Source organism: Leptodactylus fuscus, chromosome 11 (assembly GCF_031893055.1).
Source record: "Leptodactylus fuscus isolate aLepFus1 chromosome 11, aLepFus1.hap2, whole genome shotgun sequence".
Lineage (NCBI taxonomy): Eukaryota > Metazoa > Chordata > Amphibia > Anura > Leptodactylidae > Leptodactylus > Leptodactylus fuscus.
The window spans coordinates 86,252,632-86,324,720 of NC_134275.1; the positions used below are offsets into that span (position 1 = coordinate 86,252,632).

General features: G+C 46.4%; 1 protein-coding gene across 1 annotated transcript; it reads left to right on the forward strand.

Moving 5' to 3' along the window:
* The first annotated feature begins 16,538 nt into the window (after positions 1–16,538).
* TGFB1 (transforming growth factor beta 1) lies at positions 16,539–48,883 on the forward strand. The gene is made up of 7 exons (XM_075260401.1): positions 16,539–17,279; positions 37,148–37,338; positions 41,677–41,794; positions 42,084–42,161; positions 46,241–46,391; positions 46,641–46,794; positions 46,917–48,883. Exons 1-7 carry the CDS (start codon positions 16,970–16,972, stop codon positions 47,073–47,075), a joined length of 1,161 nt encoding a protein of 386 aa, XP_075116502.1. The 5' UTR covers positions 16,539–16,969; the 3' UTR covers positions 47,076–48,883.
* The last annotated feature ends 23,206 nt before the right edge of the window (positions 48,884–72,089 follow it).

Consider the following 72,089-nt stretch of genomic DNA (forward strand, 5'->3'; position numbering starts at 1 on the left):
CCCAGTTTGGACCAATTAATGGTGGAGGGAGCCTCTAACCAGCCCAGTTTGGACCAATTAATGGTGGAGGGAGCCTCTAACCAGCCCAGTTTGGACCAATTAATGGTGGAGGGAGCCTCTAACCACCCCAGTTTGGACCAATTCATGGTGGAGGGAGCCTCTAACCAGCCCAGTTTGGACCAATTCATGGTGGAGGGAGCCTCTAAAAAACCCAGTTTGGACCAATTCATGGTGGAGGGAGCCTCTAAACAGCCCAGTTTGGGCAAATTCATGGTGGAGGGAGCCTCTAAACAGCCCAGTTTGGGCAAATTCATGGTGGAGGGAGCCTCTAACCAGCCCAGTTTGGACCAATTAATGGTGGAGGGAGCCTCTAACCAGCCCAGTTTGGACCAATTAATGGTGGAGGGAGCCTCTAACCACCCCAGTTTGGACCAATTCATGGTGGAGGGAGCCTCTAAACAGCCAAGTTTGGACCAATTCATGGTGGAGGGAGCCTCTAAAAACCCCAGTTTGGACCAATTCATGGTGGAGGGAGCCTCTAACCAGCCCAGTTTGGGCAAATTCATGGTGGAGGGAGCCTCTAAACAGCCCAGTTTGGGCAAATTCATGGTGGAGGGAGCCTCTAAAAAACCCAGTTTGGACCAATTCATGGTGGAGGGAGCCTCTAAACAGCCAAGTTTGGACCAATTCATGGTGGAGGGAGCCTCTAAACAGCCAAGTTTGGACCAATTCATGGTGAAGGGAGCCTCTAAAAACCCGTTTGGACCAATTCATGGTGGAGGGAGCCTCTAACCAGCCCAGTTTGGGCAAATTCATGGTGGAGGGAGCCTCTAAACAGCCCAGTTTGGGCAAATTCATGGTGGAGGGAGCCTCTAACCAGCCCAGTTTGGACCAATTAATGGTGGAGGGAGCCTCTAACCAGCCCAGTTTGGACCAATTAATGGTGGAGGGAGCCTCTAACCAGCCCAGTTTGGACCAATTAATGGTGGAGGGAGCCTCTAACCACCCCAGTTTGGACCAATTCATGGTGGAGGGAGCCTCTAACCAGCCCAGTTTGGGCAAATTCATGGTGGAGGGAGCCTCTAACCAGCCCAGTTTGGACCAATTAATGGTGGAGGGAGCCTCTAACCAGCCCAGTTTGGACCAATTAATGGTGGAGGGAGCCTCTAACCACCCCAGTTTGGACCAATTCATGGTGGAGGGAGCCTCTAAACAGCCAAGTTTGGACCAATTCATGGTGGAGGGAGCCTCTAAAAACCCCAGTTTGGACCAATTCATGGTGGAGGGAGCCTCTAACCAGCCCAGTTTGGGCAAATTCATGGTGGAGGGAGCCTCTAAACAGCCCAGTTTGGGCAAATTCATGGTGGAGGGAGCCTCTAACCAGCCCAGTTTGGACCAATTAATGGTGGAGGGAGCCTCTAACCACCCCAGTTTGGACCAATTCATGGTGGAGGGAGCCTCTAACCAGCCCAGTTTGGACCAATTCATGGTGGAGGGAGCCTCTAAAAAACCCAGTTTGGACCAATTCATGGTGGAGGGAGCCTCTAAACAGCCCAGTTTGGGCAAATTCATGGTGGAGGGAGCCTCTAAACAGCCCAGTTTGGGCAAATTCATGGTGGAGGGAGCCTCTAACCAGCCCAGTTTGGACCAATTAATGGTGGAAGGGAGCCTCTAACCAGCCCAGTTTGGACCAATTAATGGTGGAGGGAGCCTCTAACCACCCCAGTTTGGACCAATTCATGGTGGAGGGAGCCTCTAAACAGCCAAGTTTGGACCAATTCATGGTGGAGGGAGCCTCTAAAAACCCCAGTTTGGACCAATTCATGGTGGAGGGAGCCTCTAACCAGCCCAGTTTGGGCAAATTCATGGTGGAGGGAGCCTCTAACCAGCCCAGTTTGGGCAAATTCATGGTGGAGGGAGCCTCTAAACAGCCCAGTTTGGGCAAATTCATGGTGGAGGGAGCCTCTAACCAGCCCAGTTTGGACCAATTAATGGTGGAGGGAGCCTCTAACCAGCCCAGTTTGGACCAATTAATGGTGGAGGGAGCCTCTAACCAGCCAGTTTGGACCAATTAATGGTGGAGGGAGCCTCTAACCACCCCAGTTTGGACCAATTCATGGTGGAGGGAGCCTCTAACCAGCCCAGTTTGGGCAAATTCATGGTGGAGGGAGCCTCTAACCAGCCCAGTTTGGACCAATTAATGGTGGAGGGAGCCTCTAACCAGCCCAGTTTGGACCAATTAATGGTGGAGGGAGCCTCTAACCACCCCAGTTTGGACCAATTCATGGTGGAGGGAGCCTCTAAACAGCCAAGTTTGGACCAATTCATGGTGGAGGGAGCCTCTAAAAACCCCAGTTTGGACCAATTCATGGTGGAGGGAGCCTCTAACCAGCCCAGTTTGGGCAAATTCATGGTGGAGGGAGCCTCTAAACAGCCCAGTTTGGGCAAATTCATGGTGGAGGGAGCCTCTAACCAGCCCAGTTTGGACCAATTAATGGTGGAGGGAGCCTCTAACCAGCCCAGTTTGGACCAATTAATGGTGGAGGGAGCCTCTAACCACCCCAGTTTGGACCAATTCATGGTGGAGGGAGCCTCTAAACAGCCAAGTTTGGACCAATTCATGGTGAAGGGAGCCTCTAAAAACCCGTTTGGACCAATTCATGGTGGAGGGAGCCTCTAACCAGCCCAGTTTGGGCAAATTCATGGTGGAGGGAGCCTCTAAACAGCCCAGTTTGGGCAAATTCATGGTGGAGGGAGCCTCTAAAAAACCCAGTTTGGACCAATTCATGGTGGAGGGAGCCTCTAAACAGCCAAGTTTGGACCAATTCATGGTGGAGGGAGCCTCTAAACAGCCAAGTTTGGACCAATTCATGGTGAAGGGAGCCTCTAAAAACCCGTTTGGACCAATTCATGGTGGAGGGAGCCTCTAACCAGCCCAGTTTGGGCAAATTCATGGTGGAGGGAGCCTCTAAACAGCCCAGTTTGGGCAAATTCATGGTGGAGGGAGCCTCTAACCAGCCCAGTTTGGACCAATTAATGGTGGAGGGAGCCTCTAAAAAACCCAGTTTGGACCAATTCATGGTGGAGGGAGCCTCTAAACAGCCCAGTTTGGGCAAATTCATGGTGGAGGGAGCCTCTAAACAGCCCAGTTTGGACCAATTCATGGTGGAGGGAGCCTCTAAACAGCCCAGTTTGGGCAAATTCATGGTGGAAGGAGCCTCTAACCAGCAGAGTTGTGGGAAAGCAGGGTGGAGGGAGCCTCTAACCAGCAGAGTTGGTGGAAATCAGGGTGGAGGGAGCCTCTAACCAGCAGAGTTGGGGGAAATCATGTTGGAGGGAGCCTAGTATTAGCAGAATTGTGCAACGCTTATGGTGGATGAGTATGAGGATGCGGAGGAATTGGAGAGGTTGAGTACAGACATGGAGTTTCATGTTGGGGTGCTTTACACAGGTGGGCACAAAAATGAAGGCTCTATCCAGTGGTGGTTCATTTTTATCAAAGTGAGCCGGTCGGCACTCTCAGCTGACAGACGGGTGCGCTTGTCAGTGATGATGCCACCGGCTGCACTGAACACCCTCTCAGATAGGACGCTGGCGGCAGGACAGGACAGCACCTCCAAGGCATATAGGGCAAGTTCAAGCCACAGGTCCAACTTCGACACCCAATACGTGTAGGGCGCAGAGGGGTCGGAGAGGACAGGGCTGTGGTCGGAAAGGTATTCCCGCAACATGCGCCTATACTTCTCACGCCTGGTGACACTAGGACCCTCCGTGGCGGCACTTTGGCGAGGGGGTGCCATCAAGGTGTCCCAGACCTTAGACAGTGTGCCCCTCGTTTGTGTGGACCGGTGAGAACTTGGTTGCCTACTGGAGGAACTGCCCTCCCTGCCGCCAACGTCACATGCTGGAAACATCTCCATCATATTCTGCACCAATTGCCTGTGGCAAGCATTGATGCGATTGGCCCTCCCCTCTACCGGAATAAAAGACGAGATGTTGTTTTTATACCGGGGGTCAAGGATAGCAAAGATCCAGTACTGGTTGTCCTCCATGATTTTGACAATACGCTTGTCGGTTGTAAAGCACCCCAACATGAACTCAGCCATGTCTGCCACAGTGTTAGTTGGCATGACTCCTCTGGCCCCACCGGAAAGTTCAATCTCCATTTCCTCCTCATCCTCCATGTCTACCCATCCGCGCTGCAACAATGGGACGATTCGAAGTTGCCCGGAAGCCTCCTGTATCACCATCACATCATCGGACAACTCTTCTTCCTCCTCCTCCTCCTCCTCCTCCTCCATTAAACGCAGTGAAGCGGACAGATGTGTGGACCTACTCTCCAGCTGTGACGGATCGGATGCTATCCCTAACTCCTCTGTGTGATCTGAGTTATCCCTGATGTCAATCAGGGATTCTCTCAGAACACACAAGAGCGGGATTGTAAGGCTCACCATCGCATCCTCAGAGCTCACCCTCCTTGTGGACTCCTCAAAGACCCGTAGGATGTCACAAAGGTCTCTCATCCATGGCCACTCATGGATGTGAAACTGAGGCAGCTGACTTTGTGGCACCCTAGGGTTTTGTAGCTGGTATTCCATCAAAGGTCTCTGCTGCTCAACCACTCTATTCAACATCTGAAACGTTGAGTTCCAGCGTGTGGGGACGTCGCACAAAAGCCGGTGTTGTGGCACATGCAGGCGTTGCTGGAGAGATTTTAAGCTAGCAGCGGCTACTGTCGACTTGCGAAAGTGGGCGCACATGCGCCGCACTTTCACCAGTAGCTCTGGAACATTGGGGTAGCTCTTTAGGAAACGTTGCACCACTAGGTTGAAGACGTGGGCCAGGCATGGAACATGTTGGAGTCCGGCAAGCTCCAGAGCTGCTACCAGGTTCCGGCCGTTATCACAAACGACCATGCCTGGGCCCAGGTGCAGCGGCTCAAACCATATTGCCGTCTCATCGAGGAGGGCATCCCTCACCTCGGAGGCAGTGTGCTGTCTGTCCCCCAAGCTGATCAGCTTCAGCACAGCCTGCTGACGTCTACCAACGCCAGTGCTGCAACGTTTCCAACTCGTAGCTGGGGTCAATCTAACAGCGGAGGAGGAGGCGGTGGCGGAGGAGGAGGCGGTGGCGGAGGAGGAGGCGGTAGAGGAGGAGGAGGAGGGGGGTGTTCTTCTCGTGTCCCTGCCAGGAATGTTAGGCGGGGAGACGAGGTACACCGGGCCAGTTTGGGAAGCAGTCCCAGCCTCAACTACATTCACCCAGTGTGCCGTCAGTGAAATGTAGCGTCCCTGTCCGCATGCACTTGTCCACGCGTCGGTGGTCAAGTGGACCTTTGTGCAAAGCGCGGAACTAAGGGCCCGCCTGATGTTGAGTGACACGTGCTGGTGCAAGGCGGGGACGGCACACCGGGAGAAGTAGTGACGGCTAGGGACGGCATAGCGAGGTGCCGCAGTTGCCATCAGGTCCAGGAAGGCGGGAGTTTCAACAAGCCGGAACGCCAACATCTCCTGGGCCAGCAGTTTAGCGATGTTGGCGTTCAAGGCTTGCGCGTGTGGGTGGTTAGCAGTGTATTTCTGCCGCCGCTCCAATGTCTGAGAGATGGTGGGTTGTTGTAAAGAAACGCCTGATGGTGCCTTTGATGGTGCAGGAGAAGGAGATAAGACAGGACCAGGGGAGGATGAGGTAGAAGTCAACAAAGTGGCGGAGGCAGATGAAGTGGTGTCCTGGCTCGTCCTCTGGAGTGCATCGCCAGCACAGTCAGCAGTGGCAGTGGCAGAGGCAGAGGCAGTGGCAGAGGCAGTGGCAGTGGCGTGAACGGCAGGCGGCCTTTGTCCTGCCGTTGCTGCCTGCCACTGATTCCAGTGCTTGGATTCCAAATGACGGCGCATTGAAGTGGTGGACAGGTTGCTCTTCTCAGAGCCCCTAATCAATTTCGAGAGGCAAATTGTGCAGACAACACTATATCTGTCCTCGGCGCATTCCTTGAAAAAACTCCACACCTTCGAGAAACGTGCCCTCGAGGTGGGAGTTTTTCGGGGCTGGGTACGAACTGGAACATCTTGGGAGATTCCGGGTGTGGCCTGGCTTCGCCTAAGCTGCTGACCTCTGCCTCTGCCTCTAGCTACCCTTTTTGGTGCTGCACCTGCCTCAACATCCACACTACTTTCCCCGCTTGACATCCCCCCTGTCCAGGTCGGGTCAGTGTCCTCATCATCCACCACTTCCTCTTCCAACTCCTGTCTCATCTCCTCCTCCCGCACAATGCGCTGGTCAACTGGATGCCCTGACGGCAACTGCGTCACATCATCGTCGATGAGGGTGGGTTGCTGGTCATCCACCACCAAATCGAACGGAGATGGAGGAGACTCTAGTGTTTGAGCATCTGGACACAGATGCTCCTCTGTTAGGTTCGTGGAATCGTGACGTGGAGAGGCAGGTTGAGGGACAATGAAAGGAGCGGAGAACAGCTCTGGGGAGCAGGGACAGTTTGGGTTATTGTTCTGTAAAGCTTCGGAATTTTGGGAGGAAGGAAGACAAGACTGTTGGGTAATAGGAGGAGAGGAGGCAGAGTCTGACTGGCTGCTGGACAATGTGCTGTAAGCGTTCTCTGACAGCCATTGCAAGACCTGTTCCTGGTTCTCGGGCCTACTAAGGTTTGTACCCTGCAGTTTAGTTAATGTGGCAAGCATCCCTGGCACTGTGGAGTGGCGCAATGCTTGCTGCCCCACAGGAGTAGGCACGGGACGCCCTGTGGCTTCACTGCTACCTTGCTCCCCAGAACCATTCCCCCGACCTCGCCCACGGCCTCGTCCACGTCCCTTTCCGGGAGCCTTGCGCATTTTGAATTCCTAGTTAGAAATTGGCACTGTATACCAGTAGTAAAAATTGTGGGTGCACGTAACCCCAATATATTCTTTGAATTCCCAGTCAGACACTGGCACTATATGGCAGTAGCAAGAAATGAGGGTATTTGTATTCCCAATATACTCTTTGAATTCCCAGTCAGACAATGGCACTGTATACCAGTAGTAAAAATTGTGGGTGCACGTAACCCCAATATATTCTTTGAATTACCAGTCAGAAACTGGCACTATATGGCAGTAGCAAGAAATGAGGGTATTTGTATTCCCAATATACTCTTTGAATTCCCAGTCAGACAATGGCACTGTATACCAGTAGTAAAAATTGTGGGTGCACGTAACCCCAATATATTCTTTGAATTACCAGTCAGAAACTGGCACTATATGGCAGTAGCAAGAAATGAGGGTATTTGTATTCCCAATATACTCTTTGAATTCCCAGTCAGACAATGGCACTGTATACCAGTAGTAAAAATTGTGGGTGCACGTAACCCCAATATATTCTTTGAATTACCAGTCAGAAACTGGCACTATATGGCAGTAGCAAGAAATGAGGGTATTTGTATTCCCAATATACTCTTTGAATTCCCAGTCAGACAATGGCACTGTATACCAGTAGTAAAAATTGTGGGTGCACGTAACCCCAATATATTCTTTGAATTCCCAGTCAGACACTGGCACTATATGGCAGTAGCAAGAAATGAGGGTATTTGTATTCCCAATATATTCTTTGAATTCCCAGTCAGACAATGGCACTGTATACCAGTAGTAAAAATTGTGGGTGCACGTAACCCCAATATATTCTTTGAATTACCAGTCAGAAACTGGCACTATATGGCAGTAGCAAGAAATGAGGGTATTTGTATTCCCAATATACTCTTTGAATTCCCAGTCAGACAATGGCACTGTATACCAGTAGTAAAAATTGTGGGTGCACGTAACCCCAATATATTCTTTGAATTACCAGTCAGAAACTGGCACTATATGGCAGTAGCAAGAAATGAGGGTATTTATAACCCCAATATATTCTTTGAATTCCCAGTCAGACAATGGCACTGTATACCAGTAGTAAAAATTGTGGGTGCACGTAACCCCAATATATTCTTTGAATTACCAGTCAGACACTGGCACTATATGGCAGTAGCAAGAAATGAGGGTATTTGTATTCCCAATATATTCTTTGAATTCCCAGTCAGACAATGGCACTGTATACCAGTAGTAAAAATTGTGGGTGCACGTAACCCCAATATATTCTTTGAATTCCCAGTCAGACACTGGCACTATATGGCAGTAGCAAGAAATGAGGGTATTTGTATTCCCAATATATTCTTTGAATTCCCAGTCAGACAATGGCACTGTATACCAGTAGTAAAAATTGTGGGTGCACGTAACCCCAATATATTCTTTGAATTACCAGTCAGAAACTGGCACTATATGGCAGTAGCAAGAAATGAGGGTATTTGTATTCCCAATATATTCTTTGAATTCCCAGTCAGACAATGGCACTGTATACCAGTAGTAAAAATTGTGGGTGTATATAGCCCCAATTCTATTGCTAGGGGACTTGCAGGGTATTTCTGGGGTGAAGGTGGGGGGGCACACCGTTGGAACGGGTATCGGGGTATATATCGGGTATACGGGAATACACTGACAGTGTATTCCATTCAGGATCCTGGGAAAGCTGGGTTGCGGCGATTGAGCCCGTCAGTGCCACGTTACACTGACAAGCTTCTCCCTGGAATTTAGCTCTTACAAGAGCTGTTGGTTGTCTTCTCCTTCCTATCCTAGCCTGTCCCTGCCTACCCAGAATCTAAGCCCTAGCTAGCTGGACGGAAACCTCCGTCCTCGGTGAATTGCAAGCTCAGAATGACGCGAACCTGGGCGGCGCTGTTCTTTTAAATTAGAGGTCACATGTTTTCGGCAGCCAATGGGTTTTGCCTACTTTTTTCAACGTCACCGGTGTCGTAGTTCCTGTCCCACCTACCCTGCGCTGTTATTGGAGCAAAAAAGGCGCCAGGGAAGGTGGGAGGGGAATCGAGTAATGGCGCACTTTACCACGCGGTGTTCGATTCGATTCGAACATGCCGAACAGCCTAATATCCGATCGAACATGAGTTCGATAGAACACTGTTCGCTCATCTCTACCTAAGAAGTGTCCCCTGGACTCCAAAGCCCCTCAGACTCCTGAGCAGGTAGAGTCTGCTGTGACCCTTTCTGTGCAGCGCCTCCAGGTGATCAGCCCAGTCTAGTTTATTATTGGGGAGCACGCCCAGATACTTATAGGTCCTGACTATCTCACTGTCTGTCCCTTGGATCTCCACTGGGATCGGAGCACTTCTCCATTTACAAAAAGTCACAAAATAGAACAATTTTTTTTTTTTTTCTTTTTATATATTAGGATAGGATGTGATAGTATTTTCTTCTGTAAAATATACCCCCCAAAATTCTCTTCAAAAATTGTTTAACCTCCTTGATCTGGCTTCAGGTCCTCTTAGGACCGTATGGACCAAAGTTTTATACTACATATTGAAACCAGATGGAATATAATACTGCTTCCTGCACGTCCACGGGGAGGAAAGTCTCTAGAGAGATGAAAGACTAAGCTTTCCTAAAGGTGGTCTCAAACATAAAAGAATTGGACTTCACCATAAACTGGCGGCCAAGTCTGTGTATTCATAGAGGAGAATAAGTTGCTGCTTCTGGTGGAAGGTTGTCTCCTTCGAGACCAAAATAATTGGCCATGTTAAAATCTTTTTTTCACTGACATCTGCCACAAGGGAAAGTTGGGTTTCCTTGATACACTATGGATTGTTAATGGACTTCAGAAAGGTTATGAAGTAGAAATTTGGCCATTCCCTATGTTGATCTTCCACTTAGAGTTCGCCATAGACGATTCAATGCCAGATAAGACACGACAGGACATGGCTGGGCCATCTGAATCAAAGTGCAGTCCCAACCTTGCGGTGTGATGGGACAATGATCAAACTTTTTGTGTGTGTTTTGTACCGTGAGCCCCCAGAAGTGACACTCGGCAGCCAGGCATCACTCGGCACCGCTCAGGCTATATCGGTTAACTAATATATATGGTATTGAGTCATTAGAAAGTAAGACCGGTCAGACTGAAATATCGCTGCTTCTCATTATCTAATGGTAATAAGATTAACGATAATTACTAACATATACTGAGAACGGCACAGAGAGGAGCCAGATGTTTTATATGAAATTCAGAGCGGCTACATTGTCTCTTATATATAGAGAGCTCCATGACACATATGGTGTACTAGGCACTGCAGATAGATGAAGACAGAAGTGGCCCCTAGCTCTGCAGGACATTGTGCCGAAAAGGAGGCGTCTGGAGGACAGCGCCACCCTCAGAACCTTACAGAGGCCAATACAGGAAGTGCACAAAGCCATGAAGCGACTTGTAGGTCAGTGCTGGTGCCCAGTGAGTTAGTGGCCCCATTCTCTAGTGAGCAGCTCATTTTTGCCATGCGCTGCTACATGGCAACCTTCAAGGGTAGAAATGAGACAATGGCCATCTGACATATTCTCCAGTCACTGCCATCACACAGTACCTGGAAAAATTAATCGTTGGCTTTCACCACATCACTATTCGTGCGTGTCACCATAACCTTGGATCTTACCTGCACAGCCATTATACTGATCCAAGCTATAGGCCCGTGCACCACTGATTCATCTGCAAACTGTATGAGAAAAAATATTGTCATGCAATGCAAAAATTCTCCATCATACAGCCCAAATGTGGCGTCCGTTCACATTGTAATGGTGTGTACAAGGACTCATAAATCAGACATAAGGGCTATATCCACATTTGCAATTTTCATCCCAATGCATCTGAACTATAGAGTGAAGTCAGCTTGCAGATAGTCTCAACTAACAATCTCCTGTGTCTCCAGTTCTAATGCAGGCCGATGTGTTTCCATGGTAACAGACTACAAAGTAACTCTGTCCATTCTGACTGCTGAATCTATTGTAAGGGGGTAAGAAGTGAGCGGAGCACAGAATCAGACTGCGCAGGGTATAGCTGTAGTCTGTCATCATAGAGACCTATAGATCCATATAAGAGCTGTAAACACAAAGAGTCATAGATTTTTATATAAAAAGCTACCTATGGATTTTTCTAACGTCTGACATGTCATAGTTCATCAGATGTTTTTAACATGATCCCTATGTGTGTTGTGCGCCTTCATATCTGTTCAGCTCCATGAAGTTTTCTACATGAGCATTGAGTTCTCATACTGGCGACGTGTCCACTGGATAGGGTATCAGTATCTGATCTTTTGGGTTTTTGACCCCTGGACCCTGCACAGATCAGCTGTCTGAGTTGCCTCCAGTGACAGGTAATAGATGCGGTGCAGCAGTCCCGTCCACTGTCTAGTGGTGGCTTCAGTAAAGGGCAGAGCAACTTCTATTACTTTTATAGAAGCAGTGCTGCACGCTCCGCCCATCCACTGGAAGCTTCCGGTGCCCAGGGGCTGCTAGAACAGATGATCTGTCCAGGGTTCGGGTGTCAGAACCCCTAGAAAGCCCTTTAAATGACCCATCTGTTCAGAATAAAGCTGATTCGGCATTGGGTTGGCAGTGGAGAACAAGAAAAGCAGCTCAGCATCCGCACAGACAGTACAGGGTTAATCATGTTTGCAGCGCATCCTGCCAATAGCTTGGCCTGAGTCCACCCAAGGAGGACCGACTGCTCCAACCCTTGTTTTATGGTCCTGAGAACTAGAGACTAATAGGATAGGCAGTCCTTCCATCACTGGGGACTACATATGCAAACAAGAAGGGGTTAATAGCCGCCCCCTGTTTTCGCTGTGGTTGGCACTTGTATTATTTAAGCCTTTAGGAAAGAACATTTCACTTGTTAATATTCAGCCGTAATAGATGTTTCTGGGAATATTGGGTAATAATCAACATGGCCGCCATAACAGCTCCCCCTGGGGTTGTCACACAGCTTTCCCAGTCTCCTGAATGACAGATTTGCCAAGTTATAATACAGTAGTCTGTGAAATGTGTAACTAGCAGCTCAGTGATAAGTAATATAGATTAATCATAAGAAAGGAAAGTAATAACTGTATTGTCTGGAGCTCCGAGGATCAGACACGGCAGAGAATTAGTTGTAGAATTCATAACAATTTACTTTCTTCCATAAACAGCACCACACTTGTCCACAGGCTGTGCCTGGTATTGCAGCTTAGACCATTTTTGCAACTACTGAAGGCTCTTGAATAAAGGGGAGACCTCTCAGACTTCCTTAAGATCTGGGCCCATCAAGTTACTTGGGCACTTTTTCTGCAGGTCATGTCTGAGGCCAGCAAATCTTGTGCCCGATTCACAAGAAAGGACGTGGCCATGCTCCAAGGGGGAGTGGCTATGCTCCTAGGGGGAGTGGTTACAGTCAGAAAGGACGTAGCTATGTTCCTAGGGGGAGTGGTTACACTCAGGACGTAGCCATGTTCCTAGGGGGAGTGGTTACACTCAGAAGGGTTGTGGCTATGCTCCTAGGGGAGTGGCTATGCTCCTAGGGGGAGTGGCTACACTCAGGACGTAACCATTTTCCTAGGGGGAGTGGTTACACTCAGAAGGGTTGTGGCTATGCTCCTAGGGGAGTGGCCACACTCAGAAGGGGCGTGGAAATGCTCATAGGGGAGTGGTTATACTCAGAAGGAGTGTGGCTATGCTCATAGGGGGAGTGGCTATGCTCCTAGGGGGAGTGGCTATGCTCATAGGGGAAGTGGCTACACTCAGAAAGCAAGTGGCCATGTTCCTAGGGAGAGTGGCTACATCCAAAAGTGGACATGGCTATACTCATAGGGGCATGGCCTCTCCTGAAAGTTTGTATGACTCACTGCACGCGCCATTTTCCTGCGATTTTCTCAGTTAAAGTTGACAAGTATGGGTCAGGCCTAAATGTATCTAAACTGTAATACCACTGACAGCCTATAGACAGGTGTGGTGCTGTATTTCTAAAACTAGTCAACCTATTGAACAGAAGAGGTCAACTCTGAGATGCAGGGACTACTCGGAAGGGTTAATAAAGTTTGCCATCATTAAAGCGTGAGGTCATTGCTCTTTCCGTTGACCCCATTTTTGCCCTTATTACGACCACAATGACCACCACAGCATCTCATGAGGTCCAGGCATTGCAGACATCATATACATTAATGTGTAATATCTGGTATATACTGATACCTGGGTATTCTAAAGGGTTAATATTGTCTCCGCTATATCCTGCGGATCTTGGCTTCATAGGGGTTAATAGTCGCTGCTCTTGCACTGCTGGGTGTGAGGCTCCTGGGATATTCCAGCCTGCGGGGCCCTTTACTAGAGCTGTAATAAAATCTGTTATAGACACATGATCTGACATGTGTTGGTGTGTGCCCAGCCCTGGAGAGATGATGCCGCTAATTTAGAGCCCCAAATCTACACAGATGTCCTCACCCTGTGAGCGAGAGGAACAGGAGGCGCCATCCCCGACCTGATGAAGCCCCTAATCCATCGCTGCCCATTTACAACTTATGTTTCATAGGCAATTTGTATGAGACTGATGGACGAGGCTCAGGCTCATTAACCATGGCTACTATATCATCACAATGCCTGCGCGGGGGGGTGCAGATACATTTCATGACTGTGCCGTGTATTGTATTACATGGCTGCAGAGGACACATGCCTGTGTTTCGCCTTGGATGTAAATGGACATAGAGAATACAGAAGTAAAACAATGGCAAAGATAAACCTTTGTTAGAAATAGCGCCACCTCTGTACATAGGCTGTGACTGTAACTGCAGAAAGTGAATAGGATTGAGGTGTAATACCAGAGAGCCTGTAGATAAGGCCCCAACCTTGCAGATAGGATAGTGTCACCATCTATGTATCTGGAGTGATATGCTGGTCCTGGTGACAGTAACCTATCTATCTGCAGGGCTGGGGTGATATGCTGGTTCTGGTGACAGTAACCTATCTATCTGCAGGGCTGGGGTGATATGCTGGTTCTGGTGACAGTAACCTATCTATCTGCAGGGCTGGGGTGATATGCTGGTTCTGGTGAAAGTAACCTATCTATCTGCAGGGCTGGGGTGATATGCTGGGTCTGGTGACAGTAACCTATCTATCTGCAGGGCTGGGGTGATATGCTGGTTCTAGTGACAGTAACCTATCTATCTGCAGGGCTGGGGTGATATGCTGGGTCTGGTGACAGTAACCTATCTATCTGCAGGGCTGGGGTGATATGCTGGGTCTGGTGACAGTAACCTATCTATCTGCAGGGCTGGGGTGATATGCTGGTTCTGGTGACAGTAACCTATCTATCGGCTGGGGTGATATATTGGGGTCTGGTGACAGTAACCTATCTATCTGCAGGGCTGGGGTGATATGCTGGTTCTGGTGACAGTAACCTATCTATCTGCAGGGCTGGGGTGATATGCTGGTTCTGGTGACAGTAACCTATCTATCTGCAGGGCTGGGGTGATATGCTGGTTCTGGTGACACTAACCTATCTATCTGCAGGGCTGGGATGATATGCTGGTTCTGGTGACAGTAACCTATCTATCTGCAGGGCTGGGGTGATATGCTGGGTCTGGTGACAGTAACCTATCTATCTGCAGGGCTGGGGTGATATGCTGGTTCTGGTGACAGTAACCTATCTATCTGCAGGGCTGGGGTGATATATTGGGGTCTGGTGACAGTAACCTATCTATCTGCAGGGATGGGGTGATATGCTGGTTCTGGTGACAGTAACCTATCTATCTGCAGGGCTGGGGTGATATGCTGGGTCTGGTGACAATAACCTATCTATCTGCAGGGTTGGGGTGATATCCTGGTTCTGGTGACAGTAACCTATCTATCTGCAGGGCTGGGGTGATATGCTGGTTCTGGTGACAGTAACCTATCTATCTGCAGGGCTGGGGTGATATGCTGGTTCTGGTGACAGTAACCTATCTATCTGCAGGGCTGGGGTGATATGCTGGTTCTGGTGACAGTAACTTATCTATCTGCAGGGCTGAGGTGATATGCTGGTTATGGTGACAGTAACCTATCTATCTGCAGGGCTGGGGTGATATGCTGGTTCTGGTGACACTAACCTATCTATCTGCAGGGCTGGGGTGATATGCTGGTTCTGGTGACAGTAACCTATCTATCTGCAGGGCTGGGGTGATATGCTGGTTCTGGTGACAGTAACCTATCTATCTGCAGGGCTGGGGTGATATGCTGGTTCTGGTGACAGTAACCTATCTATCTGCAGGGCTGGGGTGATATGCTGGGTCTGGTGACAGTAACCTATCTATCTGCAGGACTGGGGTGATATGCTGGTATTGGTGACAGTAACCTATCTATCTGCAGGGCTGGGGTGATATGCTGGTTCTGGTGACAGTAACCTACCTATCTGCAGGGCTGGGGTGATATGCTGGTTCTGGTGACAGTAACCTTTCTATCTGCAGGGCTGGGGTGATATGCTGGTTCTGGTGACAGTAACCTATCTATCTGCAGGGCTGGGGTGATATGCTGGTTCTGGTGACAGTAACCTATCTATCTGCAGGGCTGGGGTGATATGCTGGTCCTGGTGACAGTAACCTACCTATCTGCAGGGCTGGGGTGATATGCTGGTTCTGGTGACAGTAACCTATCTATCTGCAGGGCTGGGGTGATATGCTGGTTCTGGTGACAGTAACCTATCTATCTGCAGGACTGGGGTGATATGCTGGTTCTGGTGACAGTAACCTATCTATCTGCAGGGCTGGGGTGATATGCTGGGTCTGGTGACAGTAACCTATCTATCTGCAGGGCTGGGGTGATATGCTGGGTCTGGTGACAGTAACCTATCTATCTGCAGGACTGGGGTGATATGATGGTTCTGGTGACAGTAACCTATCTATCTGCAGGGCTGGGGGGGATATGCTGGTTCTGGTGACAGTAACCTATCTATCTGCAGGGCTGGGGGGGATATGCTGGTTCTGGTGACAGTAACCTATCTATCTGCAGGGCTGGGCTGATAACCTATCAGTAAGTGTTCAGGTTGTCCTACAGATTCAGGGCTGCTGGTTGTTATCGGTCTTTCGTGGCCAAGTATCAAAGTCTCTTTTATCATTTGATTTTTGGAAATTCCATGAGTCAGACCCCATTCTAATGACATTGATGACCTTTCCTAAGAACAGTTCACCAGTATATGACAATGGGTTTTGTAGATTAGGTGACCACTTTTCGTGAATGGAGGTTAAAAAACATACTTCATTTTTGGGGAACCTTGAGTGCCATACAAGGCCTCCTGGCCTCACTCCATAGTGTCCACTACCCCATTATTACTCTAAGTGTTTCGTACAGTGGGTACATTCACCATTCGCCGCACATCCTCCTGTCTCCTAATCCAGACCTTATCATTGCCGATACGTTTCTCTCTGCCAAACGTCCCCCCCTTCTCAGAATTCAGTGGTTTTCTGAAATTGTATATTCCAAGTATGAGTACGTTCCGCTTTGACTGTTTTCTAATAAAACATTATCAGGTTTCAGCTTTAACCCTCTCCACCACCCCCAGGACTCCGCAGCAGTTCCTTAAACTATGTGTGTCAAACTTAAAAGTACCATCATATCCTGGGAGGAGCCTGAAGTTACAGAAAAAGCATTAAAAAAAACCCCAGCCTGTTACTGCACACAGGAGGAAGGAGCGAGGGGGACGGGAGAAGCATGTTCTAGCAAGCTGTGAGACAAGGCCGTCAAATTACATAGAGAGTGTGTGAGAGCGAGCTACATAGGAGAAGAACAACTCAAAGAAGACTCCTCAGAGCTCGACCTTTCCATCAGAGGACCATCACTCAACATCTGCCCAGAATTTCCACCCTTAGGTATGATGCAGGTCAACGACTCTGCATAATCTTTTGTACTTAGTTTGTCACGGTATGTTTTGGTCCATTAGTTGCCGAAGAACATCAGCTCATCCCTGAACATGGACTTGTTTTTATGGATAAGAAGACTTTAGGAGCATTTGTAGAAATCCTCGATATAGATTGGTCCAGCTGGAGAGAGAAGGACGCGGGTGACCATACGGAAATCCTCAAAGTTTGCAGTCAACAAGAACGCCTTTAGAAACCAAGAACATGAAATTCCACTTGATGCTGTTGTTGCTAGATCTTCTTCATGTGGCCAGGTCAATGTCAACGTGCAAGGCGGTGGATATGGAAGAGGTGAAGAAAAGGAGAATTGAGGCCATCAGAGGACAAATTCTTAGTAAATTGATGCTTACCGAACCTCCCGATGTCGAGAGCGAAGAGATGTCCGTCCCAGAAGAGATCCTCTCTGTTTACAATAGTACCATGGAGGCAATACGAGAAAAAACGGAGAAGGAGAAACCTATTGTGGAGGGATATTACTCCGAACAGGTGAAGAGGATAGACATGGTGAAAATCGGTAAGATACATCGTCTACCATGAAAGATGTGAGATGTTTGTCATTATTATTATTGTTTATTTATATAGGACCGTTGATTTCATGGTGCTTTACATTTGGGTCATTGCCACCTGTACTAAGATTTATGGGTCTACTGTGTAAATCTGGTCTAGGTACAACTTAACACTAGAAAACAAGTTCTGTAGACACTAAGGTACAACCTGTTTGGTCCAATAAATGATAGTCTCACTTCAGATGAGACCTTCAGATCTTACGTCCGATGAGACCTTCAGATCTCACGTCCGATGAGACCTTCAGCCACCACTTGTGTGTATCATGTATTTTATATGACTTTGGCAGAAATGTTTAGACCCTTGGCAAATAACTTATTCATCAATTCAATCTTATCTGGGGTATGACACCCATATTTGATCAGGGTTGTAGATCTCCAGAATGAAATTTTAGTGGTGCTTTGTCTTCTTACGACCTTGAGTACCTGGTTTCTATCCGGTAACCACATAACAAACCATGATAGGCAATGGTGGAGAAATCCAACCAGAGATGACAGTGTCAGTTCTGTGACCTCTGTCGAGTGGGCCTTGATGTCATGTCCCACCATTATGTCACCAATATGTTTGATGGAGATTATCTTCTCCATTGATTCTCAGCCCAGTCCACTTGCCACTTTAACTATGTTGAAAAGATTCTCCAATAACTCAAGCATATTATTTCAGAGGAAACAGACGGAGCAAAAGTTACAAAGTCCCCGAGAAGAACAATAAAAAATTCTTAACCTTTACTATCGAGCAGTTTCACTGCATACAGATGAAAGGGTTAAGGAGTTAAATTGTAACCACATTGCACGTCTTCCTGTATGTCCTGTCACTACTTCCATATCATCTCTTCTTCCTCTCAGCCTCCTTGTACTCCATCGCCCTCCCTCCTCCAGACCGGTGACCCTGCACCCTCCTTATCTCCTGCCATCCTCTTTTTACTCCTTCACTCACCTTGTTCATTATCTCTTTGAGGTAATGTCACTTGTGTACTGAGCTCTAATTTGCTGTCATATCCTTCATCTTCTCTGTCTCCAACCTCTCTGTTTACCGTTTTCTTAACTCCATTATCCCTATTACGGCTTCTCTTGCTGTCAACAATCTCTGCCATGTCCATTGTGGCTCTCTGCTGTCATCCCCAATTATTTGGAGTCACCTTGTTGCCGATCCATTTCTTTTGTTGTGTCCTATTCTATATCTCTGCTGCCTTCTTCCTTGCCTCCTTCCTTCACGTTTACGTGTCCACTTGATCTTTGGAAGCCTATATTATATATATATATATATATATATATATATATATATATATATATATATGTCATCTGTCAAATTCGCTGGCATATTCTCAAGACCAATGATCTGCTTCTTCCCATCATCTGGTTTTGATCCCTCGTTTTTTTACTCCTTAGATTTTCTGTAATATTCCACATCTTCTTTGTCTTCATCAGTCACCACCATCAGTCACCAGTCTTACTCTTCTTTCCTCCTTATCTTTTGCCTCTTCGATATTCTCCTCTTCCAATCCTTTACAATCGAGGTTCTCAACCTGTTGTACATGTAGCCCCTGGGTACGCGCCATGTCTCTACAGAGTGTTGCTACCGGGCCTATGTTCTAGTCTTATTAGTCAGCGCATTGTAAAGTCATGGCTTTGGGGGATACTTTCATATCTTTTATTTTAGTACGGGACACTTGGCTCAGGAACGTTGATCTGCAACACTCTTCTGCTTCTGAGTCCAGTATCACTTTCTAGTGCTTTCCTTATTCTTTTTCCACTTCTACTTGTGATTCTCCCTTTAGATGTTCTTCTCGAATGATAAGAACATCAGAAGAACTCCAAAGAACTCTCCTCATACTTCTGAATTACATTTTTGTTTCTCTACTTACTCCTCTACGAAAGGACATACTTACCATTGAGGTCCATTGAGCTTCTTTGGGACTCATTTGAAAGAGTTGGTCCCAGTTGTTCCCATCCTCCTTGTTCTTGGGTGGTGAGAACCTGTGGAGGCCTTCACTATTCAGAAGAAGTGCATTATTTGTAAGGGTTGGCATTGGCACAAGGACAGTGGACAGCTTCCCTTCCATCCCCGGTGGTAAACCCCAGCACCATCTTGGGTGGCCATTTTGATCTTTGCTGGGAGACTCCATCCTTTTAGGTTTGTCATTGCTTCTATCTCTCCAAATGCCGACAATCTTTGCTTTGTATTCCTTCTTATGTTTGCCCCTAACCTGATTCTACCAGTGGGTTCATTCTTGGTATTCCGCTTCTAACTCCTTCACCTATCTCTTACTCACATGCTACTAACTTCTTTGAATCCATCTTCTTATTGCATCCGATCATCTTCTCCTTCCATCTTTTCCTTCTCTTTGCCTCTCTTCACATCTTCTAACCTTTTTGCCCATTCTTCATCTTTTTTCTTCCTTCATATCTTAGTCTTGTCGTGATTCTACAGATTGTGTCTTTCTTTTCTTAAGGACCCCTTTAATAAAGTATGTTTGGCCTCTCGATTCTCCCGAAAACAGGTTAGATAAGCTGCAACCAGAGATGTCAGCAACACCTGATTCCTCCACTTGGGCAAACCAAGTGAGGACATCTTCATCCTACTCATCCTCTTTCTCGTCATTCTTTGAGTCATATTTATTGCCTCGGAATTATCTGTTGTTACTTTGCCATCTCTTGACCATCTTCCCTATTCTCTCCTTATGACATCTCCTTCATTATTCTTCCTTTATTCTCCGTCCCCATGTCATCCTCCTCCACCTCCATTGTATCTCCAGTTTCTCCTTCTCGTCTGGATTTCCCCACGTTCCTGCTCTGTCTCCCAGGCTCTTCAGCATTTCCTCCTTCTTGGTGCCAGGCCCTCTCTTCTCTTCTCTCTTCCTCTCCACTTATTTTTGCATGCACATGGCACATGATCAGGAAATGCAGGGTGGACACGCTCGTCATTGGACTCGGCTACATGTCACATCGTGTGTAGAGTATTACTAGTGTTCAGTCAGACATTTGAGTCATTGTTTGATGAACGTGCCGCGTATTCTGGAGCACTTGTTGGTGCCGTCCATATACTCTGTACTATACCTATACCTGGTGCTGTACAGGAACAGACTCAGAAAGTCCCAGCTTCATTCTCCTTCTCTTCTCCCCCGAGCACTTTCTGTGTGATTGCTCCTTACACTCAGGATGATGGAGACTCTCTCATGTTCTGCATTATCTTGTTACAATAACATGGCTAAGGGGATGATGTATTGGGCAACATCTGATGTGATGGAACGGGCAAGTGTGAGGATTGGAGTGACTTTTACAAGGATGATGATGGTCAGAGCATTTCCAAGATGGCAGGTCTTGTGGGGTGTTCCTGGTATTTTATGGTTGGCACTTACTAAGAGAGGTCCAAGAAAGGACAAGCTGATAGATAATCACAGGGTCACTGATGTATGTGGGGTGTAAAGGCGAGCCCATCTAGTCCAATCCCACGGAAGATTTACTGTCACAGAAATTGCTGAAAAAGTTATTGTTGGACAAAAAGAGCTAAACAATGTGATCGGGTGGTTGTAAAGGGGTCTCGGGGTTATTCTATATCTAGTTCCGGTGTGGTGATTATAAATATTAAAGCAAATGATATTTACTTGTTGGCCGCTGCCACCACTTCTAGCGCTGACCTCTGATCTCAGTACCAGGAGCTGTTTATACAGCTGCAACTGGGAGGTGACTGTATACAGAGATCACCGCTGCCATACCATATACACAAAACACACCTGCAGTACCATATACACGGATCACCGCTGCAGTACCATATACACGGATCACCGCTGCAGTACCGTATACAGAGATCACCGCTGCAATACCGTATACACAGATCACCCCTGCAGTACCGTATACAGAGATCACCGCTGCAGTACCGTATACAGAGATCACCGCTGCAGTACCGTATACAGAGATCACCGCTGCAGTACCGTATACAGAGATCACCCCTGCCGTACCATATACACGGATCACTTCTGCAGTACCGTATACAGAGATCAGACCTGCAGTACCATATACACGGATCAACGCTACAGTACCGTATACAGAGATCACCGCTGCAGTACCGTATACAGAGATCAGACCTGCAGTACCATATACAGAGATCACCGCTACAGTACCGTATACAGAGATCACCGCTGCAGTACCGTATACAGAGATCAGACCTGCAGTACCATATACAGAGATCACCGCTACAGTACCGTATACAGAGATCAGACCTGCAGTACCATATACAGAGATCACCGCTACAGTACCGTATACAGAGATCACCGCTGCAGTACCGTATACAGAGATCAGACCTGCAGTACCATATACACGGATCACTTCTGCAGTACCGTATAAACAGATTACCCCTGCAGTACTGTATACATATATCACCGCTGTAGTACCATATACACAGATCACACTTGCAGTACCATATACACGGATCACTTCTGCAGTACCGTATACAGAGATCAGACCTGCAGTACCATATACACAGATCACTTCTGCAGTACCATATACACGGATCACACCTGCAGTACCATATACAGAGATCACCGCTGCAGTACCATATACACAGATCACTTCTGCAGTACCATATACACGGATCACACCTGCAGTACCATATACACAGATCACTTCTGCAGTACCATATACACGGATCACCCCTGCCGTACCATATACACGGATCACCCCTGCCGTACCATATACAGAGATCACCCCTGCAGTACCATATACACAGATCACTTCTGCAGTACCATATACAGAGATCACCGCTGCAGTACCATATACACGGATCACACCTGCCGTACCATATACACGGATCACCGCTGTAGTACCATATACAGAGATCACCTCAGAAAACCCTTTGAGACCACGGCCACGCGTAGCACAGTCCACACTCTGCAGGTAAAGGCGTGCTGTCATTCCAAAGTCTTAGCAGGTCAATTTCTTGCAATGCAAAGGTTGATAATGGGCACGCTGACGTCACTGCATCAGAAGGGTCCTGGAGGGGATGCGGAGAACAGTCAGAAGCTCAGGAGAGGTGAGTATAGGTATTCCTTTTTTTACTCACCTCCACTGGGCTTGCATCTGCCGTACTGGGCTCAGAGGGGTACGGGGCCGCATCCAGCCGGAATTGGCCCCTGACCACCATGATTGAGGATGTGAAAAACCTGGTTCCCCGACTGTTATACATATTGTTAATGGAAAGGGGCCTGGCGTGTTGCTGGGTGCTGAAACTAACAGCGCTGACTGCTCAGGAATGGCGGGGGGCTAGAGGAAATATTCTAACTGTGCTGGAAACAGTGGAGGGTGAAAAGAATTGGAGATGGCAGAGGTGGTGAAAGGTTCCCTTTAAATGAGGACACAGGACAAATAGTTGGACCTGCACCAGTCACATACCAAGCTGCAATCTCTACACAACCCCTTTTTTAGTGCACCCGGGTGACATATAGGGATTCCCCAGTGAGGACCCTTCTTTAGGCGTTCACCACCGGGGTATTCTGGAAATTACACAGCGGCTCCTACGTAATAGCAGCTGAGTGCAGGGGCACCAGTAGGGAGATCCCCCAATCCCGGGAAAGACAATCCCAACATAGTCAGCAAGTTTCCGAATACAAAAAGGTAAAGATTTTTTTTGCAAGAATCCTCCTTAGGAATGAGATGATGTTGTCAGGAATGCAGATATGAGAATGGACAGTGTCTCCCAGTGTACGGTGCGGATGCTGCCGCCATGACTCAAGCCTGGATGGGATTATTTTTACACGAGGGGAGTCTGCGTCAGGGAACTCTATAATCGCTGGGACCTGATTTAGAGGAAAATCAGCCAGCCAAGCAGTTGTGTAGCAAAGTGTCTTCAATGGCTTGTTCAGGGAGGGGACCTGGGAATAGTAAACTATTTATTTGACTGTCTGTCTGAGCCCCCATGCCCTCGATCCCATAGGGCTGCAGACTATGAAGCGATTGTTACAGAGACTTCCCAAACCGCCCTCATTATAAACACACGGGAGCTGCCGTCTGATCCACACCTGAAACCTGAGCCCGTCTGGAGCACACGTGTAGAGCAGCCTCGCACCGCCGCAACGCTGCCCCGAAATATGGACAGATTAGGACTGCATTCACATGGTGTCTATGTAACGTGTGCGACGAAAAAGTAGCCCAAGTGCATCCGTGGACCAAAGGTGCCCATGCAACGAACACAGGAACCCAACGTCCAACCCAACAGGAACGGTTACACCCTCTGTTGGGTGGATTTGGGGTCGTTGGGTCCATTATACATATACACCCGGAGCGTTCTCCATGTGTATGCTAAGTGGCCATGTTACATATTATCTGAAAGTAGCCGGAATTATATTTCTGTAAGGTTTCATGTCGGCCAAGACATGACAAGAAGTAACGAAGCTTCCAAACTCCAGTTGCTAATACTGGTGGCAGATGGATGTTGGGGCCATGTTAGGGGGACCAGATTTATTAAGACTGGCATTCTGTACTCCAGTCTTATCGAAGTCCCCGACTGGTGCGAACTCCGTCTGATTTATTAAGAGGCTTTTTCGTATTCCATTCTGTATTCTGCTGTGAATTACAGTACACTTGTGGGGTCCACGACCTAAAAGGGGGGGGGGGGGGGAGCGTGAAGGCAGAAAATAGGGTCAGGCATGCTAGCTTTCAACATGCCTGATCCAAAGGAGATAAGCTGGTGCCAGGGATGCTTCCTTACCTGGTCTTGTTGGAAACACATGCACACTCAGCTGACAGCTTTATTCAGCAGAGTTCCGCTTTAGCTACGTCGCTGTATCTAAGCTCATCATGTGACCTTCTTACCCGCCATCCTGTACCTACTGATCATGAAATCACAAACCTCGATCACAACATACAATCCCCCATTTTTGTGCTCTTTCTATGGTGAATTCTAGAAACAAATCCCCAAAATAGAAGCAGAAGGACTGAGATGTTTTTCTGCAGATCGTAAATTCAGGAACAGGAAAATTTCTAGGGAAAACATTTTCCAGGAACACATCTTACAAAATCAAGACCCTCCCTGGATATTGGAGGCAGATGGAAATAGAGCTCCCGGGTCTGTACTGAGGGGGGACATTTGTGGGAGATATTTTGTATTGGTCCGTGTCCGTGGTCGGACGTGTAGAATAAGCGACATTGTGTGTGAAGTGTGCAGAATATTTAGTCAGGTTTAAAAAAAATAAAAAATAAAAAAAAATCCTGCAGCCCTGACTCTCACCACTTAACCAAATACTATGCTGAGACTTCCTGTTTTCTATAGATTTCTTTGCAGCAACTTCCTCACTTACAGCACACCAGTGATCACAGCGATCATGTAGGTAGATCACAGAATCTATCAGTTACAATAGGTGATGTGACATTGTATCTACACACTCCCATAGAAGTCAATGGAGTCTGCTCCAGACTATGGCATCTATGACCCATCGTCCGTCTCCAGGAACACCAATAATCCCTAGAAATGTGTTCAATATAGAAGGTGATATAAACAATCGGTCTTTCCCTGGCGACTCTTTCTCTTTCTCCATTGGTCGACGAGCAGAATATCCTAAATGATCTGCTCAGCCGACAGGTTCAGACATCTCCATGTTCTTCAGATCCATCATCATCTGTGAGGGACATAAGTAGGGCCTTTGGGGTCCATCATCTTCCAGGGCTTCAGACTCTGCCCCACCGCCTGAGGACCATGAGCAAGAGAAGAATAGAAAGATGAAGTAATATGGGATTTATGTATGTCCAATAGAGAGGTGTCATGTCAGATCAAAGATAAAGTTTTGCATTGCTTGGTAAGGTCGGTGGTTTGTGGTCACATTTGTGGTCTCACGGGATACGGAGCTTAGGACCATCTGTCTACCAGGAGTAACTGTATCTGCAGTGCACACCAAGTACATGAAGGCTCCCGAGGCTCCAGGCACGGACAGGATCAAACAACCTCAGGACTTGTTCCCATGGTCAAAAGCAACTGCATCAACTCCCCCAACTTCTGGTCTTTGTCAGAGGGGGTGGAAGCTGCTGACTAATGGACTGATGTCAATGGTGGAAACACAGACCCGGCCTAAGGCCTAAGGCTCGCGGATTCTTCTTCTCTCTATAGAGATCAATGATCTCTTCGAAAATAGAAATATCTGCCGAGCACCAAATATTCTAGATACTCCCAATACTCCCGATATTCCAGACACCCCAGATACTCTCAATACTAGAGATACTCCTGATATTCCAGATACTCCAGATACTCCTAATATTCTAGATACTCCCAATACTCCCGATATTCCAGACACTCCAGATACTCCTGATATTCCAGACACTCCGGATTCTCCCGATACTAGAGATACTCCTGATATTCCAGATACTCCAGATACTCCTAATATTCTAGATACTCCCAATACTCCCGATATTCCAGACACTCCAGATACTCCTGATATTCCAGACACTCCGGATACTCCTGATATTCCAGACACTCCGGATTCTCCCGATACTAGAGATACTCCTGATATTCCAGACACTCCAGATACTCCTAATATTCTAGATACTCCCAATACTCCCGATATTCCAGACACTCCGGATACTCCTGATATTCCAGACACTCCAGATTCTCCCGATACTAGAGATACTCCTGATATTCCAGACACTCCAGATACTCCCAATATTCCAGATACTCCCGATATTCTAAATACTCCAGATACTCCCGATACTAGAGATACTCCTGATATTCCAGATACTCCCGATACTAGAGATACTCCTGATATTCCAGACACTCCAGATACTCCCAATATTCCAGATACTCCCGATATTCTAAATACTCCAGATACTCCCGATACTAGAGATACTCCTGATATTCCAGATACTCCCAATACTAGAGATACTCCTGATATTCCAGACATTCCAGATACTCCTAATACTCCAGATACTCCTGATCACTGATAAAGAGAAATGCAAAAATGGATCAGGAAACTGTTCACCTATAAAAAAAGGTTGTAACCTAAAAACTATTTGATGCTTGTAATTGCAAATTTTGTGCTTTCTATAAAACTGCTCCCTGTTTTGTGCATTTTCATCCTAAAACTGGATAATTAGTTGTGCCATTTTTTTGAGCTTGTTGAATGTCTGTTGTATAGTGTGGACGAGCAGTCTGTTGTGTAGCATGGAGGAGCAGTCTGTTGTGTAGTGTGGACGAGCAGTCTGTTGTGTAGCATGGAGGAGCAGTCTGTTGTGTAGCATGGACGAGCAGTCTGTTGTGTAGCATGGAGGAGCAGTCTGTTGTGTAGTGTGGACGAGCAGTCTGTTGTGTAGCATGGAGGAGCAGTCTGTTGTGTAGCAGGGAGGAGCAGTCTGTTGTGTAGCATGGAGGAGCAGTCTGTTGTGTAGCATGGAGGAGCAGTCTGTTGTGTAGCATAGAGGAGCAGTCTGTTGTGTAGCATGGAGGAGCAGTCTGTTGTGTAGTGTGGACGAGCAGTCTGTTGTGTAGCATGGAGGAGCAGTCTGTTGTGTAGTGTGGACGAGCAGTCTGTTGTGTAGCATGGAGGAGCAGTCTGTTGTGTAGCATGGAGGAGCAGTCTGTTGTGTAGTGTGGACGAGCAGTCGGTTGTGTAGCATAGAGGAGCAGTCTGTTGTGTAGTGTGGACGAGCAGTCTGTTGTGTAGCATAGAGGAGCAGTCTGTTGTGTAGTGTGGACGAGCAGTCTGTTGTGTAGCATGGAGGAGCAGTCTGTTGTGTAGCGTGGAGGAGCAGTCTGTTGTGTAGCATAGAGGAGCAGTCTGTTGTGTAGTGTGGACGAGCAGTCTGTTGTGTAGCATGGACGAGCAGTCTGTTGTGTAGCATGGAGGAGCAGTCTGTTCTGTAGCATGGAGGAGCAGTCTGTTGTGTAGCTTGGAGGAGCAGTCTGTTGTGTAGCATGGACGAGCAGTCTGTTGTGTAGCATGGAGGAGCAGTCTGTTGTGCAGCGCAGAGGAGCAGTTTGTTGTGTAGCGCAGAGGAGCAGTCTGTTGTGTAGCGTGGAGGAGCAGGCTGTTGTGTAGCACGGAGGAGCAGTCTATTGTGTAGCGCGGAGGAGCAGTCTTGTCTAGTGCGGAGGAGCAATCTGTTGTGTAGCGCGGAGGAGCAGTCTGTTGTGTAGCGCGGAGGAGCAGTCTGTTGTGTAGCAGGGAGGAGCAGTCTGTTGCGTAGCATGGAGGAGCAGTCTGTTGTATAGCATGGAGGAGCAGTCTGTTTTGTAGCATGGAGGAGCAGTCTATTGTGTAGCGCGGAGGAGCAGTCTGTTGTGTAGTGCGGAGGAGCAGTCTGTTGTGTAGCATGGAGGAGCAGTCTGTTGTGTAGCGCGGAGGAGCACTCTGTTGTGTAGCGCGGAGGAGCAGTCTGTTGTGTAGCAGGGAGGAGCAGTCTGTTGCGTAGCATGGAGGAGCAGTCTGTTGTATAGCATGGAGGAGCAGTCTGTTTTGTAGCATGGAGGAGCAGTCTATTGTGTAGCGCGGAGGAGCAGTCTGTTGTGTAGTGCGGAGGAGCAGTCTGTTGTGTAGCATGGAGGAGCAGTCTGTTGTGTAGCGCGGAGGAGCAGTCTGTTGTGTAGCAGGGAGGAGCAGTCTGTTGCGTAGCATGGAGGAGCAGTCTGTTGTATAGCATGGAGGAGCAGTCTGTTGTGTAGCATGGAGGAGCAGTCTGTTGTGTAGCATGGAGGAGCAGTCTGTTGTGTAGCATAGAGGAGCAGTCTGTTGTGTAGCATGGAGGAGCAGTCTGTTGTGTAGTGTGGACGAGCAGTCTGTTGTGTAGCATGGAGGAGCAGTCTGTTGTGTAGTGTGGACGAGCAGTCTGTTGTGTAGCATGGAGGAGCAGTCTGTTGTGTAGCATGGAGGAGCAGTCTGTTGTGTAGTGTGGACGAGCAGTCTGTTGTGTAGCATAGAGGAGCAGTCTGTTGTGTAGTGTGGACGAGCAGTCTGTTGTGTAGTGTGGACGAGCAGTCTGTTGTGTAGCATAGAGGAGCAGTCTGTTGTGTAGTGTGGACGAGCAGTCTGTTGTGTAGCATGGAGGAGCAGTCTGTTGTGTAGCGTGGAGGAGCAGTCTGTTGTGTAGCATAGAGGAGCAGTCTGTTGTGTAGTGTGGACGAGCAGTCTGTTGTGTAGCATGGAGGAGCAGTCTGTTGTGTAGTGTGGACGAGCAGTCTGTTGTGTAGCATGGAGGAGCAGTCTGTTCTGTAGCATGGAGGAGCAGTCTGTTGTGTAGCTTGGAGGAGCAGTCTGTTGTGTAGCATGGACGAGCAGTCTGTTGTGTAGCATGGAGGAGCAGTCTGTTGTGTAGCGCAGAGGAGCAGTTTGTTGTGTAGCGCAGAGGAGCAGTCTGTTGTGTAGCGTGGAGGAGCAGGCTGTTGTGTAGCACGGAGGAGCAGTCTATTGTGTAGCGCGGAGGAGCAGTCTTGTCTAGTGCGGAGGAGCAATCTGTTGTGTAGTGCGGAGGAGCAGTCTGTTGTGTAGCGCGGAGGAGCAGTCTGTTGTGTAGCGCGGAGGAGCAGTCTGTTGTGTAGCAGGGAGGAGCAGTCTGTTGTATAGCATGGAGGAGCAGTCTGTTTTGTAGCATGGAGGAGCAGTCTATTGTGTAGCGCGGAGGAGCAGTCTGTTGTGTAGTGCGGAGGAGCAGTCTGTTGTGTAGCATGGAGGAGCAGTCTGTTGTGTAGCGCGGAGGAGCAGTCTGTTGTGTAGCAGGGAGGAGCAGTCTGTTGTGTAGCATGGAGGAGCAGTCTGTTGTATAGCATGGAGGAGCAGTCTGTTGTGTAGCATGGAGGAGCAGTCTGTTGTGTAGCGTGGAGGAGCAGTCTGTTGTGTAGTGTGGAGGAGCAGTCTATTGTGTAGCGCGGAGGAGCAGTCTGCTTTGTAGCATGGAGGAGCAGTCTATTGAGTAGCGCGGAGGAGCAGTCTGTTGTGTAGCGCGGAGGAGCAGTCTGTTGTGTAGCGCGGAGGAGCAGTCTGTTGTGTAGCGCGGAGGAGCAGTCTGTTGTGTAGCGCGGAGGAGCAGTCTGTTGTGTAGTGCGGAGGAGCAGTCTGTTGTGTAGCGCGGAGGAGCAGTCTGTTGTGTAGTGCGGAGGAGCAGTCTGTTGTGTAGCGCGGAGGAGCAGTCTGTTGTGTAGTGCGGAGGAGCAGTCTGTTGTGTAGCGCGGAGGAGCAGTCTGTTGTGTAGCATGGAGGAGCAGTCTGTTGTGTAGCGCGGAGGAGCAGTCTGTTGTGTAGCAGTCTAGCAGCTACAATGTTGCAGAGTTATTACTTGATAAAGGCAACTCCATGTATCCTATAAAGTAACTGCAACCAAAGGAGCTACAAAATGTTACCACAGGAATTAATAATCTTCATTAGAGATGAGCGAACACTAAAATGTTCGAGGTTCGAAATTCGATTCGAACAGCCGCTCACTGTTCGAGTGTTCGAATGGGTTTCGAACCCCATTATAGTCTATGGGGAACATAAACTCGTTAAGGGGGAAACCCAAATTCGTGTCTGGAGGGTCACCAAGTCCACTATGACACCCCAGGAAATGATACCAACACCCTGGAATGACACTGGGACAGCAGGGGAAGCATGTCTGGGGGCATAAAAGTCACTTTATTTCATGGAAATCCCTGTCAGTTTGCGATTTTCGCAAGCTAACTTTTCCCCATAGAAATGCATTGGCCAGTGCTGATTGGCCAGAGTACGGAACTCGACCAATCAGCGCTGGCTCTGCTGGAGGAGGCGGAGTCTAAGATAGCTCCACACCAGTCTCCATTCAGGTCCGACCTTAGACTCCGCCTCCTCCGGCAGAGCCAGCGCTGATTGGCCGAAGGCTGGCCAATGCATTCCTATGCGAATGCAGACTTAGCAGTGCTGAGTCAGTTTTGCTCAACTACACATCTGATGCACACTCGGCACTGCTACATCAGATGTAGCAATCTGATGTAGCAGAGCCGAGGGTGCACTAGAACCCCTGTGCAAACTCAGTTCACGCTAATAGAATGCATTGGCCAGCGCTGATTGGCCAATGCATTCTATTAGCCCGATGAAGTAGAGCTGAATGTGTGTGCTAAGCACACACATTCAGCACTGCTTCATCAAGCCAATACAATGCATTAGCCAGTGCTGATTGGCCAGAGTACGGAATTCGGCCAATCAGCGCTGGCTCTGCTGGAGGAGGCGGAGTCTAAGGTCGGACCTGAATGGAGACTGGTGTGGAGCGATCTTAGACTCCGCCTCCTCCAGCAGAGCCAGCGCTGATTGGCCGAATTCCGTACTCTGGCCAATCAGCACTGGCTAATGCATTGTATTGGCGTGATGAAGCAGTGCTGAATGTGTGTGCTTAGCACACACATTCAGCTCTACTTCATCGGGCTAATAGAATGCATTGGCCAGCGCTGATTGGCCGAATTCCGTACTCTGGCCAATCAGTGCTGGCCAATGCATTCTATTAGCTTGATGAAGCAGAGTGTGCACAAGGGTTCAAGCGCACCCTCGGCTCTGATGTAGCAGAGCCGAGGCTGCACAAGGGTTCAAGCGCACCCTCGGCTCTGATGTAGGAGAGCCGAGGGTGCACTTGAACCCTTGTGCAGCCTCGGCTCTGCTACATCAGAGCCGAGGGTGCGCTTGAACCCTTGTGCACACTCTGCTTCATCAAGCTAATAGAATGCATTGGCCAGCGCTGATTGGCCAATGTATTCTATTAGCCTGATGAAGTAGAGCTGAATGTGTGTGCTAAGCACACACATTCAGCTCTACTTCATCGGGCTAATAGAATGCATTGGCCAGCGCTGATTGGCCAGAGTACGGAACTCGACCAATCAGCGCTGGCTCTGCTGGAGGAGGCGGAGTCTAAGATCGCTCCACACCAGTCTCCATTCAGGTCCGACCTTAGACTCCGCCTCCTCCAGCAGAGCCAGCGCTGATTGGCCGAATTCCGTACTCTGGCCAATCAGCACTGGCTAATGCATTGTATTGGCTTGATGAAGCAGTGCTGAATGTGTGTGCTTAGCACACACATTCAGCTCTACTTCATCGGGCTAATAGAATGCATTGGCCAATCAGCGCTGGCCAATGCATTCTATTAGTGTGAACTGAGTTTGCACAGGGGTTCTAGTGCACCCTCGGCTCTGCTACATCAGATTGCTACATCTGATGTAGCAGTGCCGAGTGTGCATCAGATGTGTAGTTGAGCAAAACTGACTCAGCACTGCTAAGTCTCTGCATTCGCATAGGAATGCATTGGCCAGCCTTCGGCCAATCAGCGCTGGCTCTGCCGGAGGAGGCGGAGTCTAAGGTCGGACCTGAATGGAGACTGGTGTGGAGCGATCTTAGACTCCGCCTCCTCCAGCAGAGCCAGCGCTGATTGGTCGAGTTCCGTACTCTGGCCAATCAGCGCTGGCCAATGCATTCTATTAGCCCGATGAAGTAGAGCTGAATGTGTGTGCTTAGCACACACATTCAGCTCTACTTCATCAGGCTAATAGAATACATTGGCCAATCAGCGCTGGCCAATGCATTCTATTAGCTTGATGAAGCAGAGTGTGCACAAGGGTTCAAGCGCACCCTCGGCTCTGATGTAGCAGAGCTGAGGGTGCACAAGGGTTCAAGTGCACCCTCGGCTCTCCTACATCAGAGCCGAGGGTGCGCTTGAACCCTTGTGCACACTCTGCTTCATCAAGCTAATAGAATGCATTGGCCAGCGCTGATTGGCCAGAGTACGGAATTCGGCCAATCAGCGCTGGCCAATGCATCCCTATGGGAAAAAGTTTATCTCACAAAAATCACAATTACACACCCGATAGAGCCCCAAAAAGTTATTTTTAATAACATTCCCCCCTAAATAAAGGTTATCCCTAGCTATCCCTGCCTGTACAGCTATCCCTGTCTCATAGTCACAAAGTTCACATTCTCATATGACCCGGATTTGAAATCCACTATTCGTCTAAAATGGAGGTCACCTGATTTCGGCAGCCAATGACTTTTTCCAATTTTTTTCAATGCCCCCAGTGTCGTAGTTCCTGTCCCACCTCCCCTGCGCTGTTATTGGTGCAAAAAAGGCGCCAGGGAAGGTGGGAGGGGAATCGAATTTTGGCGCACTTTACCACGTGGTGTTCGATTCGATTCGAACATGGCGAACACCCTGATATCCGATCGAACATGTGTTCGATAGAACACTGTTCGCTCATCTCTAATCTTCATTTTACTAATATATATGTATATAAATTATTTGTACTAAATCCAGATCTCTCACATTTTCATCATCTAAAGTCGGAGGAATTCTGGAAAAATTGGAGTTTTGTGTAGTTTACATTTTAGGGACTTTACTGGAGATGTCCTGGAGGATTTCTCATGGTGACATTATCTGAGAGACGCCACAGCAGAGTCCACAACTCTCATCAGCTCCGGGTTACTGACATCCGGACTAATCAAGGATGGAAAATAAGAAGTAACCTCCTAAAAACCTCCTGGTGGAATCAACTTTTTCTTTTTCCACATCGGATTGAACAGGATGGAGGCGAAGGCAGATTTGCTGAGCTGGTGAAACCTCCTGGCGTCAGTAAACCATCTTCTTAACCTCTTCATTGCTGGTCTGTTCCAGGGTCTGTTGTGCAAAGAAATCTATTACTTAGTGCCCAAAAAGAAAGCAAAAAAGGAATTCAGTTCTGGAATTCTTCTTTCAATCAGTGTTAGTCAATGAGTTCTTAAAGGGAGTGTGTCACCAGAACCGGCATATCACCCCAGCCCTGCAGATAGATAGGTTACTCTCACCAGACCCAGCATATCACCCCAGCCCTGCAGATAGATAGGTTACTGTCACCAGAACCGGCATATCACCCCAGCCCTGCAGATAGATAGGTTACTGTCACCAGAACCAGCATATCACCCCAGCCCTGCAGATAGATAGGTTACTGTCACCAGAACCGGCATATCACCCCAGCCCTGCACATAGATAGGTTACTGTCACCAGAACCAGCATATCACCCCATCCCTGCAGGTAGATAGGTTACTGTCACCATAACCGGCATATCACCCCAGCCCTGCAGATAGATAGGTTACTGTCACCATAACCGGCATATCACCCCAGTCCTGCAGATAGATAGGTTACTGTCACCAGAACCGGCATATCACCCCAGCCCTGCAGATAGATAGGTTACTGTCACCAGAACCGGCATATCACCCCAGCCCTGCAGATAGATAGGTTACTGTCACCAGAACCAGCATATCACCCCATCCCTGCAGGTAGATAGGTTACTGTCACCATAACCAGCATATCACCCCAGCCCTGCAGATAGATAGGTTACTGTCACCAGACCCAGCATATCACCCCAGCCCTGCAGATAGATAGGTTACTGTCACCAGAACCGGCATATCACCCCAGCCCTGCAGATAGATAGGTTACTGTCACCAGACCCAGCATATCACCCCATCCCTGCAGGTAGATAGGTTACTGTCACCATAACCGGCATATCACCCCAGCCCTGCAGATAGATAGGTTACTGTCACCAGAACCAGCATATCACCCCAGCCCTGCAGATAGTTAGGTTACTGTCACCAGACCCAGCATATCACCCCAGCCCTGCAGATAGATAGGTTACTGTCACCAGACCCAGCATATCACCCCAGCCCTGCAGATAGATAGGTTACTGTCACCAGACCCAGCATATCACCCCAGCCCTGCAGATAGATAGGTTACTGTCACCAGAGCCAGCATATCACCCCAGCCCTGCAGATAGATAGGTTACTGTCACCAGAACCAGCATATCACCCCAGCCCTGCAGATAGTTAGGTTACTGTCACCAGAACCAGCATATCATCCCAGCCCTGCAGATAGATAGGTTACTGTCACCAGAACCAGCATATCACCCCAGCCCTGCAGATAGATAGGTTACTGTGACCAGACCCAGCATATCACCCCAGCCCTGCAGATAGATAGGTTACTGTCACCAGAACCAGCATATCACCCCAGCCCTGCAGATAGATAGGTTACTGTCACCAGACCCAGCATATCACCCCAGCCCAGCAGATAGATAGGTTACTGTCACCAGACCCAGCATATCACCCCAGTCCTGCAGATAGATAGGTTACTGTCACCAGAACCAGCATATCACCCCAGCCCTGCAGATAGATAGGTTACTGTTACCAGACCCAGCATATCACCCCAGCCCTGCAGATAGATAGGTTACTGTCACCAGACCCAGCATATCACCCCAGCCCTGCAGATAGATAGGTTACTGTCACCAGACCCAGTATATCACCCCAGCCCTGCAGATAGATAGGGTACTGTCACCAGACCCAGCATATCACCCCAGTCCTGCAGATAGATAGGTTACTGTCACCAGACCCAGCATATCACCCCAGCCCTGCTGATAGATAGGTTAGTGTCACCAGAACCGGCATATCACCCCAGCCCTACAGATATATAGGTTACTGTCACCAGAACCAGCATATCACCCCAGCCCTGCAGATAGATAGGTTACTGTTACCAGACCCAGCATATCACCCCAGCCCTGCAGATAGATAGGTTACTGTCACCAGACCCAGCATATCACCCCAGCCCTGCAGATAGATAGGTTACTGTCACCAGAAACAGCATATCACCCCAGCCCTGCAGATAGATAGGTTACTGACACCAGAAACAGCATATCACCCCAGCCCTGCAGATAGATAGGTTACTGTCACCAGACCCAGCATATCACCCCGCCCTGCAGATAGATAGGTTACTGTCACCAGACCCAGCATATCACCCCAGCCCTGCAGATAGATAGGTTCCTGTCACCAGAACCAGTATATCACCCCAGCCCTGCAGATAGATAGGTTACTGTGACCAGACCCAGCATATCACCCCAGCCCTGCAGATAGATAGGTTACTGTCACCAGAACCAGCATATCACCCCAGCCCTGCAGATAGATAGGTTACTGTCACCAGACCCAGCATATCACCCCAGCCCAGCAGATAGATAGGTTACTGTCACCAGAACCAGCATATCACCCAGCCCTGCAGATAGATAGGTTACTGTCACCAGAACCAGCATATCACCCCAGCCCTAAAGATATATAGGTTACTGTCACCAGAACCAGCATATCACCCCAGCCCTGCAGATAGATAGGTTACTGTTACCAGACCCAGCATATCACCCCAGCCCTGCAGATAGATAGGTTACTGTCACCAGAAACAGCATATCACCCCAGCCCTGCAGATAGATAGGGTACTGTCACCAGACCCAGCATATCACCCCAGTCCTGCAGATAGATAGGTTACTGTCACCAGACCCAGCATATCACCCCAGCCCTGCTGATAGATAGGTTAGTGTCACCAGAACCGGCATATCACCCCAGCCCTACAGATATATAGGTTACTGTCACCAGAACCAGCATATCACCCCAGCCCTGCAGATAGATAGGTTACTGTTACCAGACCCAGCATATCACCCCAGCCCTGCAGATAGATAGGTTACTGTCACCAGAAACAGCATATCACCCCAGCCCTGCAGATAGATAGGGTACTGTCACCAGACCCAGCATATCACCCCAGTCCTGCAGATAGATAGGTTACTGTCACCAGACCCAGCATATCACCCCAGCCCTGCTGATAGATAGGTTAGTGTCACCAGAACCGGCATATCACCCCAGCCCTACAGATATATAGGTTACTGTCACCAGAACCAGCATATCACCCCAGCCCTGCAGATAGATAGGTTACTGTTACCAGACCCAGCATATCACCCCAGCCCTGCAGATAGATAGGTTACTGTCACCAGACCCAGCATATCACCCCAGCCCTGCAGATAGATAGGTTACTGTCACCAGAAACAGCATATCACCCCAGCCCTGCAGATAGATAGGTTACTGTCACCAGAAACAGCATATCACCCCAGCCCTGCAGATAGATAGGTTACTGTCACCAGACCCCAATATATCACCCCAGCCCTGCAGATAGATAGGTTACTGTCACCATACCCAGCATATCACCCCAGCCCTGCAGATAGATAGGTTACTGTCACCAGACCCAGCATATCACCCCAGCCCTGCAGATATAGGTTACTGTCACCAGACCCAGCATATCACCCCAGCCCTGCAGATAGATAGGTAACTGTCACCAGAACCAGCATATCACCCCAGCCCTACAGATATAGGTTACTGTCACCAGACCCAGCATATCACCACAGCCCTGCAGATAGATAGGTTACTGTCACCAGAACCAGCATATCACCCCAGCCCTGCAGATAGATAGGTTACTGACACCAGAAACAGCATATCACCCCAGCCCTGCAGATATATAGGTTACTGTCACCAGAAACAGCATATCATCCCAGCCCTGCAGATAGATAGGTTACTGTCACCAGAACCAGCATATCACCCCAGCCCTGCAGATAGATAGGTTACTGTCACCAGAACCTGCATATCACCCCAGCCCTGCAGATAGATAGGTTATTGTCACCAGTACCAGCATATCACCCCAGCCCTGCAGATATAGGTTACTGTCACCCAGCATATCACCCCAGCCCTGCAGATAGATAGGTTAGTGTCACCAGAATCATACAGTGTTTTCCCCGTGTAACTGCTTCCATTGCCAAAATATTGAAGTTTTTGTCAATATACAAATGGGCTGTTTGGCATAAAGAACATGGTACTGCTGCAAATAATACAATAATATGAGACTGTATACCATACTACTATTTTATATTGTATTATATTATACTATTATATTGTGTTATGTTATACTGTGCTATATTTTACTTTTATAATGTGATATATTTTGCTATATTCCACTATTATATTATATTGTACTATGTTATATTATTATATTCTACAATATTAATGTCTGGATTTATCATTTCTCTGCTCAGATGAGAACGATGACAATGGCGCTGCAACTCCAGTCAGCAATAACAATGAGTATGTCTTCACTTTCAATGCTTCGCTTGCCCGGGAGATTGTGGAAAGCCCAAACCTTCTCCACAACGCGGAGCTGCGCATGTATCGGAAAGAAACCAATAATCAGGATCACCAAAAAGAGATCAGGATGGAGCTGTACAGGGTGAGGAAAGATCGGAGGTGGCAGCACTATCACCAAACTCATTAATATGGTGCCAGAGTTGCAAAAATCACTATGAGAGGCGTACGAAACTGTGCAAAACTTTTAGGCAAGTGTGGAAAATATGCTAGAAACTGAGAATACCTTCAGAAATAGAAGGGTTAATAGTTTACTTCCTTGTAAGTCATATGTAATAGCCATGTCAGCCGAGACTGTGAGGCTAGGTATATACCACCAGGCTTGTACCTAATTGCTGAGGTTCCCCCGTATACCCTTGGGCCCACCAGATATAATGATGCAGGGGGTCAACCCTCCAACAACCACTAGGAAATATACCATAGCATCCGTCAGATCTGGGTGACTTATGCTGGACTATTATTGTGACACAGCCCGGACCCACCGGAGCTTCCTCTAGAAATCTGGTGGCCAGTCCCATGCTGCCTAAACATCTACAACATGGAGGCTCTACCACGTTCCTCTGCCGTCCTGAGAACAAAGGTGAAAAATCTCATTTATCAAATGGAAAGGACTTAAAAAGTCTGTGAGTCACAAAGATGCAGCCAATGGTATAGCAGGACCCATGGAGATAGTGTATTGTATAGCAGGCCTCATGGAGATGGTCTATTGTATAGCAGGACTCATGGAGATGGTGTATTGTATAGCAGGCCTCATGGAGATGGTCTATTGTATAGCAGGACTCATGGAGATGGTCTATTGTATAGCAGGCCTCATGGAGATAGTGTATTGTATAGCAGGCCTCATGGAGAGGGTCAATTGTATAACAGGACTCATGGAGATGGTCTATTGTATAGCAGGCCTCATGGAGATGGTGTATTATATAGCAGGCCTCATGGAGATGGTCTATTGTATAGCAGGTCTCATGGAGATGGTGTATTATATAGCAGGCCTCATGGAGATGGTCTATTGTATAGCAGGTCTCATGGACATGGTCTATTGTACAGTAGGCCTCACAGAGATAGTCTATTGTATAACAGGACTCATGGAGATGGTCTAATGTATAGCAGGTCTCATGGAGATGGTGTATTGTATAGCAGGCCTCATGGAGATGGTCTATTGTATAGCAGGCCTCATGGACATGGTCTATTGTATAGCAGGTCTCATGGAGATGGTGTATTGTATAGCAGGCCTCATGGAGATGGTCTATTGTATAGTAGGTCTCATGGACATGGTCTATTGTATAGCAGGTCTCATGGAGATGGTGTATTGTATAGCAGGTCTCATGGACATGGTCTATTGTATAGTAGGCCTCACAGAGATAGTCTATTGTATAGAAGGCCTCATGGAGATGGTGTATTGTATAGCAGGACTCATGGAGATGGTCTATAGTATAGTAGGGCTCATGGAGATGGTGTATTGTATAGCAGACCTCACAGAGAGAGTCAATTTTATAGCAGGCCTCATGGAGATGGTCAATTGTATAACAGGACTCATGGAGATGGTCTATTGTATAGCAGGACTCATGAGGATGGTCTATAGTATAGCAGGACTCATGGAGATGGTCTATTGTATAGCAGGTCTCATGGAGAGGGTATATTGTATAGCAGGCCTTATGGAGATGGTCTATTGTATAGCAGGCCTCATGGAGATGGTGTATTATATAGCAGGCCTTATGGAGAGGGTATATTGTAGAGCAGGTCTCATGGAGATGGTCTATTGTATAGCAGGCCTCATGGAGATGGTCTATTGTATAGCAGGCCTCATGGAGAGGGTATATTGTATAGCAGGCCTCATGGAGATGGTCTATTGTATAGTAGGGCTCATGGACATGGTGTATTGTATAGCAGGGCTCATGGAGATGGTGTATTGTATAGCAGGCCTCATGGAGATGGTCTATTGTATAGCAGGACTCATGGAGATGGTCTATAGTATAGTAGGGCTCATGGACATGGTGTATTGTATAGCAGGCCTCATGGAGAGGGTATATTGTAGAGCAGGCCTCATGGAGATGGTCTATTGTATAGCAGGCCTCATGGAGAGGGTATATTGTAGAGCAGGCCTCATGGAGATGGTCTATTGTATAGCAGGCCTCATGGAGAGGGTATATTGTAGAGCAGGCCTCATGGAGATGGTCTATTGTATAGTAGGGCTCATGGACATGGTGTATTGTATAGCAGGGCTCATGGAGATGGTGTATTGTATAGCAGGCCTCATGGAGATGGTCTATTGTATAGCAGGACTCATGGAGATGGTCTATAGTATAGTAGGGCTCATGGACATGGTGTATTGTATAGCAGGGCTCATGGAGATGGTGTATTGTATAGCAGGCCTCATGGAGATGGTCTATTGTATAGCAGGACTCATGGAGATGGTCTATAGTATAGTAGGGCTCATGGAGATGGTGTATTGTATAGCAGGACTCATGGAGATGGTCTATAGTATAGTAGGGCTCATGGAGATGGTGTATTGTATAGCAGACCTCACAGAGAGAGTCAATTTTATAGCAGGCCTCATGGAGATGGTCAATTGTATAACAGGACTCATGGAGATGGTCTATTGTATAGCAGGACTCATGAGGATGGTCTATAGTATAGCAGGCCTCATGGAGATGGTATATTGTAGAGCAGGCCTTATGGAGATGGTCTATTGTATAGCAGGCCTCATGGAGATGGTGTATTATATAGCAGGCCTTATGGAGATGGTCTATTGTATAGCAGGCCTCATGGAGAGGGTATATTGTATAGCAGGCCTCATGGAGAGGGTATATTGTAGAGCAGGTCTCAAGGAGATGGTCTATTGTATAGCAGGCCTCATGGAGAGGGTATATTGTATAGCAGGCCTCATGGAGATGGTCTATTGTATAGTAGGGCTCATGGACATGGTGTATTGTATAGCAGGGCTCATGGAGATGGTGTATTGTATAGCAGGCCTCATGGAGATGGTCTATTGTATAGCAGGACTCATGGAGATGGTCTATAGTATAGTAGGGCTCATGGACATGGTGTATTGTATAGCAGGGCTCATGGAGATGGTGTATTGTATAGCAGGCCTCATGGAGATGGTCTATTGTATAGCAGGGCTCATGGACATGGTGTATTGTATAGCAGGACTCATGGAGATGGTCTATAGTATAGCAAACCTCATGGAGATGGTCTATTGTATAGTAGGGCTCATGGACATGGTCTATTGTATAGCAGGGCTCATAGAGAGGGTATATTGTATAGCAGGCCTCATGGAGATGGTGTATTGTATAGCAGGACTCATGGACATGGTCTATTGTATAGCAGGACTCATGGAGATGGTCTATTGTATAGCAGGCCTCATGGAGATGGTGTATTGTATAGCAGGACTCATGGACATGGTCTATTGTAGAGCAGGCCTCATGGAGATGGTTTATTGTATAGCAGGATTCATGGAGATGGTTTATTGTATAGCAGGACTCATGGAGACGGTGTATTGTATAGCAGGCCTCATGGAGATGGTTTATTGTATAGCAGGCCTCATGGACATGGTGTATTGTACAGTAGGCCTCACAGAGATGGTTTATTGTATAGCAGGACTCATGGAGACGGTGTATTGTATAGCAGACCATACACATTATATCTATACTAATTTTGGATGGCCTCAACAACCATAATGTGTATATGTATGAGGGATACGGATCTCAGAACATGAGAATCCATGTGTATGGGGGAGTCAGGAGAGATAGCTGATGTGCATGCCCTGCTGGTAGCCGCTGACCACTAATGTACATGTAATGGACTGACAGTCACTTAGGATGTTAGTTGGTTGCGAGGCAACGTAAACATACACAGCTCGTGACGCAGAGTAAGCGGGACTATAAGAAGAGATTGGAGTTACAATGAATACAACTCCATGCAGACGCTTATAGCTGTAGTGTTACGGTGGCCTTGTTTATAGCCACCAGCTATGCCTTGGACCATCTCGTACATGATACACATCTATGCTCGACCAAGTGTGCAAGTCATCCCAGTGGGCAGAGGGAGCAGCCTGATCCTGCTTTATTACTAGCTAACCAACTAGCGTATCTGATCAGATACAGGTCATGTGACATCACATCCATTGGTCACATGATCTGTTTGCAGTTCAGTCCCACTATAGAGAATGGGGCTGAGCGATGACATCAAGCACAGCCACTAGACAATGGACTTGGCAAGCAGAGAAGAGGCTGCAACACTCATCCAAATTCTGCCGTCTCTTCAAAGAGCTGATCATTGGGGTGCCAGGTGTTGGACCCCCAATAATCTTATGTAGTGAATCCATATTATAGTCCTTTAGCTTAATAAATATGTTATGTAATATGTTTGTGCATTCAGAAGAAACATTTGCAATGATATTGAGATGTTTCATGTTCACACACAGGTGGAAAGTAACACATCCGTCCGGTACCTGGACAGCCGCTTTGTGTTCCCAGGACGGTCGTCGGAGTGGCTGTCATTCGATGTCACTGAGACGGTGAAATGGTGGCTGAAGCGGCAAGGTGAGAGATGGCGACCACAACAATATCGCTTTATACAACGTGTCATTGTGGCCCATTATTACTATCGAGAGGGGATAAAACTCCCTAAATGTCCAATCTATTGGTCCAGGTGGGATGGGTTGGGATTGGGCTATTGGTTGCCCCTCGTCCCTCCACTCCCCTTGTACCTCTAAATACAAGGCCATGAATATCACAACGGAGTAGAGACATGTCTTACACCAAATCCTCATCTGTCCATTACAGAGTCAATGTCTGACGTCCGCGACTCTTCTTCTTCTTCTCTTTACAGTTGTGTACGAGAACTTCACATTAAAAGAGCCCTGCTCATGTACCAGCGCCAAACCCGAAATACAGGTGCAAATAGGGGGTAAGTACAGGACGGAAATATAATGGAGGGAAATAATTCCAGGAAAGATGTGAGATAGAAAGATAGATAGATAGATAGATAGATAGATAGATAGATAGATAGATAGATAGATAGGAGATAGATAGATAGATAGATAGATAGATAGATAGATAGGAGATAGATAGATAGGAGATCGATAGATAGATAGATAGATAGATAGATAGATAGATAGATAGATAGATAGGAGATAGATAGATAGATAGATAGATAGATAGATAGATAGGAGATAGATAGATAGATAGATAGATAGATAGATAGATAGATAGGAGATAGATAGATAGATAGATAGATAGATAGATAGATAGATAGGAGATAGATAGATAGATAGATAGACAGACAGACAGACAGACAGACAGACAGACAGACAGACAGACAGATAGATAGATAGATAGATAGATAGATAGGAGATAGATAGATAGATAGATAGATAGATAGATAGATAGATAGATAGGAGATAGATAGATAGATAGATAGATAGATAGATAGATAGATAGGAGATAGATAGATAGATAGATAGATAGATAGATAGATAGATAGGAGATAGATAGATAGATAGATAGATAGATAGATAGATAGGAGATAGATAGATAGATAGATAGATAGATAGATAGATAGGAGATAGATAGATAGATAGGAGATAGATAGATAGATAGATAGATAGATAGATAGATAGGAGATAGATAGATAGATAGATAGATAGATAGATAGATAGGAGATAGATAGATAGATAGATAGATAGATAGATAGATAGATAGATAGGAGATAGATAGATAGATAGATAGATAGATAGGAGATAGATAGATAGATAGATAGATAGATAGGAGATAGATAGATAGATAGATAGATAGGAGATAGATAGATAGATAGATAGATAGATAGGAGATAGATAGATAGATAGATAGGAGATAGATAGATAGATAGATAGATAGATAGATAGATAGGAGATAGATAGATAGATAGATAGATAGATAGATAGATAGATATGAGATAGATAGATAGGAGATAGATAGATAGATAGGAGATAGATAGATAGATAGATAGATAGATAGGAGATAGATAGATAGATAGATAGATAGATAGATAGATAGATAGGAGATAGATAGATAGATAGATAGATAGATAGATAGGAGATAGATAGATAGATAGATAGATAGGAGATAGATAGATAGATAGATAGATAGATAGATAGATAGGAGATAGATAGATAGATAGATAGATAGATAGATAGATAGATAGATAGAAGATAGATAGGAGATAGATAGATAGATAGATAGATAGATAGATAGATAGGAGATAGATAGATAGATAGATAGATAGATAGATAGATAGATAGGAGATAGATAGATAGATAGATAGATAGATAGATAGATAGGAGATAGATAGATAGATAGATAGAAGATAGATAGGAGATAGATAGATAGATAGATAGATAGATAGATAGATAGATAAATAGATAGATAGATGATAGATAGATAGATAGGAGATAGATAGATAGATAGATAGATAGGAGATAGATAGATAGATAGATAGGAGATAGATAGATAGATAGATAGATAGATAGATAGATAGATAGATAGGAGATAGATAGATAGATAGATAGGAGATAGATAGATAGATAGATAGATAGATAGATAGATAGATAGGAGATAGATAGATAGATAGATAGATAGATAGATAGATAGATAGGAGATAGATAGATAGATAGATAGATAGGAGATAGATTAGATAGATAGATAGATAGATAGATAGATAGATGATAGATAGATAGATAGATAGATAGATAGATAGATAGATAGATAGGAGATAGATAGATAGGAGATAGATAGATAGATAGATAGGAGATAGATAGATAGATAGATAGATAGATAGGAGATAGATAGATAGATAGATAGATAGATAGGAGATAGATAGATAGATAGATAGGAGATAGATAGATAGATAGATAGATAGATAGATAGATAGGAGATAGATAGATAGATAGATAGATAGATAGATAGATAGATAGATAGAAGATAGATAGGAGATAGATAGATAGATAGATAGATAGATAGATAGATAGGAGATAGATAGATAGATAGATAGATAGATAGATAGATAGATAGGAGATAGATAGATAGATAGATAGATAGGAGATAGATAGATAGATAGATAGATAGATAGATAGATAGGAGATAGATAGATAGATAGAAGATAGATAGGAGATAGATAGATAGATAGATAGATAGATAGATAGATAGATAGATAGATAAATAGATAGATGATAGATAGATAGGAGATAGATAGATAGATAGATAGATAGATAGATAGATAGATAGGAGATAGATAGATAGATAGATAGATAGATAGATAGATAGATAGGAGATAGATAGATAGATAGATAGATAGGAGATAGATAGATAGATAGATAGGAGATAGATAGATAGATAGATAGATAGATAGATAGATAGGAGATAGATAGATAGATAGATAGATAGGAGATAGATAGATAGATAGATAGGAGATAGATAGATAGATAGATAGATAGATAGATAGAAGATAGATAGGAGATAGATAGATAGATAGATAGATAGATAGATAGATAGGAGATAGATAGATAGATAGATAGATAGATAGATAGATAGATAGGAGATAGATAGATAGATAGATAGATAGATAGGAGATAGATAGATAGATAGATAGATAGATAGATAGGAGATAGATAGATAGATAGATAGAAGATAGATAGGAGATAGATAGATAGATAGATAGATAGATAGATAGATAGATAAATAGATAGATGATAGATAGATAGGAGATAGATAGATAGATAGATAGATAGATAGATAGATAGGAGATAGATAGATAGATAGATAGATAGATAGATAGATAGGAGATAGATAGATAGATAGATAGATAGATAGATAGATAGATAGGAGATAGATAGATAGATAGATAGATAGATAGATAGATAGGAGATAGATAGATAGATAGATAGATAGATAGATAGATAGATAGGAGATAGATAGATAGATAGATAGATAGATAGGAGATAGATAGATAGATAGATAGATAGATAGATAGATAGGAGATAGATAGATAGATAGATAGATAGATAGATAGATAGATAGGAGATAGATAGATAGATAGATAGATAGGAGATAGATAGATAGATAGATAGATAGATAGATAGATAGGAGATAGATAGATAGATAGATAGATAGATAGATAGATAGGAGATAGATAGATAGATAGATAGATAGATAGATAGATAGGAGATAGATAGATAGATAGATAGATAGGAGATAGATAGATAGATAGATAGATAGATAGATAGATAGGAGATAGATAGATAGATAGATAGATAGATAGATAGGAGATAGATAGATAGATAGATAGATAGATGGGAGATAGATAGATAGATAGATAGATAGATAGATGATAGATAGATAGATAGATAGATAGATAGATGATAGATAGATAGATAGATAGATAGATAGATAGGAGATAGATAGATAGATAGATAGATAGATAGGAGATAGATAGATAGATAGATAGGAGATAGATAGATAGATAGATAGATAGATAGATAGATAGGAGATAGATATAGATAGATAGATAGATAGATAGATAGATAGATAGATAGATAGATAGATAGGAGATAGATAGATAGATAGTTAGATAGATAGGAGATAGATAGATAGATAGATAGATAGATAGATAGGAGATAGATAGATAGATAGATAGATAGTTAGATAGATAGGAGATAGATAGATAGATAGATAGATAGATAGATAGATAGATAGGAGATAGATAGATAGATAGATAGATAGATAGATAGATAGGAGATAGATAGATAGATAGATAGATAGATAGGAGATAGATATAGATAGATAGATATATAGATAGATAGATAGATAGATAGATAGATAGATAGGAGATAGATAGATAGATAGATAGATAGATAGATAGATAGGAGATAGATAGGTAGATAGATAGATAGATAGATAGATAGATAACTGCTTCTTCTACTCCTCAATGTGACATATCTTGCTTTACTCCAGGTTTCTCCAGCACGCGGGGGGACATGCAGACTCTCAGTAAGGATGCGAGATATACCCCTTTTCTACTGATTACATACACCCCAAAGGGTCGTATTGAGGAAGGTCACAGCAGCCGCAGGAAGCGAGGGGTGGACGAGGAATACTGCCGCACGTTAGTATATTATGTGCAATGTTTGTAAATCTTTAAGGGCTTTTCCCCCCATAGAAATCTATGATAGCTCCTCCGGATATGCCATAAATATCTGCTCGGTGGGGTCTCCCCTCTGTGGCCTCCATCTTTCCCCTTGTTCTGATAGGAGATGTGGCCTTGTAAGCTCGGATCAATTGCTCTAAGTCTGCGACTCCCATAGACTTGTAAGGTGAAGACGTTCCTCATGTCACTTGTATATTTCATTTCCAGGAATACTGGAAAAAACTGCTGCGTAAAACCGCTCTACATTAACTTCCGTAAGGACCTGGGGTGGAAGTGGATTCATGAACCTAAAGGCTACGAAGCCAATTATTGTCTGGGGAACTGCCCCTTTATCTGGAGTATGGACAAACAGTACAGCAGGGTAAGTATTAGGACATGGGGGGCTATTATTTACCAGGTGTATGTGAGATACGGGTATGGACATATGGAGCACATACAACAACATTATACCGTATATTGACACTGACTCTTTGAACGTTTCAGGTCTTGTCCCTCTATAACCAGAACAACCCCGGGGCTTCCATCTCCCCATGCTGTGTGCCAGATGTCCTGGATCCCCTCCCTATTATCTACTACGTTGGACGAACACCAAAGGTGGAGAAACTGTCAAACATGGTGGTACGGTCCTGTCAGTGCAGCTGAGACTTAACACTGGAGGTCATGGGTTAAGGAAACAACATGGTACTGGACTATCCTACAACATACTGTGGTCAATTCTTGTTCTCACCCTTCACCCCCTCTTTATATGAACCTGAAGTCTGAGGCTTGAGGTCAACAGGAAGGTTCCTCTTGGAGGTCAAAGATCAACAAAGACTCTTTTCACACATAGAGCTCCATATCAATGGCTCCAGTACTTCAGTGATGGTCCACCATCATCCCATACATGAGAGGGAACAATGAACTGTCTGCTGAAAGCTCAGTAAAAACTGGACCTGCCACGCTTGGAGAACAGTTCCTCATGTCCATCATGTGGTACCAACCCTAAAGTCAATATGGTTGCACATTCAACACAATATACGGGCCACATGGAATCCCAACTTTGATCTATATGAACCCAACACAATAATATTAGTATCTTATAAGCTTCTTCCCCATTGTGTAGCATCTGGAAACAAGTCAACTGCCAATGAACATCGTCAATGCTGCCACCCCAGTAGTTCTCACTAGATGCCCCTACTCCTACCTATATATGTACACATGTTTTACATGCAATAATGCCATATTTGATGCTGTTGTGTATATAGAGTTCTACAGGTACAGTAAGTCCTGCCTTGGACAGTGTACAAGACTTCATGCCTGGGATAGAGAAGAACGTAAGCTGGCTAGAGGAGCAGATCTGGGTCTTCTTGCTCGGTTACCATAAGTAGAGATTTCATAACTGCTCAACCTGAAAAAAACTTTTGGTTCCTCTTCTCTGAAGTTGGGTTAAGTCACCCCAATGTCGGCCTCGTCACTTGCAGTAATTTGATAACTTGGGTCCAGTTGTTACACCATTCATGGCGGCCTTGGCATTGCACCAGCACTGGGCTCCTCTTGTTTGGAGGTGCTGAGATTTCACATTAGCCCGTCCCGTCTGGTTAGAAAGGTCTCCTGCCAATCAGTTGGTCACAAGAGATCGTCCAAATGAGCTTCTTCTCTAGTTAACTTTCCATGCGGCGCCACCACAGGTAATATGAAGTATGACACATGGACATGCTTGGTCCTCCACGGTGAGACTCTCTTTCCAATGAGACATATAGATGAGATCCTGAACGGTTAACCCCTAATACCTCTTCTAAGAACTGACTGGACAGTTGTGTCTTATAGCGTGAGACGCTCCTTCAAGCCTCGAAGGCCACCTTGGTAGACCGATGTAAAGACTCCTGCGTTACAAATAGCAGATGACTGCCGGGACTCCCTGTTATAGTTCCGGGCCAGGTCACTTTTGGTTACGGCTCTGGCCTTCAGTATGTATGGAGGATCAATTCACCCGAAACGCGTCGATGTCTTATGTAACTGAGCAGCTGATCATGTTCACAAATATCCAGAGATTTCCTGAGCTGGAAACACCAGCGGACTTCCTGACAAAGAACACAGCATGGGCCCATTGACATTGTCAAAAACCTGTAGATGGAATGCAGCGCAACGCTGATGGTAGTCGGGGGATTGTCTGTAGACACCTTCATCTATTGTGTCAGATATGTCAGACTATGTGGTTAGAGGGCAGAGCTTAAAATGGGCACGCACCGCCCTGCAACGTGGTCCACCAATGACTTCATCCTCCATCTGGAAGACACAAAGTAGACAAGGAACCTGTCACATTGAACATACAGTCCTATGTGGGGGCGGCATGTCATCAAGGAGGAGGAGCCGAGCACATCCATACATAATATCGTGGAAAAATGTTACGGATAGCGAGCAGTGTGGGGCGAACCTTGCAAGAGTTGCGTCAAGAATATTTGGGAGGTTTTATTTTGGTCCAAATAGGAAATTCTACTATTATAGTCTGCGGCATAATAAGTGAGGCCCAGGAGAGGTGAGTACTTGTAACAGTCTTACTCACCTCTCCTGGGCTCCGTTGTGGTATCCAGTGCAGGGCCCGGTCTTCTTCAGGTCTATTCCAGCCTCCTGAATGACAAGACTATGATTGGGCCTCAGCAGTTATTTGGGCCAAGCCAAGCGCCGTGACGTCAGCGTGTCCCACTGCAATGTTGAGACCCAATCACAAGTTTCCTGCAGACAATGATGTCATCCTAGAGGCTGGTATAGGCCTGAAGAAAACAGGGACCTGCACTGGATACCACAATGGAGCCCAGGAGAGGTGAGTAAGACTGTTACAAGTACTCATCTCTCCTGGGCCTCCACTTATTATACCCCACAGTTTAATACTGGTTTGTAGGTGTTGAACCACAAAAAATTCAGAAGAACTTTTGCAAATAGTTAACAAACCCGGCTTGTTATGCTCTGGTTTGATCATCCCTAGTAATAAGTAACGTTTTTCCAGGCTTAGGAGTCCAGTGGGCGGTCCTAGTCACTGACTAACAGCTAGCTCTGTACACTTATACAAGATGCCAATGGCTAATAAGACCATGCACTGTAGTCCTAGGCCCAGGGAGGGCAGGACATGACATGTTATACTGAGTGTTTCCCAACAATGTCTTAGCTCTGTAACTTTCTACCTGCAGACCAGACAGGTGCCCTTTAAAGGGGATGTCCAAGAGCAGATATTGATGGCCTATCCTTAGGTTACGTCATTAAAACCACATCGGTGGGAACCCAACACCGACGGCTGCAGCAACTGCACAACATACAGGGCCGGAAACGGACTCTAGGTCATCAAAAATACTCTTGGACAATCCCTTTAAGTTTCACGTCCTTGGGAGATGACACAAAGCTGTTCTCGTAGAGATGTCTCCTTGTGGGACTCAATGACCGCGTATCATTTACATCGACAAATGAGCTAAAATTCAAGGGGTTGAAGGAGTTTAGAAGAAAGGGTCTATTTGGTTTCCAAAAACAGCGCCATTCTTGTCCCCTGGCTGTGTCTGGTATTGCAGCCCAGCACTAGGCAGCTTTTTCGTGTTACCGGCATAGATGGAATAAATGGAGATGACAAAGGAGTCTACTCAGGGAAAAGTGCACGAAATATAAGAGTTCACGTCTCGAGGTCGATGCATCTCGGGGGGTCATGTAACCCCGCCGCTAGAAGTCTGCGAAAGGATAAGAAGGCAAAATCGTTTCTATGCTGAGTCGTCGTCTGTTTTTTATTGTGTTTTATAAAGTTTGTCTTTCTTATTTAAAGAAAAAGCTCAAAAAGTTCATAAATAAATAAAGAGGTACTTGGAAACGAAATCCGTCTGGGAGGTTCCTTTGTCCTTGGCGTATTGACATCCATGACATTTCCTTCTAATCCCGCAGTCAGCAGAACAAAGGGGTGAAGAAACAGCCTCTAGTTTGTTGTACTTAACACAGCGCCACTCTGTACCTGTGGCTGTATCTGGTACTGCAGCTCATCACAATAAGGTGACTGTAGAGAAGAGCGGCCCTGTCTGCAGTGTGGTGTCCAAGCCCAATCTCTCCTGCTGACCGCTCAGACCCTTACCTATGACCTATGACCCCGGTGGAATCACCCTACATTTTCAGTGATGGGGCCGGAGATACCGGACTAGGTAGACTCTGTGCTTGGTATAATCCTTCACTTCCTGCCAGTGGCGTCTTCGTCATCCTGAAAGTCCCAGATCCAGTGTGACTAAGCGATGACACGGGTGAGGTGAGGTGTCACCAAATTTTGGGATTTCCAGTTCTGAAGAAAGGCTAAGTGAGACAGTAAAACCTCCCAGAGCGCCCTGTGGGATCGCATAGGAGACAGCAGAAGGGTCTGTTAGAGACTGATGGGTGTGATAGTAGAGACTGATGGGAGTGATAGTAGAGACTGATGGGAGTGATAGTAGAGACTGATGGGTGTGATAGTAGAGACTAATGGGAGTGATAGTAGAGACTGATGGGAGTGATAGTAGAGACTGATAGGAGTGATAGTAGAGACTGATGGGTGTGATAGTAGAGACTGATGGGAGCGATAGTAGAGACTGATGGGAGCGATAGTAGAGACTGATGGGAGCGATAGTAGAGACTGATGGGAGCGATAGTAGAGACTGATGGGTGTGATAGTAGAGACTGATGGGAGTGATAGTAGAGACTGATGGGTGTGATAGTAGAGACTGATGGGAGTGATAGTAGAGACTGATGGGAGTGATAGTAGAGACTGATGGGTGTGATAGTAGAGACTGATGGGAGTGATAGTAGAGACTGATGGGAGTGATAGTAGAGACTGATGGGAGTGATAGTAGAGACTGATGGGAGTGATAGTAGAGACTGATGGGAGTGATAGTAGAGACTGATAGGAGTGATAGTAGAGACTGATGGGAGTGATAGTAGAGACTGATGGGAGCGATAGTAGAGACTGATGGGAGCGATAGTAGAGACTGATGGGAGCGATAGTAGAGACTGATGGGTGTGATAGTAGAGACTGATGGGAGTGACAGTAGAGACTGATGGGTGTGATAGTAGAGACTGATGGGAGTGATAGTAGAGACTGATGGGTGTGATAGTAGAGACTGATGGGTGTGATAGTAGAGACTGATGGGTGTGATAGTAGAGACTGATGGGTGTGATAGTAGAGACTGATGGGAGTGATAGTAGAGACTGATGGGAGTGATAATAGAGACTGATGGGTGTGATAGTAGAGACTGATGGGAGTGATAGTAGAGTCTGATGGGTGTAATAGTAGAGACTGATGGGTGTGATAGTAGAGACTGATGGGAGTGATAGTAGAGACTGATGGGAGTGATAGTAGAGACTGATGGGAGTGATAGTAGAGACTGATAGGAGTGATAGTAGAGACTGATAGGAGTGATAGTAGAGACTGATGGGAGTGATAGTAGAGACTGATGGGAGTGATAGTAGAGACTGATGGGAGTGATAGTAGAGACTGATGGGAGTGATAGTAGAGACTGATAGGAGTGATAGTAGAGACTGATGGGAGTGATAGTAGAGACTGATGGGAGTGATAGTAGAGACTGATGGGAGCGATAGTAGAGACTGATGGGAGCGATAGTAGAGACTGATGGGTGTGATAGTAGAGACTGATGGGAGTGATAGTAGAGACTGATGGGTGTGATAGTAGAGACTGATGGGAGTGATAGTAGAGACTGATGGGTGTGATAGTAGAGACTGATGGGTGTGATAGTAGAGACTGATGGGTGTGATAGTAGAGACTGATGGGAGCAATAGTAGAGACTGATGGGAGCGATAGTAGAGACTGATGGGAGCGATAGTAGAGACTGATGGGAGCGATAGTAGAGACTGATGGGTGTGATAGTAGAGACTGATGGGAGTGATAGTAGAGACTGATGGGTGTGATAGTAGAGACTGATGGGTCTGATAGTAGAGACTGATGGGTGTGATAGTAGAGACTGATGGGTGTGATAGTAGAGACTGATGGGAGTGATAGTAGAGACTGATGGGAGTGATAGTAGAGACTGATGGGAGTGATAGTAGAGACTGATGGGTGTGATAGTAGAGACTGATGGGAGTGATAGTAGAGACTGATGGGTGTGATAGTAGAGACTGATGGGAGTGATAGTAGAGACTGATGGGAGTGATAGTAGAGACTGATGGGAGTGATAGTAGAGACTGATGGGTGTGATAGTAGAGACTGATGGGAGTGATAGTAGAGACTGATGGGTGTGATAGTAGAGACTGATGGGAGTGATAGTAGAGACTGATAGGAGTGAAAGTAAAGGCTGATGGGAGTGATAGTAGAGACTGATGGGAGTGATAGTAGAGACTGATGGGAGTGATAGTAGAGACTGATGGGTGTGATAGTAGAGACTGATGGGAGTGATAGTAGAGACTGATGGGAGTGATAGTAGAGACTGATGGGAGTGATAGTAGAGACTGATGGGAGTGATAGTAGAGACTGATGGGTGTGATAGTAGAGACTGATGGGAGTGATAGTAGAGACTGATAGGAGTGAAAGTAAAGGATGATGGGAGTGATAGTAGAGACTGATGGGAGTGATAGTAGAGACTGATGGGCGTGATAGTAGAGACTGATGGGAGTGATAGTAGAGACTGATGGGTATGATAGTAGAGACTGATGGGTGTGATAGTAGAGACTGATGGGTATGATAGTAGAGACTGATGGGTGTGATAGTAGAGACTGATGGGAGTGATAGTAGAGACTGATGGGAGTGATAGTAGAGACTGATGGGAGTGATAGTAGAGACTGATGGGTGTGATAGTAGAGACTGATGGGAGTGATAGTAGAGACTGATGGGAGTGATAATAGAGACTGATGGGTGTGATAGTAGAGACTGATGGGAGTGATAGTAGAGACTGATGGGTGTGATAGTAGAGACTGATGGGAGTGATAGTAGAGACTGATAGGAGTGAAAGTAAAGGCTGATGGGAGTGATAGTAGAGACTGATGGGAGTGATAGTAGAGACTGATGGGTGTGATAGTAGAGACTGATAGGAGTGATAGTAGAGACTGATGGGAGTGATAGTAGAGACTGATGGGAGTGATAGTAGAGACTGATGGGAGTGATAGTAGAGACTGATAGGAGTGATAGTAGAGACTGATGGGAGTGATAGTAGAGACTGATGGGAGTGATAGTAGAGACTGATGGGAGTGATAGTAGAGACTGATGGGAGTGATAGTAGAGACTGATGGGTGTGATAGTAGAGACTGATGGGTGTGATAGTAGAGACTGATGGGTGTGATAGTAGAGACTGATGGGTGTGATAGTAGAGACTGATGGGAGTGATAGTAGAGACTGATGGGAGTGATAATAGAGACTGATGGGTGTGATAGTAGAGACTGATGGGAGTGATAGTAGAGTCTGATGGGTGTAATAGTAGAGACTGATGGGTGTGATAGTAGAGACTGATGGGAGTGATAGTAGAGACTGATGGGAGTGATAGTAGAGACTGATGGGAGTGATAGTAGAGACTGATAGGAGTGATAGTAGAGACTGATAGGAGTGATAGTAGAGACTGATGGGAGTGATAGTAGAGACTGATGGGAGTGATAGTAGAGACTGATGGGAGTGATAGTAGAGACTGATGGGAGTGATAGTAGAGACTGATAGGAGTGATAGTAGAGACTGATGGGAGTGATAGTAGAGACTGATGGGAGCGATAGTAGAGACTGATGGGAGCGATAGTAGAGACTGATGGGAGCGATAGTAGAGACTGATGGGTGTGATAGTAGAGACTGATGGGAGTGATAGTAGAGACTGATGGGTGTGATAGTAGAGACTGATGGGAGTGATAGTAGAGACTGATGGGTGTGATAGTAGAGACTGATGGGTGTGATAGTAGAGACTGATGGGTGTGATAGTAGAGACTGATGGGTGTGATAGTAGAGACTGATGGGAGTGATAGTAGAGACTGATGGGAGTGATAATAGAGACTGATGGGTGTGATAGTAGAGACTGATGGGAGTGATAGTAGAGTCTGATGGGTGTAATAGTAGAGACTGATGGGTGTGATAGTAGAGACTGATGGGAGTGATAGTAGAGACTGATGGGAGTGATAGTAGAGACTGATGGGAGTGATAGTAGAGACTGATGGGAGTGATAGTAGAGACTGATAGGAGTGATAGTAGAGACTGATGGGAGTGATAGTAGAGACTGATGGGAGTGATAGTAGAGACTGATGGGAGTGATAGTAGAGACTGATGGGAGTGATAGTAGAGACTGATAGGAGTGATAGTAGAGACTGATGGGAGTGATAGTAGAGACTGATGGGAGTGATAGTAGAGACTGATGGGAGTGATAGTAGAGACTGATGGGAGTGATAGTAGAGACTGATGGGAGTGATAGTAGAGACTGATGGGAGTGATAGTAGAGACTGATAGGAGTGATAGTAGAGACTGATGGGAGTGATAGTAGAGACTGATGGGAGTGATAGTAGAGACTGATGGGAGTGATAGTAGAGACTGATGGGAGTGATAGTAGAGACTGATGGGTGTGATAGTACACAGACCACCTCAGAATGCTGATAATCTATAACACAAGGAATCTCCTTCTTGGATATTGCAGACCATCCCCACCACTTACAGTGGTACAAAAAGACCCCTAAATGAATTCAGTCCTCAGACTCTCCTTCTATAGGGAGGTAGATACAGAGCTGTAATACATGTAGTCTGCCGTCTCTCTATAGTAGTTGTCAGTCTGTCTCTCTCTGTATTAGTTGTCAGTCTGTCTCTGTATTAGTTGTCAGTCTGTCACTCTCTGTATTAGTTGTCAGTCTGTCCGTCTGTCTCTGTATTAGTTGTCAGTCTGTCCATCTGTCTCTCTGTATTAGTTGTCAGTCTGTCCGTCTGTCTCTCTCTGTATTAGTTGTCAGTCTGTCCGTCTGTCTCTGTATTAGTTGTCCGTCTGTCTCTGTATTAGTTGTCAGTCTGTCTCTGTATTAGTTGTCAGTCTGTCACTCTCTGTATTAGTTGTCAGTCTGTCCGTCTGTCTCTCTGTATTAGTTGTCAGTCTGTCCGTCTGTCTCTCTGTATTAGTTGTCAGTCTGTCCGTCTGTCTCTCTCTGTATTAGTTGTCAGTCTGTCCGTCTGTCTCTGTATTAGTTGTCAGTCTGTCCGTCTGTCTCTCTGTATTAGTTGTCAGTCTGTCCGTCTGTCTCTCTCTGTATTAGTTGTCAGTCTGTCTCTGTATTAGTTGTCAGTCTGTCCATCTGTCTCTGTATTAGTTGTCAGTCTGTCAGTCTTCCCGCTGTACCGGGGGTATCACAGACATGCGGAGGCCGAGACATTGTAATCCAGACCTGGCCCTGTTACAGCTTTAAGTGCCCGTCATGGCTGTTGTGTGAGTCAGGGCGCCGTGCCCATTCTGTGCTGGATCTAGAACAATCCTGACAAATCTGACAGACGAGGATCTTCAGCCTTTCATTTCCCAGGATCGCCCGCATTCCCTGAGTCAAAAGTACAAAGGCAGCCATGGCAGCTCTGACATTACAGCCGGCATTGCCCGCATGGACACAGATCGCTCTTCAAAGGACAGAAGAGCAGCTGCGGGCTCTAAATAGAACTCCAGAAGGATGTGACGGCCTCTATCGGCCTCCACATACAGCGGCCTCCTTCCCCTCCATCTGCTGATTCATCCCTCATGTCAGCGCAACCCAGGAAAGGGCGACTTTCTGCACTGTCCTGATACGCGGACTCGACCACACACAGGCCACGCCAGGAACATGGCTGAAAACAGCGGATACTGCGTTACAGTGTGGCGGCCTAGAGATGGCGCTAGAGAGGCTGATTGTAATGATGCACACAAAGGGTCCATTCACACGGAGTAACGTGCCGCGTGACCTGGCACGTATACGGCGTGTGAGATTTTGAGCGCCGTATACGCTCCCATTGATTTCAATGGGAGCCTGGATCGTATACGCCGCGTTATTTTGCGGCCGTGATTTTGCGGCGTATACGATACAGGCTCCCATTGAAATCAATGGGAGCATATACGGCGCTCAAAATCTCACACGTTGTATACGTGCCAGGTCATGCGGCACGTTACTCCGTGTGAATGGACCCTATAAACATATGGCTGTAAGTCTGGGACATCCCCCAAACTGGGAAGGCCCAACCACTTTCGGGCGAGGTTTTTTGTAAGCCCCTTTTCAGGCCAGGACATACCCGAATTTGTTCAGCCCAGTCCCAGCAAATTTGGGAAAGTTGTCAACTACGTATAAAGAGGTCACAGACCTTGAGCCCCAGTTGGTGGGGGTGATAAGATAAGATAATCCTTTAATAGTCCCACCATAGGGAAATTCAGACAATCCAATCCAAGGTTAGGCCAAAAGCTGCAATTACTGTATGTACAGGGTGAGTCTATTATGGGGGCGCTGTTACAGGGTGAGTCTATTATGGGGGCGCTGTTACAGGGTGAGTCTATTATGGGGGCGCTGTTACAGGGTGAGTCTATTATGGGGGCGCTGTTACAGGGTGAGTCTATTATGGGGGCGCTGTTACAGGGTGAGTCTATTATGGGGGCGCTGTTACAGGGTGAGTCTATTATGGGGGCGCTGTTACAGGGTGAGTCTATTATGGGGGCGCTGTTACAGGGTGAGTCTATTATGGGGGCGCTGTTACAGGGTGAGTCTATTATGGGGGCGCTGTTACAGGGTGAGTCTATTATGGGGGCGCTGTTACAGAGTGAGTCTATTATGGGGGCGCTGTTACAGGGTGAGTCTATTATGGGGGCGCTGTTACAGGGTGAGTCTATTATGGGGGCGCTGTTACAGGGTGAGTCTATTATGGGGGCGCTGTTACAGGGTGAGTCTATTATGGGGGCGCTGTTACAGGGTGAGTCTATTATGGGGGCGCTGTTACAGGGTGAGTCTATTATGGGGGCGCTGTTACAGGGTGAGTCTATTATGGGGGCGCTGTTACAGGGTGAGTCTATTATGGGGGCGCTGTTACAGGGTGAGTCTATTATGGGGGTGCTGTTACAGGGTGAGTCTATTATGGGGGTGCTGTTACAGGGTGAGTCTATTATGGGGGCGCTGTTACAGGGTGAGTCTATTATGGGGGCGCTGTTACAGGGTGAGTCTATTATGGGGGTGCTGTTGCAGTATGGATGTATTATGGGGGTGTTGTTACAGGGTGAGTCTATTTTGGGGAAGCTGCAGGATGGTTTTGTTGTGCGGGAGCCTTGTACCCTGTAATTGGCTTAGTTATGGAGACCAGGTGACTGCTATGCGGACTCCACCATACTTATGTCATATTCCAGCCATCTATAGAAGCTGCAGACTTGCCCCCCTTATAACTTACTAATAGCAGCAGCAGAGCAATAGCAGCCCCATCATAGAGCGCTATCACAGATCATGGCCATCGCTTCATTGAGTAAGGGGAACTTGGCTTAGCATTACAAAGTAAGGGTGCATTCACACTGAGTATACGCTGACTGATTCTGAACGTTAACTGACTGATTCTGAACGCACGTATGCCGGCTCCCAGTGATATGAATGGGATCTGCTTTGTACGCGCTCATTCTGAATGTGTTTAGTGTGAATGCACCCTTATACAGCTGTGGATCCTGGCTAAGACTCAGATCTGTATCTTCACCAGTGACCCCCTGTGATGTCAGACTTTCCCCTCTACCCTAAGGTGTCGGCGTCACCCATGTCTTATATATAACAGCTGAGCTCCTCCTGTATTGTACAGTATATAGGGGCTGCTGGGCTGGGAGAGGTCGGGCCCTCCGGGTCTACAGAGAAGAAACAGCTGGTTTTAGCTACAATAACAGAGGGGTCACGTGATGGACTTCCTGCCTCTGGCTGCAAAACCGCAGAGGGGGGCGAGCAGTGTGTTACCGAAATATACACAAGTACACTACTGAAATCTATTGCACCATCCAAGGGTTAATGGAAACACTGAACTGTGACAGGCGGCGGCGCTAGGAATTTATATGGGAATATATGCTGTATACTGCAATAGCAGGGTGATAGCCGGGGCGCACACACAATAGTGTAGTAATGGCAGTAGTATATATGTATTATACAGAGCGGTGAGTATACACTATAGTGTAGTAGTAATAGTAGTATATAATACAATACACAATATACTGTAGTAATAGTATTGCACATTGCACAGTGTGTACCTAGTACAGCAGTAGTATACAGTATGTATATGTATGTCTTGGATCTGGGCAGTGTGTACATATTATAGCAGTAGTATATGTATATATCTGCAGTGTTGGCCAAAAGTATTGGCCCCCCCTGCAATTCTGTCAGATAATACTCGTGTTCTTCCAGATAATGATTGCAGTCACAAATTCTTTGGTATTATCTTCATTTAATTTGTCTTCAATGGAAAACCACAAAAAGAATTGTCAAAAAGCCAAATTGGATCTAATTCCACAGCAAACATAAAAAGGGGGTGGACAAAAGTATTGGCACTGTTTGACAAATTATGTGATGCTTCTCTAATGTGTGTAATTATCAGCACCTGTTACTTACCTAAGGCACCTAACAGGTGGTGGCAATAACTAAATCACACTTGCAGCCAGTTGAAATGGATTAAAGTTGACTCCACCTCTGTCCTGTGTCCTTGTGTGACCACATTGAGCATGGAGAAAAGAAAGAAGACCAAAGAACTGTCTGAGGACTTGAGAAACAAAATTGTGAGGAAGCCTGAGCAATCTCAAGGCTACAAGTCCATCTCCAAAGCCCTGAATGTTCCTGTGTCTACCGTGCGCAGTGTCATCAAGAAGTGTAAAGCCCATGGCCCTGTGGCTAACCTCCCGAGATGTGGACGCAAAAGAAACATTGACGAGAGATTTCACCGCAAGATTGTGCGGATGGCGGATAAAGAACCTCGACTAACATCCAAACAAGTCCAAGCTGCCCTGCAGTCCGAGGGTACAACAGTGTCACCCCGTACTATCCAGCGTCAGCGTCTGAATGAGAAGGGACTATATGGTAGGAGACCCAGGAAGACCCCACTTCTTACCCACAGACAGAAGCCAGGCTGGAGTTTGCCAAAACTTACCTGAGAAAGCCAAAACCGTTCTGGAAGAATGTTCTCTGGTCAGAGGAGACAAAAGTAGGAGAAGGCCTCAACATAGAGATTACAGGGAAAAAGAGAAGAAGACGCCCCCTACAGTCAGACATGGCGGAGGGCCCTGATGGTTTGGGGTTGCTTTGCTGCCTCTGGCACTGGACTGCTTGACCGTGTGCATGGCATTATGAAGTCTGAAGACGACCAACACATTGTGCAGCATCATGTAGGGCCCAGTGTGAGAAAGCGGGGTCTCCCTCAGAGGTCAGGGCTCTTCCAGCAGGACAAGGACCCAAAACACACTTCAGGTCAGCACTAGGAAATGGTGGTGAGAGAAAGCCCTGGAGACTTGTAAAGTGGCAGCAATGAGTCCAGCCCTGAATCCCATAGAACACCTGTGGGGGAGGGGGAGAGATCTCTTGGTGGCAGTTTGGAGAAGGCCCCTTCACATCTCAGGGGGGACCGCGAGCAGCAGCCAAAGAAGAAGGGTCTAAGATTCCAGCAGAGCCTTGTAAGAAACTCATTGCTGGTTAGCGGAAGCGGTTGTGCGCAGTTATTGTGTCTAAAGGTTGTGCTACCAAGTATTAGGCTGAGGGCGCCAATACTTCTGTCCGCACCAGTTCTGGAGTTTTCTGTAAAATGATCAATGATGTGACTTTTTTTCATTCTCTTTTGTGTTTTTTCATTGCAAAATAACTGAAGATATTACCAAAGAGTCTGTGCTGTGTAATCATTATCTGGGGGACAGCGAGGATTATATGACAGGACTGCAGGGGGCGATACTTATACTGTATATACCCTGTGTCACTTATATACTATATAAGAGTCTGTGCTGTGTAATCATTATCTGGGGACAGCGAGGATTATCTGACAGGACTGCAGGGGGCGATACTTATACTGTATATACCCTGTGTCACTTATATACTATATAAGAGTCTGTGCTGTGTAATCATTATCTGGGGACAGCGAGGATTATCTGACAGGACTGCAGGGGGCGACACCTATACTGTATATACCCTGTGTCACTTATATACTATATAAGAGTCTGTGCTGTGTAATCATTATCTGGGGACAGCGAGGATTATCTGACAGGACTGCAGGGGGCGATACTTATACTGTATATACCCTGTGTCACTTATATACTATATAAGAGTCAGTGCTGTGTAATCATTATCTGGGGACAGCGAGGATTATCTGACAGAACTGCAGGGGGCGATAGTTATACTGTATATACCCTGTGTCACTTATATACTATATAAGAGTCTGTGCCTGTAATGATTATCTGGGGACAGCGAGGATTATCTGACAGGACTGCAGGGGGCGATACTTATACTGTATATACCCTGTGTCACTTATATACTATATAAGAGTCTGTGCTGTGTAATCATTATCTGGGGGACAGCGAGGATTATCTGACAGGACTGCAGGGGGCGATACTTATACTGTATATACCCTGTGTCACTTATATACTATATAAGAGTTTGTGCTGTGTAATCATTATCTGGGGACAGTGAGGATTATCTGACAGGACTGCAGGGGGCGACATATATACACTGTATATATGTCTTGGGTCTGGGTACTGTTTACAGATGTGTTAGTCTCGTGCAGGTTGTTGTCTTGGGGTGGCGGGTTATTGGGTGGGGGTGGGCTCTGGTAAATGCCATCATTCACATCATCCATGACTCCGCACTTTCCATGATATGGAGACATTTTCCTTGCACATCTGTTTTCTATCAGGTATTGCAGGGAGCTCTAACCACAGGAAGGGGCGAAGTGACGGGGGAAAGTGAAGGCCGCCCCTCCAGTGGTCACCGCCATGATATTATTAGCCTTCCAGCCCGATGAGGTGTGAGCGGACTGCTGGTGTCACTGGACCGGTCACTGGGGGTCACTTACTTAGGAGGAGATGATGAATAGCCTATGGTTAGAATTCATTCAGACCTATGAGAGAATAGGAGGATGCTGTAAGTTTAGAGTTGCTGGAGTCCGGGTGGAGGGGTAGGGGCTGGAGGAAGGGTCTTATCTACCACATTTCCTAAACAAAGATCTAGGCTGTACCATGGTGGAAAGTAATTGATGTCGGATTAGCCGCGCGCTCCTGGGCTCCAGCCTTTCCTGTCTCCTCCACTCTGCAGCTTCTGTACCATCCTGTGCGATCCCACAGAAGCGAGTCACCAGCTCCAAAAATACCTCTGAGTCACCGACCACCCCGGGAACTCCCAGGAGCACTTTTACTAGCACCAGAAGATCAAGGAGGTCCTCAGATGTTCCATCATCAGATATTATTCAGCATCTCCTTTATGATCCGCCATCGCTCACATCTCAGTCTGCCCGGCGGATCTCATCACGTATCACTCCATATTACTCCTACATGGCCATCATGGCATGACTATGCCCAGTGACGTCTCACCAACCTCTCCTACTAGTCTACGAGACTCTACATCATACCGTGATGTCACCATCTCCATCTACCAACACATTCCCGGTCACTCCTGGTCAGCCAATGACCTACAACTCTCATCCTCCCTGATCACATCCTCTCACTCCTATCTGTAACCAAGTGTCTCATCCCCCAGACAAACACCACGAACCTTGTCGCTATCATTTACAGTGTAAGCTCTTATGGTCAGGGTCCTCTCTCCTGTACAGTGTAAGCTCTTATGGGCAGGGTCCTCTCTCCTGTAGAGTATAAGCTCTTATGGTCAGGGTCCTCTCTCCTGTACAGTGTAAGCTCTTATGGTCAGGGTCCTCTCTCCTGTAGAGTGTAAGCTCTTATGGTCAGGGTCCTCTCTCCTGTAGAGTATAAGCTCTTATGGGCAGGGTCCTCTCTCCTGTAGAGTGTAAGCTCTTATGGGCAGGGTCCTCTCTCCTGTAGAGTGTAAGCTCTTATGGGCAGGGTCCTCTCTCCTGTAGAGTGTAAGCTCTTATGGGCAGGGTCCTCTCTCCTGTAGAGTGTAAGCTCTTATGGCCAGGGACCTCTCTCCTGTAGAGTGTAAGCTCTTATGGGCAGAATCCTCTCTCCTGTAGAGTGTAAGCTCTTATGGGCAGGGTCCTCTCTCCTGTAGAGTGTAAGCTCTTATGGTCAGGGTCCTCTCTCCTGTAGAGTATAAGCTCTTATGGGCAGGGTCCTCTCTCCTGTAGAGTGTAAGCTCTTATGGTCAGGGTCCTCTCTCCTGTAGAGTGTAAGCTCTTATGGGCAGGGTCCTCTCTCCTGTAGAGTGTAAGCTCTTATGGGCAGGGTCCTCTCTCCTGTAGAGTGTAAGGTCTTATGGGCAGGGTCCTCTTCCCTATATAGTGTAAGCTCTTATGGGCAGGGTCCTCTCTCCTGTAGAGTGTCAGCTCTTATGGGCAGGGTCCTATCTCCTGTAGAGTGTAAGCTCTTATGGTCAGGGTCCTCTCTCCTGTAGAGTGTAAGCTCTTATGGTAAGGGTCCTCTCTCCTGTAGAGTGTAAGCTCTTATGGTCAGGGTCCTCTCTCCTGTACAGTGTAAGCTCTTATGGTCAGGGTCCTCTCTCCTGTAGAGTGTAAGCTCTTATGGTCAGGGTCCTCTCTCCTGTAGAGTGTAAGGTCTTATGGCCAGGCACCTCTCTTGTGTAGAGTGTAAGCTCTTATGGGCAGGGTCCTATCTCCTGTAGAGTGTCAGCTCTTATGGGCAGGGTCCTCTCTCCTGTAGAGTGTAAGCTCTTATGGTCAGGGTCCTCTCTCCTGTAGAGTGTAAGCTCTTATGGCCAGGCACCTCTCTCCTGTAGAGTGTAAGCTCTTATGGTCAGGGTCCTCTCTCCTGTAGAGTGTAAGCTCTTATGGGCAGGGTCCTCTCTCCTGTAGAGTGTAAGCTCTTATGGGCAGGGTCCTCTCTCCTGTAGAGTGTAAGCTCTTATGGGCAGAATCCTCTCTCCTGTAGAGTGTAAGCTCTTATGGGCAGGGTCCTCTCTCCTGTAGAGTGTAAGCTCTTATGGGCAGGGTCCTCTCTCATGTAGAGTGTAAGCTCTTATGGGCAGGGTCCTCTCTCCTGTAGAGTATAAGCTCTTATGGTCAGGGTCCTCTCTCCTGTAGAGTGTAAGCTCTTATGGGCAGGGTCCTCTCTCCTGTAGAGTGTAAGCTCTTATGGTCAGGGTCCTCTCTCCTGTAGAGTGTAAGCTCTTATGGTCAGGATCTTCTCTCCTGTAGAGTGTAAGCTCTTATGGTCAGGGTCCTCTCTCCTGTAGAGTGTAAGCTCTTATGGGCAGGGTCCTCTCTCCTGTAGAGTGTAAGCTCTTATGGGCAGGGTCCTCTCTCCTGTAGATTGACAGCTCTTATGGGCAGGGTCCTCTCTCCTGTAGAGTGTCAGCTCTTATGGGCAGGGTCCTCTCTCCTGTAGAGTGTAAGCTCTTATGGGCAGAATCCTCTCTCCTGTAGAGTGTAAGCTCTTATGGGCAGGGTCCTCTCTCCTGTAGAGTGTAAGCTCTTATGGGCAGGGTCCTCTCTCGTGTAGAGTTTAAGCTCTTATGGGCAGGGTCCTCTCTCCTGTAGAGTATAAGCTCTTATGGGCAGGGTCCTCTCTCCTGTAGAGTGTAAGCTCTTATGGGCAGGGTCCTCTCTCCTGTACAGTGTAAGCTCTTATGGTCAGGGTCCTCTCTCCTGTAGAGTGTAAGCTCTTATGGGCAGGGTCCTCTCTCCTGTAGAGTGTAAGCTCTTATGGTCAGGGTCCTCTCTCCTGTAGAGTGTAAGCTCTTATGGTCAGGATCTTCTCTCCTGTAGAGTGTAAGCTCTTATGGTCAGGGTCCTCTCTCCTGTAGAGTGTAAGCTCTTATGGGCAGGGTCCTCTCTCCTGTAGAGTATAAGCTCTTATGGGCAGGGTCCTCTCTCCTGTAGAGTGTAAGCTCTTATGGTCAGGGTCCTCTCTCCTGTACAGTGTAAGCTCTTATGGGCAGAATCCTCTCTCCTGTAGAGTGTAAGCTCTTATGGGCAGGGTCCTCTCTCCTGTAGAGTGTAAGCTCTTATGGTCAGGGTCCTCTCTCCTGTAGAGTGTAAGCTCTTATGGTCAGGGTCCTCTCTCCTGTAGAGTGTAAGCTCTTATGGGCAGGGTCCTCTCTCCTGTAGAGTGTAAGCTCTTATGGTCGGGGTCCTCTCTCCTGTAGAGTGTAAGCTCTTATGGTCGGGGTCCTCTCTCCTGTAGAGTGTAAGCTCTTATGGGCAGGGTCCTCTCTCCTGTAGAGTGTAAGCTCTTATGGTCAGGGTCCTCTCTCCTGTAGAGTGTAAGCTCTTATGGGCAGGGTCCTCTCTCCTGTAGAGTGTAAGCTCTTATGGGCAGAATCCTCTCTCCTGTAGAGTGTAAGCTCTTATGGGCAGGGTCCTCTCTCCTGTAGAGTGTAAGCTCTTATGGTCAGGGTCCTCTTCCCTGTAGAGTGTAAGCTCTTATGGGCAGAGTCCTCTCTCCTGTAGAGTGTCAGCTCTTATGGGCAGGGTCCTCTCTCCTGTAGAGTGTAAGCTCTTATGGTCGGGGTCCTCTCTCCTGTAGAGTGTAAGCTCTTATGGGCAGGGTCCTCTCTCCTGTAGAGTGTCAGCTCTTATGGGCAGGGTCCTCTCTCCTGTAGAGTGTAAGCTCTTATGGGCAGGGTCCTCTCTCCTATAGAGTGTAAGCTCTTATGGTCAGGGTCCTCTCTCCTGTAGAGTGTAAGCTCTTATGGTCAGGGTCCTCTCTCCTGTAGAGTGTAAGCTCTTATGGGCAGGGTCCTCTTCCCTGTAGAGTGTCAGCTCTTATGGGCAGGGTCCTCTCTCCTGTCTAGTGTTATATAAGTAAGTGTGCACGTGTATGGAGGTGTTAGAAGGAATAGCTATTTGCTGACCAAGCGCTCGCCCCACTGCTATCAATTCAGGCGAGAGGGCGAAATAAACACAAGCATGGCTGCCCAAGGCCCTCACTGCTGCCCATATACGGGGGCACCTCAAGCCCTTCTCTCACTGTGCTGGAGGAACCTTACACCGTACACAATGCCTATTGTATTATGTGCAGCTCCCACGCCCACCCTTAGCAATGAGCCCTTCCTCTATATAAGCTTTCTATACATAGACTCAATAGCTTTTCCCATAAAACTGGGCAAGTTCCTATAAAGCGCAGCTGCCCTATATACACAAACAGACATAAAACCACATAAGAGAGGGCACCTGCCATACTTGGGGGTCCCAGACACTGTTTGATTGTAGAAAATAAGACTTCAAAAAGGATTGTGACACATAGCCCAGCCGGACCCCCAGCCGTCTCCCCCACATCTGTACAGAATTATCAGGCGCGGAAACAACTTCATAGGTTTCTCTGGTAACGAAAATAACAGCAACGTGCGAGTAGCGTGCAAATAGTCAGTCATGTGCAAACTCACCTCATCATTCATAAACCGGAGCAAAGGATATGCCCCGGCCATATACAGACTACTCACCGCCCTGACAGTGTCATACACTGTGTATTATAGATATATATAGTCCTAGGAGCCCTGACAGTGTCATACACTATGTATTATAGATATATATATAGTCCTAGGAGTCCTGCCAGTGTCATACACTATGTATTATAGATATATATATAGCCCTAGGAGTCCTGACAGTGTCATACACTATGTATTATAGATATATATAGTCCTAGGAGTCCTGACAGTGTCATACACTATGCATTATAGATATATATAGCCCTAGGAGCCCTGACAGTGTCATACACTGTGTATTATAGATATATATAGCCCTAGGAGTCCTGACAGTGTCATACACTATGTATTATAGATATATATAGTCCTAGCAGCCCTGACAGTGTCATACACTATGTATTATAGATATATATACTCCTAGGAGTCCTGACAGTGTCATACACTATGTATTATAGATATATATAGTCCTAGGAGCCCTGATAGTGTCATACACTATGTATTATAGATATATATAGTCCTAGGAGTCCTGACAGTGTCATACACTATGTATTATAGATATATATAGTCCTAGGAGCCCTGATAGTGTCATACACTATGTATTATAGATATATATAGTCCTAGGAGCCCTGACAGTGTCATACACTATGTATTATAGATAGGTTCCTAGGAGTCCTGCCAGTGTCATACACTATGTATTATAGATATATATAGTCCTAGGAGCCCTGACAGTGTCATACACTATGTATTATAGATATATACAGTCCTAGGAGCCCTGACAGTGTCATACACTATGTATTATAGATATATATAGTCCTAGGAGCCCTGACAGTGTCATACACTATGTATTATAGATATATAGTCCTAGGAGCCCTGACAGTGTCATACACTATGTATTATAGATATATATAGTCCTAGGAGCCCTGATAGTTGTGAATCTTGGACCTAAGCCACCTGAACCCAAAACAAAATGTATCCTGAGCAGTTTCACCATCTCTATCAGATCTATACCAACCAGACAACCCTAAGTCTTTAGTTTGCAGTTGAGTTGTCAAAGGATTCAGAGCTTAGAAGGTTTAAGGAGACTTGGAGGAATCTATACCTGGCCTTTCACTATCTTGTAGTACAACCATGTTCTTGTAACTATACATTTAGGAGGAGAGCCTACACAACATGTAATTCTTGACACTGATAGCATTGGCCTAAATTGCTTCAGGAACCCGACTGATGACATCTGGATGAGATAGGAGGATGCCTTGAAGATCTCCTTGAGAATTCTGGACAGAGTAGGAGAACCTTTGGATGTATGAGACTACTTGATAGCCTGGAGATGACCAATCTAGACAGCGGTCCGTGTCAAACACCAGTTCAGTATATACAGTATAGGAACGCGTTATTCTGGCCCTCTGCCACATCTCCTTATCAGACCACCATCTGAAATCTTCTCACCTTCTGCTCCTCCTTCATCTTCCCTAAGATATCTCTGTTCTTCAAGTTGACATTTTATTTACATGAAAACTGTAATTCAAGATCCTTGAAACACAACATCTGTATTTCCTGCAATGAATAAGACGTGAGGAGTTAACGCTGAACTCAACTTATCTGACCTCAGGATGAGCTGGATGGAGATATCATTTTCATATCCTTCTGAAGAGACTTTGCCGCTGATCCTCAAGGCGGTGAGATATGAGATAGTCACAGCCGAGGTCTGCCAGGAGACATGAGAAGTTCATTAGTTAATTACCAAAATTGTTCTAAGGTTTACGATGCCGACGTCATGTGGGAGACCACCCAAATCAGCAGGTATGTGGAGGAAAGACCACCAACCATTCCAGCTCGATTTCCCACCAAGACATTGCCAAATTCCAAAGCTCTTCACTAAAAAGACTGAAAGTTCCCATCACACCACCAATGGCTGTAGAGTTAGGTAATTCTTGGCAGGTCGGGATATGGTTCATCTTGAAGTCTCCAGAACAGCTGGAGAATGTAATGTGGCCGACCACGTTACCGCGTCCTCCCACATCCTACAATAGTCTAATACACAGAAGACTCAATTCTCTACTATTTCCATAAGAGTTCTTCCTTAGTTCTATAGGAATGGTCACCTGTTATCTATACCCACCAGGCCCTTACCCAATCCTAGAGCCAAAGGGGGTGTAGATAACAGAAAGAATGAGGGGGCACAAAGGGACACGGATGGAGATGAGCAAAGTGGGCTTGGGTGGGACTGGAGACCACTATGTCTGTGTATGAAATACAATCTGTTCGGCCATTACATTCTGCGACCATTCAGACATGCACCCCCTGTAGGCTGAGACAGTGACTTTTCCTTGTAATGCACAGACATGTTGAGTCCTACAGAGGTAGGTACTCGGGTTCAGGGCCACTTTAACCATAGGCCCAATGGTGCACTTGTACTGGGTCCTCTTGGGGCAGTGGGACAGTCCTGGATTTAGAGTGCTGTCCCACCCTGATATGTCACAGCTCCAACTTATCTGTGTCTTCAGGGCGCAGATGGGTGGACTACAATGGTGGGACGTCTGCTCCCTGCATTACCATAAGGCCGCTCCGCTGTCTTTGCTCCCAGTGCACCACTTGGGAGGAGGAGGAGGAATGTTCTGGTGATGTCACTTCGCACCTGAAGCTGCCAGCAGCAGAGACAGAAGACAATGGGGAAAAGCAAGTATTAGGAAAGGGGACATGATATGGGGGGCAACCTGGAAAGGGGACATTACTCTCTTGGGGGAAAGTGGGGGGAGCATTATACTATAAGGCCTGAGGGGCCACTGGGGTGGGACAGGTTAATGTATGAGGGGCCACTGGAGAGACCTGTAAATGTCTGTTGCCTCTGTAGGGGCATATGATAGTATGATGGGCCATTATGTTATATGAGGGACACTAAGTGGTCCCTTTAACAAGTAGGAACCACTGACGGGGAATTATTATTTGTGCGGAGTATTTCTAAGGTTCTAGAATGTGCACCCGCCACCGCCTTTAGTAACTTAGAGTTCCCTAGTAGAGATGAGTGAGTAGTATTCGATCGAGTAGGTATTGGATAGAACACTATGGTATTCAAAATATTCGGACTCGATTGAATACCACTCGCTATTTGCAGTAAATATTCGATTCAGAACCAGCATTGATTGGCCAAATGCTATACACTGTATAGCATTCGGCCAATCAACGCTGGTTCTGCAGCAGGCTCGTCCTTGCTAGTCGGGAGAGCTGGCAGCTTGCTGTTACGAGGGAGATTACTTTTTATCAGCGCTGTGCAGTTAAAGCGCACAAACCCTGTAGACTATAATGGGGTCCGTGCACTCTAACTGCACCGCGCTCCTCCTAAACACTCTCCTCCTGCTACTCATGGACTTGGTGACTCTCCTTTAGTGGAATAGTGGTTTCCCTTGAAACGAGCATTTTTTCCCCTAGACTATAATGGGATTCGATATTCGATCAAGTAATCAACTATTGAGGCTCAACTCGAAACGAATATCAAATCTGGAATATTTCACTGTTCGCTCATCTCTATTCCCTAGTAGTATGTCTGTATACCCCTTCATATACCCTTGTAAGAAGCCATGTTGTATCCCTGGATGTCCTTGGCCTGGGGATGAAGAGCGGATTGTGTCCGGCTGGATGGAGAGACATGGGGGAGTCTCGGCAGGTCTGTCTCCCTGGTGGGTCTCGGTCTATGTGTATAAACAGTCAGTCTGAGTGCACAGATCAGACACCGGCGATGTGGAGGGGGAGAGGAGACGTCTCCGTCACAGGAAGTTTCCCACAAACACAATTATATTCTGGCTTTTGTGGTAAAACAAAACTCTTAGGAGAAAGTGACAAGTGGCCAACAATACGAGAGCTGTACATTCACCCTCCGCTCACGCTCCAGATAACGTCCAAACCCCAAAATACGGACCCTACTGGACCCCCAAACTAGTGCACACCAAGAACAGACCTACTAACCAATAACAAGACCCCGGAAATAAAGATGGACCCCAGATCAGAATCCCTAAAGTTCGGACTCTGCAGATCTCTGTATATCACAACCTCTTGTCTGTAACCTTAAGATGCACATAGTTATTATTTTCTACACATCAGTATGTGCATGAGGACTTGCCCTATTCTGGTATCATATGGTTTATTCTATTATATTCTGCAGTTTTAGCAGGTTTCCCCTCTGCAGCCCCTGCAGTTCTCTCTGATCTGGTGGGATGAAGACAAGCTGCCATGTTCTCCATAGACTGCACACAGAGAGAAGAGGAGAATCTGCTCATGTAAATGATCATCAGCATATTGGATATATTGGACGTTATGCAGTACTGTACAAAAATTTTAGGCAGATGTGGAAAAAAATGCTGCGCAGTAAGAATGCTTTTCTACACCTGCCTAATACATTTGCACAGTACAGTACATTGATTTAAACAAAGTAATTGGGGAAGAAACTTTCTATTCTTTGCCTGTGTCTCTCTCCTCCCCCACTCAGCTCCTGCTTCTTTCTCCCTCTCCATAGACTTCTGTTGTGTGCTGTAACCTGATGCCCCTGTGAACTCCTGTCCATCTTCTTCTAGCAGATTCAGCAGATGTCTCAGAGTGAATGTCAGTTTAGCAGGGAAAGCGAAGCAGGAGATGAGACAGACAAGTGGAGAAAGAAGCATTTTCCTCTGATAAAATATATTACAAAGTGTCTCATATTCGCTTGTACTATTGATTTATACAAAGTCTGTTAACCATTTACTGACCATTACAGTCGTTATACAAGTGATACAAACGATTCTCACATTTAGTAAGATACATTGGAGGGGCTCTTAATAATTATCTTTTGGGGGGAGGTCGTCTTGAAGACATTGCTTGAAGATGATAGTTAAAGGGAAGGATGCTATTTTGGATACAGAATATAGAATAGAATAGAATATAGAATTGGATACAGGATATAGAACTGATACAAATCACTCCCCCTAGTGGTGGCAGCAGGCAGCTCAGATGATTATATGTACAGTATATTAGGGGAATGTAACTAAAGGGACACTTACAATACCATGGTGTTGCTGGTTATAAAGTAAGTGGGACTTTGCTGCAATACCTGAAGCAGCCTCTAGACACCAGTGGCGCTGTTTCTAAAAAATAAAAAAAAAATCAAATTTCTTAATATAGCCGACTAACTTTCAGAAACGGTCTCCATGTCCGCACAATTCTTATAATATTACTTCAGTTTTTCCTTGAGTCAAAGCATTAATAACCTCCTGGGATCCATCTCTATAAATATCCATTAATATAAGTATATAATTGTGTCCCTCTGGTGAGTCTTCCGTGGTGTTTGAAATAACTTAGATTCCAAAAATTCTTGATTTCCCACCCCGGGGCAAAGCAGGGGGGTATGGAGGTGTGGGGGCCTATGTGCTGAATTCTCAGAGTAATATCATATTTAGTGGCTGGTTGGGTGTGGGCGGATAATAGACATATTCCCAACGTATAAAAATTAACCCTGCGTGACTTCTCAACAGCTGATCCTTCGGCTTAGCAGCAGTTCTGGAACTACAAGCCCCATCGTGCTCTAGAACCCGGACAGGTTGCTCTATATGGTCCGCTCCGAGCCCCGGTAAGGACAGGTTTACATAGGTTTGGCTCAGTCCTGTGTGATGGACGGGGCGACCCCGGGACCTCATTGCTTAGTGCATGACACGAGCAGTGACTCAGCTGGATTGAGTCAGGCTGTGCAGGGGAACATTGCTGAGAGCTGTGCAATGTATCTGCACAAGACCGCAGGATCCCATGGAACCTCATAACCCAAAAAGGACATCTCCGTAACACAAAGATAGGAAAAATGGGTCCGCACTTTCCACCTCATTGCAGCGGACTCAGAGGTTTTACAACCAAAGGATTAATAGCTTCAGCATCATCTTCTCCAGCCATTCATCATGTCAGGACAGGGGAGAAGGAGAAGGTCCAGCCATGATGGGAGTGCGGGGGTTAATATAGCAGGGAGAGAGTAAAGGGGATACAGAAAAGGTGGTAAGGAAAAGGGGACATGTGTAAGAATAGGGAGCAGAGGGGCCCCAAAAAAGCTCAGATACACAAAGCAGATATAGGAGAACAAGGAGTCACAGTATGGCGGCACAATACATATGGCGGTTACAGCTCTTACTGGAAGCTCGGCGCCCTCTAGCTGCTGAATTAGTCGCTGTCATTATTCCCTCAAGTCACTGTAGACTTCCTAAGA

What these genes read in the sequence shown, in the direction of transcription:
- TGFB1 (XM_075260401.1), top strand. Translation starts at nt 16,970, where the DNA reads ATGAAATTCCACTTGATGCTGTTGTTGCTAGATCTTCTTCATGTGGCC. An exon ending in TCAGGATGGAGCTGTACAGG is followed by an intron (nt 37,339 to 41,676) that starts GTGAGGAAAGAT and finishes GTTCACACACAG; the next exon opens with GTGGAAAGTAACACATCCGT. An exon ending in AATACAGGTGCAAATAGGGG is followed by an intron (nt 42,162 to 46,240) that starts GTAAGTACAGGA and finishes GCTTTACTCCAG; the next exon opens with GTTTCTCCAGCACGCGGGGG.